This window comes from Pocillopora verrucosa, chromosome 1, assembly GCF_036669915.1.
Source record: "Pocillopora verrucosa isolate sample1 chromosome 1, ASM3666991v2, whole genome shotgun sequence".
NCBI lineage: Eukaryota > Metazoa > Cnidaria > Anthozoa > Scleractinia > Pocilloporidae > Pocillopora > Pocillopora verrucosa.
In genome coordinates, this window is record NC_089312.1 from 4,983,628 (window position 1) to 5,055,716 (window position 72,089).

A 72,089-nucleotide genomic window follows, 5' to 3' on the forward strand; every position below is an offset into this window, starting at 1 on the left:
ATATCACACAGTTTCTAGAACTCTAAGCTATTGGCATAACAGGTGGCGTAATACACAAAACGATCGCAATGCTACATCATTTAACAACTCAAGTTCGAGATAAAGACAAATGTAATTGAAAACATAGTGTTCTTAACAATATCAAGTAATCGGCAAATAGAGACACTTGCATTTTAAAGAGCATTAAAGAAACGTCTAAACAACCCAAAGTGGATAATGATTGACGGAAAAAATCATAATATGATCCCCTCGCCTCTGTAGATAGAAAAACAACAAGAATAAGGACAACAAGGACAAAAACAGCAAAAAAAACATTAAATATTCATTTAAATGATCCTTGTATTCTTCTTATTGGGATTTGAATTCTATCCAGTTCTTTAACCTGCTTTTAACCTTCTTTAATCACGTTTTATTTATATGCCTAATCTTTGTAGTAGCTTGTCTGGCAACCAAATAGAAAATCTACCGCCTGGAGTCTTCACTAACAACACCGAGTTGGCTTACCTGTAAGTAAAACATTTGTAGGTTCATGTTTGATACTATCGATACTATGAATTTCTATAATAATTGTGTTTTACACAACACTTATTGTTATATTTTGTAAGCAGCTAATGTTGATTCCATCTCACCCATAATACAACACGAGTTAGCTGTAAAGATCTGAATTCAATTTAATCAGAACATATTTTTACCCGGTCCAGGGTAGTAACATCAAGAATCGCATCTCCAAAGTTATCACCCCTATTACTTTAAAAGTTGTTGAGGAGTCCGTGATTTGTCTATTATCTTTAATTCACGTCTCTAAACTTCACCAGAGATCAGATCTCGATTGTTCCTTATCTCATTACACTTACCTAATTCTCTGTTAGGTAAGGTAGATATCGACCTTTTGCCATACATTTCCAATACACACCCATAGGAAATGTATTTTTTCCGATGGAATAGGCAAAATTCTGAAATTAGAAGATCCTCGCAGCTAAGAACACTACTGAAACTAGTAGTTGTAAGTAGGACCTGAAAAAAATTTCAGGCCCGTACGGGATTTGAACCCATGACCTCTGCGATACCGTTGCAGCGCTCTACCAATTGAGCTAACAAGCCAACTGGGAGCTGGTCAATGAATTGGGTACAAATAAACATCCGAGTGAATGAAGATTTAGATATATGAAAATTCACATATTTGCACTGCGCTGCACCGGTATCGCAGAGGTCATGGGTTCAAATCCCGTACGGGCCTGAAATTTTTTTTCAGGTCCTACTTACAACTACTAGTTTCAGTAGTGTTCTTAGCTGCGAGGATCTTCTAATTTCATCTTTCCACCGCAGTGCAAATATGTGAATTTTCATATATCTAAATCTTCATTCACTCGGATGTTTATTTGTACCCAATTCATTGACCAGCTCCCAGTTGGCTTGTTAGCTCAATTGGTAGAGCGCTGCACCGGTATCGCAGAGGTCATGGGTTCAAATCCCGTACGGGCCTGAAATTTTTTTCAGGTCCTACTTACAACTACTAGTTTCAGTAGTGTTCTTAGCTGCGAGGATCTTCTAATTTCATCTTTCCACCGCAGTGCAAATATGTGAATTTTCATATATCTAAATCTTCATTCACTCGGATGTTTATTTGTACCCAATTCATTGACCAGCTCCCAGTTGGCTTGTTAGCTCAATTGGTAGAGCGCTGCACCGGTATCGCAGAGGTCATGGGTTCAAATCCCGTACGGGCCTGAAATTTTTTTCAGGTCCTACTTACAACTACTAGTTTCAGTAGTGTTCTTAGCTGCGAGGATCTTCTAATTTCATCTTTCCACCGCAGTGCAAATATGTGAATTTTCATATATCTAAATCTTCAGGCAAAATTCTTTTCGTAACACCTTTACGGGTGTAAAATACGTTTGACGTGAAAGAGTACCGGAAGTCAGATGAAAATCAAAGAGGGCAGAAATGTTGTCCGATGGTACCCGCCGATACCCATTTTTCGAATGGAATCCGATGGGGTCCATGGGAATCCGACATCTATGTCCATCGGAATCACTAGTCTTGTGGCAAACTTAACCTCAGACAAGTGCAGTATAAACGAAATATGCCTCGTTCTTAAAGCCATGAAGCGAAACAGCTCGTTTCAAGCGCGAATGACTTGAATATATACCTTGTTTTTCAACCTTAAAGCAAAACAGCGTTTTACCCTTACAAATGCAGTATCTGTGAAATATGGCCCGTTCTTCTTTGCTTAAGACGTAATTATTTATTAAATCAATAATGGACCAGTTTCTCAAAAAACACTTCAACTTTGCATATCTTTCTATCTTGTCTCTAAATTTGCCATTTTTGGTTTTTTTCACTCTCATGCATTCGTTTTGGTCGTTAGTGATCTGATGTGCGTTTTCTCTGGGGAGACCAATATTTCAGCTCTTAGCGCAAAAAACCTTGCGGCGTAAAATAATTTCATCCTTTAAAAATTGAAACATTTAGCGTGCTTAACTAGCTCCATGACTTAATAATTAGTTAAAATTGCAAACCGGTAAAAGGCTTCACGCGTGCAACACGAAAACTGCGTGTCACTACATGCATTTGCAAGTGTGAGTGTGAAATGCGTGTATATTACACGAAATCAGTCAACTACAACTTATTAAACGTGTTTACTGAAACGATTGAATTCACATTTATTCATAAATATTTAAAGAGCATCAGCTAGTTACTGGACTTTGTTTCATTTCTTATTTATCAAAACTGCGATTGCCAAGTCTTGGAAGATTTATTTTCACTGCATCCGCTTTTCTTCAATGGTTTCTTCCGATTGCCACGAGTTCACTTGAAGTTTTGAATTGAATGATTATGGAATGGAGTTTTTGAATTGTGGAGCACTCTCCCGATGACAACCATTAAACAAATCGCACAGTGTTGTGGGTCAGCGGGTTTCCCTTTTCACTGGTATACACTACTTGCAGTTACTCAGCACATTTTCAATGTCCAGTACTCGAGATTAACTGCGCCAGACCACAATGAATGGGTTGCCAATAATCGAATCCCTGTGTTTGCGCAGAAATTTCTGGGATGGCCACGGGGCAAAGATTGCAACTCACTGTTTCATCAGCGGGTAATGTATATACGAAAAAAAGCGTAAGTTCTTGTTTAAACAACCATGAAATACCCCACCCATGATACAAGACGAGGTTAAATTTGGGGATCCAAATTCTATTTATTCAGCCCATATTTTTACCCAGTCCAAGGTAATAATGTCACTAATCACATCTCTAAAGTTATCAATCCCGTTACTTCAAAAATTTTCCAGAAAGACAAGATTTACCAATTTTCTTTAAATCATGTTTCTGAATTTTATTAAAGATCAGATCTCTACTGTTTCTCTTCCTATCTTAGAGGAACACAATTTACTTGCATAGACGAAAAAACAAAATTCCAGTTACCGAAGTGTTGCTGAAACCTTTAATTCTATTGTGGAATCGTTACGGCTAACACGCGCCTGCGAAGAGAGAATCATGACCTTTACACACGTTTCCGTCGCTGCCGACACAGGGTAACCGGACCACTTTTCGAAATGTTTCCGCCAGTTGTCAGTTGAAAGCAACATGTGTTTCCGGTGACGTAATTTCTTGATGACGTCAGCGGAAACAATGGAAACTTCTCCGAAACCACTTGGTTGCATGTTTCCATTGCACATCTGTACTCATATAATATTTACTTCGAATGAGCTTTGGAAAATTTTCTTTAATATAAGGATACATTGCTCTGTTGTCTCTTGCCTGGGAAAGTTTTTCTACCGCCTTTTTTTTTCTCAGCTTATATAATCGTGTGCTGTTCCCGACTTAAGCAGAACAAAATATAGTAAAGAGTAACTTGCAATTTGACAGTTTTTCCTATTGCAACGAGTTCACTTGAAATTTGAATTTAACGATTATCCATTTGAGTTTTTTTAATCAAAACAAAAAAAATGTGAAAAAAAAATTGGTCTGCTTCTACCATTCTTTGCCCAGCGCGTGACCAAATGTTTCTTGATGTTTGTTTAATAAATCTCAAATGCAGAGCGCACGAAAAAAATTTCCTTGCGTGTGTGCTACACATCGCCATGTTTGATGCTTTAAGAATGAGAGGTTTCTTGAAGATACTTTCGAGTGGCGATTGGTCCTTTTGTATTGATATCTGAATTTCCATAAAGCAAATTGTTCCAATTCCGAGTTAAAATCCAAATATTTCAAGTTAGCAACACTTTCGTTTTCCGTGACTGCTGAGCACTGCTTAGTTGCCTGTAGGATGTTAGAGTCAAACACCACAGACTGATCATTTTGCAAGAACCTTCCACCAACGCCAACACTAGACACATCCACTTGAGGTATTATAGGGAACTAAGGACTGAATTGACACAAAACAGGGCCCTGAGCGATGAACCTCTTAGACTCAATAAAAGCTTTGCCATGTGAGTCAGTCCACTTGAAATTGCAGCAGAAAATTGTGAAGATTCTCATCATGATCTTTCTCGGCCTCCTCCTGTGTTATTCCATATCCATATCAGACTCGCTAGGGCAGACGTAGCCACAAGAAACTGCCAAAAGGAGTATAAGAGATTGTGGCTAAGCTTCATTAGTGATCTAAAGTATGTTGGTGAAACCAGATATCGCATCAGCTACCACAAAATAATTTGCACCATTCATTTGTGGCAAAATGTCCTCAAAACGGGGAATTTACTCACGTGACTTTTGTTGTAAACAAACCGCAAAAGTTCGGACATTGGGTCAACTATCCACGACCCGTGTAAGGACTTCCACATTTTGTTGTAGATAATTTCCACTGTCGTGAAGCTTTCCGATACTTAAAATTGACTTATTTGTTGTGTAATATGTTGGATTATTTATCAAGCAAGTTGTCATTTCGCTACCGCCAAAATTGATGCGAAGAATCGTAAGCAAGAAGCGTAAACAAAATTGAAACCGATTTCAACGCTATGAATGTGGCAGAACTTTAAAAATATTTCGAGGAATCGGGGGATTTCGCAGTTGAAAAATTGGTTCTGCCAATGGATTCAAATTTCGAAAAAGACGACACCACCTCCTCAAACCATTCAGTAAATCAGGAGATGCAAATTCCCAAATCATCCTTCGTGAAGACTGTGAACAATTTGAACGCGTCGCTGCCGTTCAGATTGTACGACATTTTTAATCATTTGAGTACCACTCCACCGATTCAGCAGGGACTCGCCGCTTATATATCATTTTAAGATAAATGCCTATTCATCGATGGTTATGTGGAATCTTTGCTAACTACTCAGTTCAAACAAGAGGGTGTTCATGTATAGGTAGCTAAAAAGCAGCCTTTAAAGAAAGTCAAAACGGACGAGGTAAAGGAATACTAGGATCCCTGTTTTATTCTTGCTTGCTCTTGTGCACAAAGCTGTCTTTCCTGTACACGACAGACGCACTTCGATGTCATGACCCTTTCCACTTTTGCCTTCTCAGCTTTTGTCTAACTGCTCCAGGAAAATGGAAAAACTTGAACGAATCGCCGATTAGACAGGGTTGCAATATTGGTAATCATTTTTGCAAGCATCATAAGTGCCTCTCTTTGTCGCAACCATTCTGTTGGTATACCTGGGGAACTGAAATCGGCTTCATTCATCGCGTATTAATCGGTTTTAATTTAGGGAAACAAGGCTTTCTCGCGTTTCAAAGCGATTCGAGAGTACTAATTTCCATCACGCATACCTCTTACTAATCGAGTTCGAAATTTTTCAGCTCGGGTTTATGGCACAAGCGCGAAGTGCGCGGGAAAAACGAGGTTCTTTAACTTGCAGTACGGACCGAGAAAAATGAAGTTATTAAGATATTTATTATATCTCTTGATTCAAATAGAAGGGGGAAAGATTTCAGTGCAAGCGGAACGGCCAGTGATGATTAACTAGCGTCAAATCCTAAGCACGAGAACATTTTATTGGCTTCCAATAAAAACTGGACTTTGAGGTCAAAAGTTCAAAATATTATTTTATTACCCATAGTTTAGAATAATGCAAAATTACACAAAAGCAACAGTTTAAGTATACCAAGGTTTTCTGTAAGGAAGTGAGATAAAACGTTCTATAAGTAACACTTGTCGAGAGTCTTTTTTTAATTACTGTAATCTGCGAAGCACAACGCGTTTCTGTGTAGAGTGCGAACTAACGGCTAACTTTGTTCAATGTCAGTGACAACGTCAAACGAATGAATGAATTTTATCAATTCGATCGAAAACAGCACAAGCATCTTTTTAACGATTAGTATCCGATTTTTGGTGATTTGTGGCGTTTTCATAGAAGTTGCAGGGTGGATCACTGGGTGCAGACGGGTTGATATTGAGTCGATGCTTGTTGACGCGATAAAAGAAAGACGTGGACTCGCTTGAGAGCTGAACCTACTTTTTAGAGCTTTAAGAGGAAGAAAAACGGGACGATTTAGAGGAAGATAACTCGAATATGCAATTTGAAAGATTAAAATACTGTCATTTTGCTTGTCGACACCTTTAAAGAACTTGCCCAGGAGCTTATCGAGAGCAGCAGCAGGTATGCTTAGGGAAGGTACGTTTTTTCTTTGGGGGGGGAGGGCCGGGGCCTCAGAGGGGAGGGTCATCAGTGAAAGTGAGCACCAAAGGGGGAGGGCCATACCCTCTTTTTCAGCTATTCAAGGGGAGGGTCACACCTTTTCCAGAATTTTTAATGGAGATTTTTGTGATGTTATTTTCCATTTTTCTTTAACAGACTAAGTTTTTTCTTTTCAACTTGTTTCTTTTAATTCGGTGCAGGTACTAGTTTTACAAGGTTACTGGGTGTCTGCATGTATATTATTCCATGGCACATAATTTTCTCGGAGTACTCGTTCTTGAGCCCGGATCCCACACTGGTCGTTCGCATTTTCTTGTTTCAGCGCGCACATATTCAATATCGAGATTTAATCTAATTCAAACATTTTGCGTTTACAAGCAAAATGTCGAAAAATGTTCTGAGGTTTCTATGGCATGGAGCATACCATGTGGTAGTGACTGGGAGGGTCACACTTTTGTCAGTCACCTAAAAGTGGGGGGGGGGGGTCAGGAGTTTTTTAATCAAAACATGAGGGAGGGCCAACACTTTCTTTTGGAAAAAATACCCAAATTCCCCAGCCCTCCCCCCCCAAGAAAAAACGTACCTTCCCTTATTACATTAGAATTTCCAGCAACCTGCTGCTCGAAAAACCCTATAAACTATTTGGACTCGTATTTTGTCTTTTCAAAGTATTCGACGACCTTTCGGCTGCAATGAAATAATCTGGTTTACGACCCGAGTTATGTTCGTCGTAGATAGTCGTATTTCTCTACTTGCCGCTTGTCCTACTCAAAAACTCAAAGAATCCGACTCGAAAGATTGGGATATCTGCTTCTTAGTTTTGATCTTTTTCCTCGTTGGCGTACTTTTCCTTAAGTCTGTTCAAATTTTTCTTGAAGAGATATTTTGGCGATCAAAACAAACTTTTGAATTTAGCGGGCCACGCAGTGAAATACGGCGCGCTAAATGGACTAATCATAGCGCACGTTCTACCCAAGTGATGTAACGAGGGGTTTTATTTGATAATCTACGAGCTTAATGCCCTGAAAATACCTGATCAGATACATCACTGTACGCACGCACAACTAGTTTGATTATTCCATGCCAAAGCGCTTTCTGCTACTGACTGATGAGAAGCAACGTGTCAACCGGACTGATCGAGGATGAATCACCACGCCCTCACCCAACTACACCCAACTAACGGCTCTCGTCGGGCTGTCCGCAGCGACTAATTCTATACATTTTCAGAACATTTGACATTTCATAAATACCAGCTGTACGTTTTTCTTGATGTTCATTTGTTAAGTAAGGAATTTCAGGTATGTTATGCTCAAATGACAAGGACGACGAGCGAATATATACGTACTTTTTATATAATAAAAATTGTCACCGGTCGATCGATTGAAGAAAATAAGAAGAATCAAATAAATTGATTGAAGCTGTAAAGAAAATATAGTTTTTGTATATGTGTGATTTTACATAGTGGAGCATAGATTTCACAAACGGACGGTATAAAAGTCTGGTAATGGTTATATAAAACCGCACGATCAGAACATATTTACCTGTCCTGTAAAGAAAAAGGAAGATCACGAATAACGAGTGCTGAAAGAGTCCGATATATAAAGGAAACAAGAAAAAAAAGTGTTTCTGGAACAAAATCTAGTGTTTCCGTCCACTCTAGATCTGAATTCGTCAGCAGAAATAAGACAAAAATCTGTTTCCGAAAAGTATCTCAGTATTTCCGTCGACATTCTGTCTGATTACGTCTACGGAAACAAGAGAAAAACGTTTTTCCGGAACGTGACCTTGTATTTCCGTGAACGTTTAGGTATGATGACGTCGACGGAAATACAAAAGAATTCATGTTTCCGTCACGTTACTATGTGTTTCCGCACATGTTAACATGAAGTTACACTTGCGGATACATTTGGTTGTTTTCCTTCAACTGAAACCTGACGGAAACATGTAAAAAAGTGGCACGGTTCCGCTGTGACCGCAGCAACAGAAACACGAGTAAAGGTCACCAAACCGACAGCGGAAACGCGTGTTGAGCATCGTCTTTCCGCAAGGTTTTCACATATTTCTTCCACGTTTCCGTTTACGGATTATTATTCGCATCTACTTTAGAGGTAGCGAAATATCAACTTGCTTGATAAATAATAAAACATATAATACGAAAGAAATCAATTTCGAGCAAAGAAAAACTTCACCACAGCTAAGAGTTGTCATAGGCATATAAGGTTGCTTTGCTGTGGGTGTGGGTGTGGGTTTTTTCGTCTGCCCTAGAGGGATCAACGATTGAGCAATTCTATCTGGTGGTGTGTTGCATGTGGAGGTAGTGTCTAACTGCACCATGATTGATTTGTTTAGGTCCTTGGTCACACCCAGTTCCAAGGGGCTAGACAATTAACGCCCTAGGGCCTCGCCTACTGGATGTTGTGAAGTGCTGTAGACAGTTTGGGCATATATTTCTGGTTTGATATAAACCTTAAAGAGATCAGTTTCATACTCCTCCCCTGAACTTTTTTCGGGTTCTTCTTACCAGCGATGGAGGAACGGAAAGCTTCCAAAGCTTTGTCTTTTTCCTGCCACTTTAGCCTAACAGGCACAGTCCACTTCTTCTGCTGTTTCTTCGGCAGGAGGCTCGCTGTCTTACCATCCATTGAGCTCGCACCAATTGCGACCATATCATCATCCAATCCGAAGTAATACATCAATCCCAAAACATTCTGAAAAAGTTTACCTTTATTATAAATTCACAGTTTTATAACTAACCAGAAATCCGATTTCAATCGTTACACGAAGGCGCGCCATAAAAGGAGAGGTGCCTTAGGTACCTCTGAATCATTTGTCAATCAACCGTTGTGGCATACAGAACTCCAAAACAGCCTGAGCTGCAGCCAATGCAAGGCACTGACCAGAGGCGCATTTCTCGGTAAAAATTTCTACTTTTTCATCACAATGGAAGAATTTTTTGAGGTTTGTATTACCTTCCTCCGATCGAAACCTTCTTCATTTGTGGCGGTAAATTTGAAATTCGAAATGATTCGCTTCGCCGTCGCCTAAAATTGCCATGGCGTAATTTCATGTCTGTTCTTAAATACTGGATGTAGATGACCGTTAGAATAAAAAGAAAAGATGAAGAAATGTTCAAGGCATTTCTTCAATAATGCCAAGGGGAAGTGCTGTTAACCCAACGGAAGAAAAATAAAAGCAGAGCGACCATTGCAGGCCAATTTCTGGAGCACGCGAGGGAACCGCCACCGACCACCGATTCACTTGGACATGTCCAGGCATCGATGTCGGCAAATGAATCATCTGTACGGGCTTCCTCCAGAAATGGTGCGATTTCTTTTTCTTTTTTTTTTAAATCTAAGTATTTTATGATTACAAAAGTACTGAATGACCTTTAACCTTTGGAACAATACATTAGAAAGGTAACTTAGGACTACAGTTCGATACCAACAATCACTGTGATAATGTATCACCAAGATTGAAACACTCGCGTGACGCAATAATTTTCCAGAAGTAACTAATTGCATATTTTTTTCGAACTAGGAAATACTAGTTAGAATATACTTGGAAACCACAGATTTTTTTCGTATGATGCGACAGTTCATGTCTAACACTGCTTCCTTTTGATGCCTTCATTTTCCGAAATGCAGCCTTGCGTGATACCTACCAAACGTTTTGTCCTGCCTAAGAATGTTTTGTCCCGCCTAGGAATGTTTTGTCCTGCCTAAGAATATTTTGAAAGGAGTTATTTCTTAAGAACTACATATTATATTTATTGCGATATTTTATGCTACACCATGGGCATACGTGTCAATTAAACATGAAAAATGTACATAAAAATTGTCCAAAATGAAATGTAGGCAGGAAGACTAGTTGTACGATCATATCAGACTTCATGACCGTTCAGTTGCCCTTTCGCTTTAACAGTTATTTCACCTTGTCTCCACAATAGCTGATGCAAGAGGGGACGAGTTCGAAATGTGTATTTACTGTTGGCAAACGCCATGTGTAACGACCGACAGTCGCGAATACCTTGGCTATCGCGAAGCACATATTCAAAATCACGTGCGACGTAGAAAAGATTAGAAGACCTACTGGAGAGCATTGAACAAATGTGGGCTCTGGAAAGACCCTGTTTACCAGGCTAGAAAAGTCGAATTGGGGGACCACGTTAATACAGTGCGGGAAAGGATGCCCAGTTGTGTTTAAAAGATGTGAGGTCAAGGTTTCCTAACCCTCCTGGTATTGCCTATATGGGGCATAAAAGGGAATAATAAAATTCTCATACAAATGCCCACCTCAAAGAGAGCCCAAGTACTCAATATCTTTTATGGTCCATTTTACACTGTCCACACAGCAAATTATAGTGACTTTCCTATAGGTTAGGAAAAAATATACAGTGCAAAGAAAAGTAACCGGAGGAAACAGAGAATGAGTCTGCTTGGAAATACCTTGTGTCAAACCTAATATTCATGTTTTCATTGCTTGGTACCAGCAGTTGTTAGAATTGGTCCTCCCTAATGACCTCACATAGTAACACTGAACATTTGGGCTCCTAGTTGTAATTATCACAGAAACTGTGGTGCAATGGAAAACAGAAGAGACATCATTTGTTTATATTAAAAAAGGTAGACTAGATAGTTTCTCTGAAATTAAATGTCTTTGAAGTAAGCACCCTGGTCTCTACCAAGGGGTTTGGATGCCTGGTATGTTGGTACAACTGTAGAGACGATGCTTCTCGATTCACATTTTCATTCTGTAAGACAAATGAGTCAATGAGCAAGAGAAGGCAGTGAATCCAAAAAGTGCCAAAGTAATTAAGCAGAATTAACAACATAAGTTTCTTACCCAATCAAGAATGGCTAACTCCATGCACATGTTGTATGTGTCATCCCCATGATGAATCCGCTTTGCAGCATAAATGAGCATCACTGAATGGAGAGACTCAATCCAATATGTTTCCCTGCACTGAAGAAGGCAACAAATCATAGGTGATTTTTCTTTAACTGGAAAATGAATTTGTTCAACTCATTTATGGCCCTTACATCAACATCATTAATTTGGAAGAAGAGATAAACTTCTTTATGCAAAGAAACATAAACATACAGCATGCGTCAATTAATTACCCGCATGTAGTCCAATGCATGCCTATAAATTGAAGTGCCCATAATGGCTTCCTTGCATGCAGCTACTACTTCAGGTTTAGTTAAAAGTTTTTTGCTCATCACACAGCCATTCTGCTTGCACCGTGACTCTGCATGGCATCTGACATGATTTCCCTGAGTAATAAATACACCAAGTTATAGAAAAATAGATTAATAAATCAGTAGTAATAATTATAGTAAGTATAATGTCTCTTGTTCACCATTATTAAAGAAATATGTGCAATCTTTGAGGTAATGATCATGTCATATCTTACTAGAATAACACAACAAAAGGTACTTACAGAAATGAAAACAAAATACCATGTTCTCGATAAACAGTCACTCAAATTACCTGGTAATGGTCAACTACATTCAATAGTGTACCCTGAAATTCTTCTTCATTGGGTGGACTGTTCTTCATGCAGAAGTATACAAGAGTCCTCGTACTTTTCATTGTAAAATATTCAGAATTATTATATTCCATTATAGTCATCTTATATCAAGAAGGAATTTGACATCTGCAGGTAATTGTGGAGAGAATATAGCTTTTGATGACTCTCATAAGAGAGATATCTTACCTTTGTCTAACAATTCAAAAAACCACTTTGAGCCCTCATCCCTCTGGGCCCCTGAGGCAACTTCCTTCAATGCTTTAGTCACAGACTTTGCACCTGAAAATAAACAAAAAAATATTAATACCAATAAAATGCTAACTTTCAGAAATACTCTTAATCATCAAGACAAAATGAGCCAAAAAATACAAGTGTGTACTGAGTACCATGCCAAGAGTCGAAGGAATTAAGCATTCCTTTTGATAAGATCCATGTTTTTAGCTATAATACAAAGTCATATGTCACTTCTGCAACATGGAACCCTGAAAAAAGAATTACTTTAGCTGCATTATAAAAGATGCTTCTGACCTCCATATTTGTATTACATATGCGATATGATATTATTGAGGATGCAAATTTATCATACCTTGTGTCTCAGAGAGATAAGTCAGCAGCTCTTTTGTCATAGGGACCTCACAGCTTACTGCTGAAGTTTCATTGGCCCTACTCCAGTTGACAACTGCTAACACCTTGTGTTGAACATACCAGAGGTTCAACATATCATACAAAGAGATCAAGTAGAAACCATCTTACCAGAAAGAAAGGGCTGACACTGTTGTGTGTGCTGTTGATCGACTGGAATCATGCCTTACATCTGTTATAACTCACTGCAGGAAGAAATGGTGGAAATCAAAACATAAAAATGGTCACATTTCTCTACTCACAGATATTTTCAAGGTTTACAATCTGATATAAGATTTTATATTTTTGTATGTGCCAGTCTACATAATATATTCCGAGTATGGCAGGTGTATAAGTATGTGGCCAAAGACAAAATGAAATTAAAATGACAACTTGTACCTCTCCATTCACAGCATATGCAGGGTTACTCTTCACTTGTTCTTGAGTAACCAACATCAACTCATTGGAGACCCTCTTCATGACTGTCAAGTAGCTGAGCTTTTTCAAGACTGTTGAAGTGATTAAAAATAGAATTATTTTAGAATTGTATCTGGTAAGGCACAAACCAAAGAAGGAACAGTTCAGTTAGTTTGAGCTATCTTGGTAGAACATTCATGATTTAGCAACCTGCAAACTGCTGTTGACTGCCTTCTCCTTGCAAGGAGAAAGACTACATGATTTTCAGAGCATCTGCGCATGTGCATTGCTAACCTGTGTCAGAGGTCTTTTCTCCCTCTGACCCGATGTTGGCTGCTTGACAGAAACTTGTGTATTCTGTCTCTGTCAAGCCACAGGACAATACTCCATGAATCAATCTATGAAAGAGAAACAACGAAGTGACCAGTTACAAAAAACAGAAACTGTAAAATACCGAGATAACAAATTTCTGTAAATTTCGAGCAAAAAATAAAAGAGTGCTCACCTCAAATTTACATAGTACTTTGGAGGAGATCCTCCCATGATAGGGGAGGAGAGCCACTTGAAAGAATCTCCACCAACACATGAAATTGTCACCGACACTACACGACTCTGTCGATTGAAGACAAGTGACTCGAAATCGAAGGGTTTTCCACAATAACAACATGATGTCGTTAGCGTATTAGAGAAAAAAAAACAGAGTTCGCAGAGATTCTTTACTGCAGAGATATGTGGAGTCGTTCTCTACTGAAGATGCAGTGATTTGCATTCTTTGTGACGTACGTTCTGCTTGTGGAGGAGAAATTGGAGAAAAAGGATCAGCAAAAGGCAAAGAAATACGCAAAAATGGAGTGGAAAAAGCTGAAAGAATTGAAAACCGTGCAGTTATGGATGGTGTAGAAAGAAGAGATGGGTTCGGACTTCCCGTTGATGAGAAGCTCAGTCGCTCGATGTCAGTTGTTTCCTCTCAATTTTCTCCTCAAGAGCTAACAGAAGAGCTTCCATCAAATCTGCATTCTGTGTGCTTGTCGTCGCTTTTGTAAGATTCAACGAGCCTTTGGCCATCTTTATGCGGTCTTTGATGCCGAGAAGTCTGTTCTTCTGAGTTCGAGGAACTTCTATGTTGAGCGAGAACTGAGGACCTCGATCCGTTGGACGCTTTGGTAAAATTTCCGCACAGCCCCATACTATTGTAAAACAAATCTGTTTTCCCAATGGCAATGTATTGTTTGAGTCATTGTTTTCTCTATTCAAGAACTGAATGTATAATGAAGTATGGGGCTGTGCGGAAATTTTACCGACGCTTTTTCTTGGGTACAGATGGATTATTTCCCTCAGCCATAACGAATAAATTTCCCAATAAATATATCTTTCGAGTAGCGACAGTCAAGACTATTCCCCAAACTGAACTAGAGTTGTGAAATTCTGTCTCAAAATGGCACTTACTTGTGAAATCGTCCATACTTCAGAGGTCTTGTCACAGAATTGTCACAGATAATAATAGTCTGAGCATTGCGCATAGAATGAGTCACGAATCCGCTAGTTTCAATGGGAATAATCTGAAGGCTCGAAGAACCAGTTTGTATTAGGGGCTTGGGACATAAGCCGAAGTTACACGGCGCAAATTTTGGAAAGACAACTGTGCGAGTGTCTTGTCGACCGCAGATAGCGCTTTGAGCGGCCGAACGATAAATTAGTGCCAATTAATATCAAAATGAGCTCAATTATGGGAATGAGAGTCAACAAGACGCAATATCTTCTAATTGATTGACACAAAAAAACACTTAAAGTGTGTCTTCTATGCAGACCGTTTCACTCATGGTGGGAACGTTGGTCGCCATATTGGATGATTTTTGCATTTGAGCTGAAACAAAGGGGAGGAGCCAACCTATTTGTAACGCGCCTTCGTGTTAAAATTCACCTTTCATAAAGCCTTTCCCTAACGCAAGCAATCATCAGGAAAAAATAATCAATTCGGACTTTTTTCCATAAAATGAATGTTCAAAATTAACATTCCCACCTCCCCCCTCCCACTTAGAGAACGCACTGTTAGGTCAAAAAGAGACATTTTGTTTTTAAACTTGAATCATCTACAAACAGTATTATGTCAAAACTAAGGTTCTCTTCTTTGCGCAAGTTTAGGCTGTGTATTTTTTTAAAAAAATTAATTTCTTTGGAGCTGCCGATGTAGATTTAAAGAAAGGCACCATTCTCGCCGCCGAGCTGCAATTTGAAACCAAATCCTCTGACTCTTCCCTTCCGGCCACTTAAGCGAGAAATGATGACCAGTAACTAAGGTCTCGAAGGATTTGGCCGAAATTCCAAGGGTCTCCCTTAGTAGAAGAGGAGTCTGGAAAGAAGTTAAGAGTTAATTTCTATTCCTACAGATGTACTTTGCAAACTCTGTAAGTCTTAAAACTTCATGAGATGATTAATTTGCTTTATTGTCTTTCTTGATATCGTTTACGTAGGTATTTACATGACAATCAGATAGCAGAGCTACCACGTGGAGTCTTCAGCTACAACACCAAGTTGATTGAACTGTAAGTAAACAACATTTATTGCTTATCCCATGAGACTTATTTTTAAGAAGCTTATACAGACCCAGTCACACGTGTAAACTATGGCAATTTGTAATGTTGGGACTCAAATCCAATATCTCAGCTCACGTACTTACTAAATCTTGGTTTCAAATTTTAATTGCCCTTAAGTCCATGCGTTGCAGAGGGGCCAGTTTACAGCTCATAAAGGCAGGATCCAAATCCTATATCCCAACTGACATATTTGCCAAGACCCCGTTTCAAATTTTAATAGAAATCCCATCGCCGTTGTTATTAGTGGGAGTGGGATTCAGTTTCTATTAAAATTTTGTCAATCCCACTAGCTTCAAAAAGGGTTCAGAGAGACGCAATTTACCGAAAGATGGAGGGTTCAAAACTCAGCCAGTCGAAAAGAAATTTGAAGTTAACAAGAATAGCAAAATCAACAAATTCCAACCTCCTCCTTCCCACTCCCCCCTCCCACTTTAAGAACATATTGTTTGTTCGTAATATTCAGATCAAAATCGAACAAATCACATCGCGTATTTACCAAAACTCGGTTCTAAATTTTAATTGCCCACTGGCCCATGCGATCGGCTGCATTGAAAATCCGATTTCAATCGTTACTGATCCCATTTAAATTCACCTTTCATGGAGCCTTTCCCTTAACGTAAGCAATTATCAGGAAAAAAATAATCGATTCGGACTTTTTTCATAGAATGACTGCTCAAAATAAACATTCCCACCTCTCCCCTTCCACTTGGAGAACACATGGTTAGGTGAAACAGGAGATATTTTGTTTATTACACTTCAATCATTTACAAACAGAATAGTGTCAAAACAATGGTTCTCTTCTTTGCGCAAGTTTAAGCTGTGTATTTGTAAAAAATTAATTTTTTTGGAGCTGCCGATGTAAAATTAAAGAAAGACATGATCCTTGCAGGTAAGCTGCAATTTTACCAATTGCAGAAAAGGAAGACTAAGAAAAATTCAGGCTCGGACGGGATTTGAACCCAGGCCTCCCAGAATATTACTACCAACTGAGCTACGGAAGTAAATGTCAACTCTTCCGCCCTTGTGCCTATTTACTTTTATAGAACGCTCCATAGCCCCTGAATATTTGCTTCAGTTATATTCTGGTCATTGTCCTTCAAATGTTTTTTCGTAAGTGCGTATAACAAAACATTTAGAAACATTTTATTGTCGAAACGAAGGCTCATTTTACTGCGCGACTTTTCGATATGATGTATTTGTGATGAAATGAGTTTCTTTTGACTTGCGGATTAAAATCAAATAAATACATGATCCTCGCAGGTGAGCTGCAATTTTACCAATTGCAGAAAAGTTGACTAAAAAATAATTCAGGCTCGGACGGGATTCGAGATACTAATTGGGCGATGCTGCAAACTGAGCTACAAAGCCACACGTTATGAGTGAGGTAAATTTTGGAAGATACATCTTTTCTTGGAGAAAACTTATGCTCTTTGCAAAGAGGTAAATCAAATAGCGCCATGACAAACGCAGGTGAGCTGAAATTCTAGCAATTACAGAACAGTCCGGAAAAAAGGAGAAAAAGGCTCGTTCCTTGACTTTAGGGGTTACCTCGCTCCAACTTAGGAGGAGTAGAAGAATCTAGAAACAATTTTGCTTTTATTTTTTATTTTGTTTTTTCAACACATTAGGTGTATTGAAAATTGTTTAAGTTTACCTATTTGCTACATTTTTTTCGGTTTGGTATACACAATAATTTTTAAATATTGTTGAGACTCCTTCCCAATTTTAGTTTATCCAACCAAATTCAAAACAAAACAAGACAAAACAAAAGTAAAAAAACAAAAAAAAAAAGGTGAAATGAACGACGTGAAATTATGTGTTGTTTAGAATGCTCATAAAAAGTATTGGAAAAATTTGGCTTAAGATACGCCCTGAAATCTTTCTCATTTGAGCCTGTTGATTTCCGAGGGTAAAGGTCAGAATTCAGATTTCGAGATTTTGAAAACGACCAAAAAATGTAAGCCAGCATCTTGAGTAGGATTTGATTTCAAAATTTGTAGAAATCAACTACAGCGTTGCGTGAACATTGTGAAAACGTGAATGAAAGCGATCTTCAAATTCAGGCCTGTAAGGAATTTGAACCCATGACCTCTGCGATACCGGTGTAGTGCTCTACCAACTGAGCTAACAAGCCAACTGGGAGCTGGTTCAAATATATGAGTTCCATATATTCACAACCGTTTATTCACCACTTCACAGGTGTATTTGGGACCAACACATTGACCGGCTCCCAGTTGGCTTGTTAGCTCAGGTGGTAGAGCACTGCACCGGTATCGCAGAAGTCATGAGTTCAAATTCCGTACAGGCCTGAATTTTTTTCAGGCCTTATTTTCACTTCTACTTAACTACTGTTCATTACTGCTAAGATCGCTTTCATTCATGTCATTAACCGCAGTTCAAATATATGACTTCCATATATTCACAACCGTTTCTTGTTAAAACGCCAAGGAAAGAAAAGCCCATGTTGATAAAATTGCCCTATGGAGCTATGATCTGCGTTCTCACTTTTACTTTTTACCCGCCAAAGTCGCTTGGTTTTTTTGGAAACTAATGAAGCAAAAAAGTGAGAGATCAGAGATGTCTTTAATGTGCTGTACGACAACTATACGTATCCTTTAGAACTTTTAATAATGAAAAGCCGATTGAGGTAGCCATATCTCGAGTAAGAACTTTGCGCCTTTTATGCTATCTCGTCGCTGGTGATATGATGTGCGTTTTCTTTGCGGAGACCAATTTTTAGCTTTTATCACGAAAAGTATTAACTTGCGGTGTAAAATAATTCTATCCTTTAAAATAAAAAATAAAATAAATAAAAAAACAGCTTGGTTTAAAAAGAGTTAGTAGTCACCTCTTGTAAATCTGGTTTATATTTGTGGTAATTCCATATTCGAGTAAAACACGATGAAAGATTGACACGTTCAGCGTGCTCTACTAGCTCCATGACTAAATAATTAGTTGAAAATGTATGCAGATGAAAGACTGCATGCGCGCAACACGCAAACTGCGTGTCCTACACGCAGTTGCAAGTCTGACTGTGAGAAGCGTGTAAATTAAACGATTAGTGTAGCCAAGTTGAGTGAGAACTTTACATATCATTCTATCTTCTCTCCAAATTTGTCCCTTTTTTGGTTCGTTTCACTCTCATGCATTCGTGTTAGTCGTTAGTGTGACGTGCGTTCTCTCAGGGTAGACCGATATTTGAGCTTTTAGCGCAAAAACCAGTTGTCTAGTAATATTTTTGCTGAATTATTCAACCTGCAACCCTGTAACCTATTAACTTTACGTTAACTATTCCAGGATTTTACTAAAACACATGTTCTTACATGAATAATGAATATTCAGATTCTAGAACTCTAAGCAGTTAGCATAGCAGGTGGCGTAATATACAAAACGATCGCAATGTTACATCATATAACAACTCAAGTTCGAGATAAAGACAAATGTAATTGGAAACAAAGTGTTCTTAACAATATCAAGTAATCGGCAAATAGAGGCACTTGTATTTAAAAGAGCATTAAAGAAACGTCTAAACAACCCAAACTGGATAATGATGGACGGAAAAAATAATAATTTGATCCCTTCGCCTCTGTAGATAGAAAAACAACAACAATAAGGACAACAAGGACAAAAACAGCAAAAAAACATTAAATATTCATTTAAATGATCCTTGTTTTCTTCTTATTAGGATTTGAATTCTATCAAGTTCTTTAACCTGCTGTAACTATTTAATCACGTTTTATTTATATGCCTAATCTTTGTAGTGCCTTGTTTGGCAACCAAATAGAAAATCTACCGCCTGGAGTCTTCACTAACAACACCGAGTTGACTTACCTGTAAGTAAAACATTTGTAGGTTCATATTTGATACTATCGATGCTATGAATTACTATAATAATTGTGTTTTACACAACACTTATTGTTATATTTTGTAAGCAGCTAGTATTAATTCCATCCCACCCATAATGCAACACGAGTTAAGCTGTAAAGATCTGAATTCAATTTAATCAGAACACATTTTTACCCAGTCCAGGGTAGAAACATCAAGAATCGCATCTCTAAAGCTATCGCCCCTATTATTTTAAAAGTTGTCGAGGAGTACGTGATTTATCAATTACCTTTAAATTACGTCTCTAAACTTCACCAGAGATAAGATTTCGATTGTTCCTTATCTCATCACATTTACCTAATTCTCTGTTAGGTAAGGTATATATCGACTTTTTGCCATACATTTCCAATACACACCCGTAAGAAATGTCTTTTTCCCGATGGAATAGGCAAAATTCTATTCGTAACACCTTCCAACGGATGTAAGATACGTTTGACGCGAAAGCGTATCGGAAGTCAGATGAAAATCAAAGAGGGCAGAAATGTTGTCCGATGGTATCCGTCGATACACATTTGTCGAATGGAATCCGACGGGGTCCATGGGAACCCAAAAGAGTCCATCCATGTCCGTCGGAATCACTGGTCTTGTGGTAAACCTAACCTCAGACAAGTGCAGTATAAAAGAAATATGCCTCGTTCTTAAAGCCATGAAGCGAAACAGCTCGTTTCAAGCGCGAATGACTTGATTACATACCTTGTTTTTCAATCTTAAAGCAAAACAGCGCTTTACCCTTACAATTGCAGTATCCGTGAAATATGGCCCGTTCTTTAAGCCATGCAGCTAAAGAGCTCCGTTTTAAGCGCGGACAACGGAAAATAACCTCGCTTTTTTGCTTAAAAACAGTCAAATGCAGTGTACGTAGGAAATGCCTCGTTTTTTATGCTATAAAGCGAAACAGCTCCTAACAAGTGCGAATGACTAACAGCGACTTACGGCGCTTTACGTAGGCAACTGCAGCAGGCGTGGTATATGGCGAAATATGCCTCTTTTTTAAGGCCATGGAGCGGAAGAGCCCATATCAAACACGAATGACTTGAAAGATACCTCGTTTTTCAAGCGCGGATAACTTCAAATCTCATTCTTCAAGCCATAAAGCAAAAATACGCTTTACACAGAAATATGAAGTACAGTATACGGAAAATATGCCTCGTTCTTAAAGCCCTGAAGAAAAACAGCCCATTTTAAGCGTGGATGACTTGATTTATATTGTGTTCTTCCAGCCATTTAGACAAAAAGGCGCTTAACGCAGAAGAATTGGATGCAGCTTACGTAAAATATGGCTCGTTTTTAAAGTCATGAAGCAAAACGACTCATTTCAGGGACGGATCAGGTGAAACATATCGTGTTCTTCGACCCATTAAGGGAAACCGCGTTTTGCACTGGCATTTGCAGTATGCGTGAAATATGTCTTCTTCGACAGCCCATGAAACGAAGTTGCTAGATGCTGAATTCGATAGAAGTAAAACCTGTTTTATAATTTCCTTTTCGAAGTGAACGAAGTTGGTAAACAGAAATATGAAATTACACAATGTCAGTCACAAGAGATCACTCTCTCAAAGCGTATCGGAATTTTCCTGCATTTATTTTACTTTAATGACAATCGATGTGTCGTGTAGTTCGAGAATTGAAAAGTTGCCATCGAGTTACTCTTCCGAGTCAGCTGAGTGGAAGGTATTGCATGAAAAAAAAAAAAATGACAAAACTTCTTTTGCTTCATTTGGTCAATTTCACAGAATTCCGTCCATTCTACGTATGCTACTATTCTGTTTCAAGTTGGGGATTTCCGATCTTAAAGATGTTAGAAGCAATTTCCTAACACTCGTAGTTCAGTCGACTATTTCTTTTATTCTCTTTCTACTACACAAGTTATTACAACGGGGACTCGCTCTGATCTCTCTAGGAAAGTGTGGGTCACTGCTTATAAAGGTGACACTTACGGAGCTGTCAATCTCTAACCTTCGTTATGCTTTTACACTTAACTAGTGAATCACGCTAAGCTACGCAGAGCGGAGTTCGCATACTAAGTAGATACCTTCGCGATGTTTACGCTTTAGGAAATGTCTTTCTAACTTAAATCTCTTGGTCTTACGGCTAAGCTCGGGCAAAACAATAAAAATATTATAACAAACTTAATGAGAGAATTAAAATCATACTTGAAAAGATATCTTAAGAGAAAATAGTCCTTGAGGGCTGTTGTATAACAGCAGAATAAACACAAACTTCGGAGAAGAAAGGGCGTACCCAAGGTACCGCCCCTAAAAGAGCTACGTGCTAGCCGTAGAAGTTATCTGATCACAAATTCAGTGCAGAAGATGAAAAGTACTACATGTTTACACCTTAAGTCACCCCTAAGAAAAAGAGGTGTCGAACGTGCTAATTTATAAATTAAAAACTATTTTCCTGATCGGGAATTCAACATGGATTTAGTCTAAAACGAGAGTGTTAAATGGGTAAAGTATGGTTATTAGACCTTAAGAAAATGTCTATTTTTACAGGAATCGTACGAATAATTTTCACCCCAGAGATTATAAACTACAGAAACCAAATAACTTTAATGGAAATCGAAAATAGTTTATAAAACAAGAATCTTTTCAAATTCCAGAAAATTTTCGCAAAATCGCGTCAGTAGTTAGTACTTTGTCACGCTCTCCTCTAAATCTCAGTTTAACCCAACAAGAGAACACACACAACCCTTGGGTGCAGTTTGCTTGAAGCCCAGCGCTCCGAATAGACTACAGGATACATGACGTATCATAAAAAAGTAATATATAAGTTTGAAAAAAAAAATGTAATACTTAGCTCCAAAGATCTAAATCACAAGCTAACTGACATGGGATCGTGGAACAACAGCTGGATGAAAAACCTCCCGTACATCCACTTGCACCTAAAAGGAAACCCCAGGCCAGCTTTATCCAATATACAATCAACGGTCCCCCGGGCAAGACCAACTAAATAGATAACAGAATAAATTAAAAAGCGGTACGCAAAAGAAAACTAGATACCTAAAGCCTTAGAAAACGACAAACATCGTGAAGAACAAGAATCTTGCACATTCCCGTTCTTAGCCACTTCACTAACCCAGCGGCCATGACGCTTAAAAGGCCGGTCTTGCAAGCCAGCATTTGCGGCAGGAGTGATGAGCCCCACATGTCATTTTCGATTTTAACATCGGATCGAACAAGCTTGGGAAGCTCATCAAATCTGCGAAAGGCAGCAAAAGCCAGCAAGCATATAACAACTGAACGAAAATTATACAAAGAGGTCATCGAGTCCGCCTTGCAGGCAACTAACTGTTCTAACTAAAAGGCTGTGATAGGTTCCTTTTTGGCTGTGTGACGCGCCAGCAAACGCTGCGTACTGGCAAGAATATTCTTCACAAAGGATGTTCAGTAGGTGATGGTTCGTCACCTTAATAGTTAAACCAGGCGATGCTATGACCTGCTGAATCCAGGAGAGAAGCTGTCTTCGTTTCAGTCAATAAATGACGCAAATACATGGCAAAATGAAACAGAGATGCAGGGAAAGCTATCAAGTTATGTTCTCGGGTCTAAGGCTTCCATTTGTTGCAAGAAGAGAAACACCAGAATGAAGCACTGGGTGCTCTACTAACCAATGGAACATCCGAGAGAATGCCCAAACAAACGTAAGATACCGATGAGAGCACATTTTCCTGCTATTACTAAGTCAAACGCAGGAAAATACTAATACAGCATTATTATTATTATTATTATTATTATTATTATTATTATAACTGTACCAAGTGCATGGCGATGTTCTGCCACGAATGTGGAAAATAATTTACCGTTGATATGGAAAATGAAAGGGATGAACAGAAAAATGTGTGGCACGGTTCGTCAGATGAGAGATTTGCCATTGAACATTGCTTTGAAAGAGGATTTCGTTATGATACTATTGTTCTATTTTAGACAAAAACCATGTTATTTCTATGAACTCGAGGACTCTAAAGAGAGGGCTGCGTGAGTATGGGTTGAGAAGAAGAAATGAGTTCCATTCAGAGCACGAAGTTTGAGAGATGATTAGACATCAAATCGAAGGCCCTTCATCACTTTTTGGATATCGTGCGATGTGGAACAAGCTACAGTGTTGCTGTCCCTCGAGACATGGTCATGGTTTACAAGAGCTTGATTTACAGGCATCTCTCCTACGAAAGGCCAGGAAGCTTCTGTGTCGATCACTCATCTCGCGAGGTCCAAACGCAGCTTGGCATGTTGATGGATACGACAAACTGAAACCTTACGGCTTACCTATACATGGCTGTGTGGATGAATTATCCAGGAGAATATTGTGGCTCAAAGTATGTAAAAGTAACAATTATCCCGTAATTCAGTGGAAAAAAGAAGACTGCAACCAATGTTGCTGCAAACAGATTGTGGCCTGACTGCCTTAGAGTGCCTTTTATCCGGTGAAACGGTTGCATATCGTTGTCCATTTTCACACGCCAATCGGCACATCTAAAATTGGTGGTCACATAGTGAAAGGGGTTTCACTGCGTGGGTAATAGATTTTTTAAGGCACTCGTGATTGAAGGAAAGCTTACTTTAGGTAACCACTTGCACATGAATGGGTCTGGTTTGTGTTTTCCAACATTCTGCAATTTGAACTTGATAAAGTGAAACATGAATGGAACAGCCATTTCATAAGACAGTCCAGGCATTGCACAGTGCCTGGTATTCCAGATGAACTTTACTACTAGCCTCACACTCATGGATTTGATCATTGTAGATTAACTTTATCCGCAGATGACAAAGAGAATGTGCTTGATCGGAGAGAAGTTTATAATGAGGCACAAATTGCTAAGGAGATTGATGATGAGCGCCACGATTTCGCCTCATATAAGGTAATCCGGATTCCAGAATCTAGTAATTCTTGCCTGTGGAATCCGGTCTACAGGGCATTGAAATCCAGAATCCAGATTTTGGAGTGAAGAAACCCGCTAAAGAATGAATCAAGTCAAGAAACAATTTACTCCTTTTCGCATTCATTCTCATCTGTGATTAAAGTTTGGCTATTAAAGGCCTCAGCATGTCACAAAGGGGTAAGAGAGCCTTGTTGGTTTCAGGCATACTTGATATTTCCTCATCTGATATATCTGGAATTTCAATGGCTGGAAAAGTTTCCATAAACCCCAAAAATGAAACCTTTGCGCATTTTCAGCGCATAAATCAGCATGTACTGCAATTTCATCACCAAAGAAGAGGCCATAGCAGGTTGGACACTGTTTTCCTGTTATTATTGTTGACCATGCGCTCATCTAGTTATGTGGAAATATTAATAGCATTGGATGTAACTTGCAGTTTGGTGATCGATGAACCGGTTTCAGAGGGGAAACGTGAAAGTCACCTGCATGTGAAGGGTGTGCAATATCAAACACTGATCGATTGACTATGCTGTCATCGTCTGAGGGTACGTCGATTAAAGGCTTTTCCTATACGAAGTCCGCGATCATTCATCTCCCCGTCTGCCTTGAAGTCTGCTTCTTTACAAACTTACAGATCAACATTAGAGTACCGTTTTGTTAGTTCCTGCTTGTATCTAGCAAGTGTGAAGTTATTTTGACTGCATGGCATTTTGTCTACCACCTTCTGATCTGGGTATAATGGAATGTAATTCTCCTCTACATGGAAAATTGATCACGATCGGAGTGCTTTTAACAGCATCCTTGAATAGTTTTGCGGCCCCATCGTCTTTCCTAACTTTTAAAGCCTCTTTACTTCCCATCTGTACAACCAGTTTGCAGTCTTCATCTTCGCTTATCATGCCTTGATTTATCACAACCCTATTGTCTACAGTCTCTTTTGAATCCGCTGTTGTGTTTTTGCCTTTTCATTTCAATCCATTGTGCGGCTTGCCAAAGCCTCTTCGTTCTTCACTTTTACTTGTAGTGTACTGCGATAATGACATGGTTGGCAAAGCCTTTTCTCCCTCCTCACTTCTTCTTTCAGTTAATGGTGTTAATGTTATTTGTGCCCACGGCCGAGCACAAATGTCTAGTGACAAAACATTTTTCTCGATTTGCGAAATTTTTGGACTAAGGAAAGATTCTTGGGTTGTAGACTACTTTCGACTTTCTTGAAATTTATTTGTGGATTTATGAATTAAACCAGGATTTGAAATTGCTTTTTCGATTTGACAAACTTTTAAAAGCGATTTGCCTATGAGATATTGATTCTGAATATTTTTTCGGATTTGCACAATATTATTTTTTAGATTGTTCCTTTTCGGCTTCCGTAATAAACTGTTTATAGCGTTTCGTCTTCACGCTCTATCAGTTTGAATGAAAACGCTAATTTTCCTGATATAATATCTTAAGGTTGCCGTATCTTGTTCTTTAACTGTGATTATTTATTAAACTGATAATTAATAAACACTTGTTTTGTAGATGGCTTGGCAAAAACAAGATTAAGAAGTTGCGTGCTGATTTATTTACTCCATTAGAGAAGCTAAAGATTCTGTAAGTCAGGATGCTTGTATATCGATCTTCTTTAACTTGACAGGATTTTAACTTTTCCTTCAAATTTTTCCAAGCAAGCTTTTTTTTTTTTTTTTTTTCATATCTTTGGTCCCCGGAGAGTTAAGTGCTCTTTTATCCTTGCAATTTCGTTGGCTCTTATCGGTGCGATTTATTTACGAAATTGCACCATTTTTTCCCCAGCTTCTGGGAAATTTTATAAAAAAAATAACTACCAATTCTATTTCAAGGCTTGGTGTAAGAAACCAACAAAATTAGAAGAAAATGAAAGACAACTCTTGCAACTAAAAGCAAACATACCCCAAAAAAGGGAAAACAACTGACTAAAAGTCTGGCTTCCAAAAACAGATACGAAAGTATGAACCGGAGCCCCAGAGTAACGGCCTTCTCGAGGAGTTTGACGCAACATTTCATATGAAAGACAGAAGGAGATTACGAGAATGATAACTTTCGTGTAATGATTACTGCTGTCGACGGATACCTAACAGGGATAAAATAAAAACGCGAAATTATTCTTGAGAGAGGTTTTAAAAGTTTAAGGCAAGCTCTTGGGGCAAGAGCTCGACAACTCTGGTAACAAGAAAATGAAAGACAAATTTTGCAACTTTTTACAAACCAGCTAATAACTGGATCAGTAAGATCTTTTTTCAGAATAAAAATCCTGTCTTTGAGCGACTGAATTCTGTGATTCCAAAATAGCCATAATAAAGTGGCAATTGAAATTCGTTACGTGCAATTTTGGTTGAGATTGAAGGAAGAAAGTTGGGATTAAATTGATTGACAGGAAAGTCGCGGGAGCACAAGAAAGAAAAATGCTGGAGAAAGTGAAAGAATGAAAACACGCAACGAAGTAAAAAAAAAAAAAGTATTGAAGAGTACAAAACTAGGCCCTGAAAATAAAAACCGCGACAGTTCGTAAGAAGTAAGCGGAAGATTACGAGCGTGGCAGCCTTCGTATACTGGTTACTGCAATTAAGCTATACCTAACCGAGAAAGTAAGCAAACGTTCGATGTGTCGCAACAGAAAGTTTAGAAGTTCGAAGAAACTTCCTGGAGAAACACCCCTAACAAGCCGGTAGCAACGAGAAGGCAAGTGGCCGAGCAGCTGCTTAGTCTCTGGGGAACTCTTTGCCTTTAAGGACCATTACTCCTTCAAGATGTTTGAACAAATTTAAACGGAACCTGGAACCCCATTTATTTAGGACAGCTTTTTGCCAACTTCAATGGTTCCCATTTTTTTTTTTATATTACCAAAAAGTTTTTGTTTTTAAGTTTCTAACTGTAGAGATGTATAAAATGTTTCTTATGTACAAAGTAGGTTAAATATTTCTCTCTTTCATATTTTATAGCGCCTAGAGGCGTTCAATAACTGCTACATGAATTGTATTAATTATTTATCACCAAGCCATAACACAAAATAAACACGACTTTGGGGAAACAGAGTAAAATTTTGCATGTATATTAGTAGCAAGTAAATTAATGATTTTTCGTATAATTTATAAATTCTCGTAAATTTTTGTAAGACATTAAATGGCATTCACCCTATAGGCTAGTGCAATTTGGCTAGCCTTTGAAACATTTACTCGTGTTGATTTATCCCAAATTGCACTCGAAATCATGTGATAAGCTAATCCATTTATTTAGATCACTATTTTATAGAAACATGTAAAGATTATGACAAGGAAACGGCACATAGAAAATGTAAATCCAAGAGAGGAATATATCAAATTGCCTAACAGCAACAGATCACCAGACAAAATACTTTGAATTCAAATCCAGAAAAAATCTTCTTATAGGGACTTGGCTAACAACCAGATAGAGGAGCTACCGCCAGGAGTCTTCAATAAAAACACCGAGTTAAATTACCTGTAAGTAACACATTGAGAGGTCCATATTCGATACCATCGATTCTTATTTATTGTAATTGATAGTAACTACCACTACGCGTTTTGATACATTCATAAGCAGCTTGCTTTTTAATTAGCTGCGTCAATCAGAGAATAGTAACCTGCAACAGTATATTGAGATAGAAACCTTTCCCTGCTAGGGTTATGCGTCAAACCTTAAAATGAGACAAAAAAATCAAATTAAACAAAAAAATTTAACTCGTAAGACAGTTCTCGAGCTTATAGAGGGCGAAGTCAACCATGGAAGGGATTGTTTGTGGATGGACAGAGTTAAACAAACAAAAGTAAATATACTCATTAAAGAATCCTTTCAGTTTCATTGTCGGTGATCCTCGTTATGTAAATCCCATTTTCTAATAATCAGTGACTGATTGAAAAGATGAATGACTAAATCTTAGGAGAGACAAGAAGCCATCAGGTGCTCCAAAGGCCAAGCCAAATGTATTATTCAGTAAAATTTAAACAAGGGTGGTATTCGAATGAACTGAACTGGAACTACTTTCGAGTTCACTGAGTACTTGTTAATTCCTAAATTATAAGCTTTAGACAGGCAATCGGTTCAAATAATTTTATTTCAACTGATTCAAATTAGAGTAATTGTAGCACTTTTTTTTAACTCTTCTGCTCATACAGACAACTCAACAACAACAACCTGGAAAAGATACAGAAGGGTTTGTTTGACGGTTTAACAGCATTGACGCGCCTGTGAGTTTAGGAAAGGAAACTTTCAATACAAAAAAAAAAAAATAGTAGCTAAAATTATTTTTTAAAACAAGAGGAACCTCTGCAATGAAGGTGGAGAATTATGTGTTTTTGAGTAAGGAGGGAAAGCATGAAAGCATTTGTCGAGCGGCAAAACGTTCCGCGTTTCTGTCTGAATTTCAACGCACGTACACAAAAATAGAGGTTTTGAACTTAAAATCGAGTTTTCATTAAATGTTATCACTCCAAATGTCCTTCGAAGTGATCTAATTAAAACTGTTCATTAAAACGTGTCTCACTGAATGAATGCAAAACACGCATATTTATATTACACAGATATGTAAGCATATCGTTATTTGGATCTTATCGGTTGCCATCATTATCTACGGGAAACCAGTTCTGCTTTGCAGTTAAAGGTAATGTGTGTTTAACTGTTGCAGGCTTTTATCAAACAACCAACTAAGAGATTTACCGCCAACGGTATTTGCTAACTTAACCAAGCTAAAGACAATGTGAGTAGTAAAAAATGGTTTAAATGACTGAATAATTGTAAAGGAGGATTATCCTCTCTTGTTAATTAATAGTCGATTGATCGATTGATGGAATGATGAATTTTTGGGATAAAAAAAAAAAAGAAAACGAAAACATTTGCAGCACATCTCAAAAGATACCCAATGTAAAGTACGGAGATGTAGTTGTTTAGGGGGGACTTTCTAAGAATTGCTTTTGAATTTGATAATTCTGGAGCTATTGAGGTCAAAGACAGATTTATTCAGTTGATTTAATTAATTGCCAAAATAAATCGAAGATTGCTCTCGTTTTACTTTATTCCCTCTCTGATCAATCTAAAAACCTGTGCCACCCTATCAACCAATCGGGCACCAAACCAAAATCCAAACGTCACTTGATAACTCGCATTTTCCGGCGCGTGAGGCTTTGTGCTTGAATTTTTTGTACTTTTAATGTACACTGGTTCCTTAGCCTCCCTTTGCTTTGATTGGTTATTGTGATTACTCCGGCTCTTGCTTTACTTTTACTTTTAAGGTACTCTAAGTACCGACCACTGATATAACATTCAACGTTTAAATTAAAAGAAAACTGGCCAAGAACATATCCGTGATTTGCAATTCAACAGAAAAATTGAAAAGAATGAGATAAAGGAGCTGCATCCTCAACAGTTTCGGGGACTGGTAAAGCTGTTTGACCTGTGAGTAGTTCGTTAACATTTATGTATTCCACAAGTTTTGAATCTAGGCATCTATCAAAAGTAAAAATATATTATCGTGCAGGTAACATATTTTGGCTTGACTGCTGAATTTGTTCATTACTGCAAGCGGAATAATGTCTACTCCGATCCACCTTTTCATGTTTTTAAGACATCCTTTCATTTCCCGGAATTTCTGATTTTAAGTCATGATGAGAGTCTATGTAGGACCTTTTTCTTGATGCTAACGATACATCACGCGAGTGGCTTTTCAGTACCAAGTTTATTTTGTTATACATCCTTGGAAATTTTGCAATTCATGCCTGACGATACGCCTTAAAAGAAATCTCCTGATTCCCAGCCCATCAATTATCTTTCTCCAAAAACTTCTCGTAATAATATTGCAAAACGTTAGTGAGCATTCTCACGATCCCTTTGATTCCTATGAAAACGATTTTTAATGCCCCGTTCTTTAATCCATTATGTCCAACATTCATTTCATTTGTTTCCTTTCTTCGCTAGCTATCTATCGGGGAACAAACTCAGATACTTCCCACAAGGAGTTTTTAAAGGCTTAAAAGAACTTTTGATTATGTAAGTAGACTATGAAATTCTTCAAGTGAGTAATAAGCTTTGAAATAACCTATAACAATCATGAAATTTGAATGCATTTAATTTCACATTTAAATGATTATTTACACATCAATGTCGAAATATTTTACCTTCCCTGTTACTCTATATGATTAAGTTTCACTTTCTTTTTGTTAGAGAAATTGTTGAAAACGAAATGACTCATGTCTCCATCGACAACTTCAAAGAAATTAAACAGTTAAAAATTCTGTGAGTGTTATAATTAATCAAGTGATGACCAAGTTGTGAAACGGACCTTGCTACCTTAAGGTGTAATATTTGATAATTGAAACATTATGAAAACACTTCAAATCGATGCTTTTATTGTAAAGGCATCTTACATTATCTGCAACTCACCGGAAATGCTTTCCTGACAGCAGATTGATTATTTGCTGATTGGGAGTATGTTTGTAAAGAAACTTTAGTGCTGCGTCGGCGCAGGGCATTTCAAGATATTTGGTGTCATTCTACATCGAAACTCTGATTGGTTGAGAGCGTACAGTCAATATACAAAAGCGTGTGAAGTTGACATGATAACCGATATATCCATCAGGTATTGGGTTATCATGAAGAGTTCAAAGTCTGACTAGTTTCCAAGCCCCTCATCAGTGTAACGTCCTGAAACTTTTGCAAAGTCAGAGAGAAATGTCTTCTTTCCCAGAGTTTTTTAAAAATGTACATTAAAACAGATAATGATTTCGCTTTTCCCATGATATCATGGGCAGCAAAACCCTGTGTCTGCTTTAAATGCCTCAGCCTCCGGCTTCGGCAGATAACTCAGAATTCAGCATTATGATAATATCATGACCAATCTTATCCAATATTTAATTATTATCAAGTGAGTTGGTGATGTAAATTGGCCACCCTGAATAGCCTCAAAAGCGCACGCCTGAGCATTAGCCCTTCGTACAAGAATAGAGGAATTGTAAGTCGTAGGTGGTTTAGAAACAGGAAAAGACGCTTCGCGATTAGAGGGAACCTGATCATGAAACAAACACGAATAAATTAGTTAAATGAAAGACTTCGTTGACATTGTGGGATTAAGAGAGCCTATTTGAAAGATTAATTTTTGTTGTGGAGTTTTGCGGCTTTTGATCACTACATTTTAATCTCCTAATTTAATTTCCAGGTATATGCAGTATAACAAGATGAGAAAGATTCCATATGGTTTTTTCGATATGTTGAAGGATATACAACGAGTGTAAGATTTTGATAAAATTCATTCGCAAATTATTAGTTTTTGAGCAAAGCTATACATTTTGAGTAGACAACATTTTGGGGAAATTAAAGTTTTTGCAAAAAGAATTGAAGACTTGGATTCTTGAAAAAAATATTTTGTATAAGTCAATGGATAACTCCAATCATCAGTTACTGATATATGCTTAAAAGCAAGTTCTATGAAGTTTTAATGAAATAACTTCAGTGGATGATATTTTACAATTGTAGGAGTCTCGACACAAATCTGATGTGTTGTCATATGCACAAGGAGGACGCTGACTGTGCTTTCACGTACAACGACGACTTTGCCAACTGTGAGAGCATGTTTAAGAATTCTGCCCCAAGGAAGAGTATCTGGGTGATAGGAGCATTTTCTCTGGTTGGTGCAGCGTTTGTTATCACTTGGCGAGTGATCTTTAAAGAAAAGAACGTGGTTCAGTCCATCATGTTGCTCCACTTAGCAGTGTCCGATGGTTTGATGGGTATTTACCTGATCTCTCTTGGCACTAAAGATCTGTTGTGGAGAGGAGAGTATTACTTGCATGACTTCCAGTGGAGGTCTGGTTTGTCTTGTCAAATAATTGGAGCGATCTCCCTTCTGTCAAGTGAGGTTTCGGTTATGATGATGACACTGATATCTGCTGATCGGCTTAAAAATATTGTGTTTCCTTACCAAGGTGCTTCTCTGAAACCAAAGGCAACACATATCCTGTGCATCATCATATGGGCAATTGGCTTCCTTATGGCCTTTTTGCCTATGTTTGGTATTCAGTATTTTGAAGACCCATTCAGGTACCATAGTTACTATGGTAGAAGTGTGGTATGTCTGCCCTTGCAGCTTACTTCTGATAAGCCGGCAGGTTGGGAGTATTCTGTTGCTATCTTTCTTGCTTTGAATTTTGCTTTTTTCTTGTTCATCATGGGTGCTTATCTCATGATACTAGTCAAGTCTTACTTGTCTAGCCGGCGACTGGCCCGTCAGGGTACTGAAAGAGAGATCCAGGCCAGAAGAGCAAACTTTAGGAGGGAAACGGCTCTTGCAAGGCGGGTGTTCTTCATCATCCTGAGTGACTGTGTGTGCTGGATGCCTGTGATAGTGATTGGTATGAGGACCATCATCGAGAAGTCGTACAAAGCGCAAGGGGACCTCGCTGTCTGGATCGCTGTATTTGCCCTTCCGATCAACTCGGCCTTGAATCCTATCTTGTACACCTTGTCAACAGAACAGGTGCGTTATGCGCTTTTAATCCATTATAAGTAGTCAAGATAATAAAATCCGTAAGTAGACTTATAATGGCTAGGTACAGGAAGGGTAATGGTTTTCAGCCGACCATAGGCAGTGTATAATACTGCTCAAGACTGCTTTGTTCACTTGCAATGGACACTGACAATGTTTCAAAAGCATTGGAAAACAGAAATTCGTTAGTTTCTATTTTGTCATCGGAGCTCAGCTCAAGGCAGCTAGCGAAATCTCGATCACTTTTGGCTATTTTGTATCCAGGTCAGAGGCATTCTGAAGAACAAAATGGAAAAAGTCTGGAACTACTTGAAGACCGTTTTCACCTGCTGTGGTTGGGATCAGGAAGGTGCGATATAATTATCAGCTCCTGATCAGAAATAAACCGAAAAACGATGTAAACTAACAGATTGCTGCGAATACAGTTTATTGATCTGTTGATTTATTCATTCAGTCACTCAGTCATAAATCAATTCACTCATGCATGCATAGAGACATTCATTTAATCATGTATTTACTCGTTTGAAACGTTTCTTTGTTTTTTTGTCTCCAGTCATTATCTGAAATAAAGAAAAACAAAATAGACTAACTTGATTCTGAAACAGTCACCAATACTAAGATACATAGAAAATAAGGTACAACATTGTTGATTAGTTCGAAACACAAAAGAATGACAGTATTTACCTTTCTTGTTTCAAGGAGGACTTGATGAAGCCGAAAGAATCGAACCGGCACCAACTGGGTATGCTGATTCAAATCAAGGTAACTTGTCTTACCTTTATTAAAAATCTATAGCTTATCAATTGGTCGCTATTCTTTGTTTGTTTCACAACTCGTCCAGTGTTACTGTATTAGAAATGGACAAACCTTCTAAGGACTGTTAAGTTCTCCTGCGTATCGATCAGTTCAGAATCTCATTACCTCCCTCAAGCATTGCCAAGCTCTGAATGAAGTAACTTTAAATTTCTCAGCTGGCTTTCCTACCACTACTACTGGTGGTAAAATCAAAGAATTTCAATTATCCTCAAACAGAACTAAGAGATGAAATTTCTTATGCAAATGAGCGAAATTTGGCCGTAATAAATTGAGATTTTGCATAACAGGTTGCGGCCAAAATGAACGGCAATAAGTATGAAAACATCAAGTTAAGTATTGATTCAAGTAATTCTTATTTGCGAGCTTTAAAATTCTTAAGCAATTTTTCAAGTAAACGTCGAACAAAAAATAAAAAAACAAACGAACAAACAAAACAAAAACATTTAAGAAATCCTTAAGTTTGACATCCATCGATTATGTGTCGTATCACAAGTGTTTAATGTCTTGCCAAAGGCAATTTCACGACCACGAAAGCAGCGTATTTCGGGTTTTTTTACCCGTTTTTAATTTGGCTTTGGGTTTGTTTCGAGAAGAGCAATGTTCTGTTGCAAATTTTGATGAGCCTCGACAGAAAAGAGGAAGTCATCAAATATGCCCGATGCCAATTTTTTTTTTGGCAAAAAAATGTTTTTCCATGTAATAATTACTTCGACTTTATTATTCTATCCTCTTCGTTTCGCCTACGTCTTGGAAAAATTTTTAAATTTTTGGCTTTTTTAAAAATTTTTTCCTTTATTTGCTGTTTCATCAAATGAAACAATTTTGTTTTGCAAATTTATTAGGAATACCTCAGTAAAAAAAACAGCAACAACAAAAAACCAACAAAACAAAACAAAAGCAGCTGATTGGTTTTATTTCTCCAGTATTACCTCACGGATTAACCTAGAGTTCTCTATTTATTTGTGTCTTTCTTACATTTAGAGTGGCGTTAACCAGTTTCATCAAGTTAAGCAGTTGCTACATCGCTTTTAGTACCTAATCAAATATGTAATTTTTTTACTTTTTTCTATTAATGTTAGGAAAACGGAACAAGAGTTTGAAAAAAGGGGACGGTAAATTCAGGCATTCCACCGAAAAGAAGTAAGTGGTGAGCAGCGGGATATACACAGGTTCAAATTCCTAGAGAGATAGAAACTGTCCTTATAACAAAGTTGACGGACGTTGTCAGTAACGAACTAACCGCTGAATTATTTGAATTACTGGTTTATTTCCAAAGTAGTTAGCTTCTCAACCTACTGGCTAAAAGGTTGAAAGAGTAACTGTCGCTAGCGGACTTACCTCACTGACTAACTGACTCACTAACATCCTTACTCACTGATTAACCAGCTGACGGACTGACTGACTGAATTTCTGACAAAAATGACTGAGCAGCTGATAAACCAACTAACTGACTACTTGACCGACTGACTGAACGAATGCTGATCAATCGCCAGAACAACTGATTGACTGTTTCACTGACTGGCTAACTGTGTGCCCAGCTGAGCGGCCATTCGACAGATTGTTTGATAGTTTGTTTCACTGACTGATTGAATGAGTGATTACATGATAGAACGGGAAATTTTAAATAAATAATTGTTTCACAAGATAATAGCGATTGAGCGTTTCTTTTCTTTTTCCTTGTCTCTCTTTTGTTTTGTTTTGTTTTTTTGTTTTGTTTTGTTTTTTTGCAGAAAAAGGCGAAAATCAAGATTTTCAATGCGTCGAAAGTCACCTTCGGCTACCGAGGCTGTCCATGAAGAACACACTTTTGAAGAGGACACAAAACTGTAGGCAGTTTAACTCGAGGAAACTACTATAAATTCTAAGCAATTTAACAAGAAGAAGTGGTAATTAGAGATCAATAACCTCGTCATTGTTTTTTATTAAGCGTATAAGATACTTCAGATAGAAACAGCTACTTTGCTAATTTTGTGTCTATTTGGATGTAAAGGAGGACTTAGTCAGTTATACTGAACCAATTGGTGTGCTTTGCCTAGTTAAATTAAATTTCACTCGATCTTTTGTTGTCTTAAAAAAATCCCCACCAAAACGATTTTTTCAAACGATAAGTTATAAGTTTTCAGACCAAGACAATTTAATTGATGTTTTAATGGTTTATGAGTTAGTGTTTCATATCCATGATTTATATGGTCTCCATGGCCACTTCACATAATCAGTGACATCATCTTAAGGATCGTGTTTACAGTCACAAGAAGTTTCAGCTTTCTCTTAACTAAACAAAAACACCCATGCGGTTGATTGGGATCCTTTAAGACATCTGCTACGAGGAGTCTTTTGAGGGCAGATTAAGTCAGCTTGAGATGGGAAGCACATTGAAGGCACAATTAACTAATTGAATTGTGTTAATTGACTTAAACGAGAGGATGTAATACCAAAAATATTTTTGGGAAGTCGTCATCATATACTGGTTTCTAGAATACCTTTTCACAATGACTTGGAGGTTACGTAACTAGATGCCATTCTACCAGAATTTTAGTGTTTTAGGTTTGCGGAATGTTCTTAAATACGTTTCAAGAATTCAATAATCTAGGAGTAATTATGCTTTTCAAGCTAAAATGAGAGAGAGATAGTATGATGTACATCAAAGATTGTGCACTTCAAAGAGAGTGGGTAAAAACGGTGAGTTTGTGTCAGTGGAGAACTAAGGTACAGTCTGGAGTGGTTCGTAGAAGATAATCACTGTATTGCCTAAAGGAGTCGCTTTTTAGTAAACATTTTCACTCATTGTTTAGCAACGTAATTCGGTTTGTAGTAGTGTAGGATTCTTTCTGTCTTAGAATATACAGTGACAAGAGATACAAAAGTGGTTTCTAAGAGTTTTGATTTAATGCTTGCTCGTTTTTCCTGCTTGATTATGTGCTTCATTATTAGAACAATACCAAGCTTTTCTTTATATTTGCTGCAGGGTTCAGAAAATGCATGCTTTCTAACTCATTGAATTATCTAACAAGTTGACCCTTGTAAAAAACAAAAATAGTAACCTATGTGCTTGTATAGGATATGAAAACTTAAGTGAGTGAAGTTTTAGTATCAAATTGATAAATTGGCATATCAAAGAAGGTGCAAGTTATAATAGCACCATTGAGCTCATAGAGGTTGATTGGAAAAAAATTTTTGTTAGTAATTTGATAATAATATAAATGCTGTATTCAATTGGATTATTACTGTCATTAATATTATAAAAATAAAAATAACGAGAGGGATCAATAACACCTTGGCTATTTGAAGTTGTGTTTATTTTATGTACTTGGATATTTTGCAAATGAAGCGAGTGCATTCGATGTCTCACATCAACTACAGCGACCAAAACAATCATGCAAATAGTCAGGCTCATCATATTCATAAAAATAAATGGAATCATATACATAAAAATAAAATAAAAGAGAAATGAAATTCATATTTTTTTTATTTGTTTGGTTTTTTTTTCGGTCGAAGAGATCTTTTAAAAAAAAGAAAGAAACAGAAAGAAAAAACCTAACAAACAAAGACGCTTTCCAAAACAATTAACTTTCTATCTCCCTTTTCCCGTGCTCACCCTGAATTGAGATAAACCATAATAGATTAAAATGCTCCTTCCCTCTCACTCTCTTATAGGCCGATTCCCTCCCCTTTCTCTTAAAAACTCAGGTAGTAAGTTTTTCAATAAGAAAAAATGTTTACTGGTGCGGTATCTTTCAAAGCAGGACATTCTTATTGAATTTTTTAAAACCCTCGTCTCGCGAGGAGAGGGAAATTTTAGAAACCCAGCATGTGTTTCGCAAAAGTCTAGACACGCTATTTTACTTTCTCATTTTCTATATAAGCGTCACCTTTTCACTACTTCAATGTTACCTGCTGTTAATAAAACTGTCTATAATTTCTTGCAACATTGTCTAAGGGAAAGAAGCCGAGAGGACTTTCAAGTAACTTTTGATGGATGAACTTCAAGATCTCTGTTTATTATGTTGAGTGGGGTGTTGTGATCTAGTTAACTACCTAATAAGGAGAGTCGGGGTTAGGGTTGTTGAAGGCCTTAATGTAATAACTGTCCTAAATGTAATATAGTCCTAAATGTAATAACATTTAGTCCTATATGTAATAAGCTTCCAATGCAATCATTTAACTCCTTCGGTGCATTGTTGTTATGGCGGACATCCACATTGGGATGTTAAAGTGACAGCTGTTGCACCAAAAAACCGCTGACCAGTATACATGTCACATTACGGGCTCCCTGATATCAATCAGCGTCTTTTTACTTGCTAGACATAAGAAATATCAGCAGTCGAAGTATGGTCCTTAAAGCGGTTTATTGATTGAGTTGAAAATCATTTCCAGCCCAAAGTGGGCTAGTGCTTGGCTGGAAACTCATAGGATGGAATCGATTGGTACGTAATCATTAAGAAAAAGAAAAAAAAAGAGAAAAAGAAAAATAAATTGACTACAATTGATGATGAACTAGCATGCTATTGTTGATGTTATCGTTCGTCACATGTTAATCCAAAAGAAAATTATTATTATCAGAAGTGTTCCTGAAATTTTGCATATCAATGATATTCAGTGTCAACTGATTTTAATGAAGCATTTGAGTTCATTTTTTAGGATGACTATCCTGATTTATTCAATTTTGCACCTGGGATATTGCATTTCTAGCCCCCTATAGATTTACTCCACCTCAGTAATCAGTTCATGTACTAAATGACTATAAGTGGAAACTGTTGAGCTTTCTTTTTTTCATTCATTTATTTATCTATTCATTTTCTCCCCTCACGGTGGGCAGAGGAGATGAAGACAAAAGATGAGATATAAACATTAGATCAACTGTAAAATATATGTTTTCCCAATATTTCGGTTCGGGAACTGATGAACCTGTCATAAGGGGCTAAAGGAAAACAAAGAAGGTTCATTAGACCATCAACTGACCATCGTATTGAATTTTGTCGCTCAATGGTTCAATTTGACTCTTGCGTGGAAAAAAGACAACATGTCGGGACCTGTGATCGTGAAATGGGATAACATATGATTGGTCAGTAGATATCTTGCTCTGTAAGACACTTTTTCATATAGCCAGCAGCGCACGCGGGAAAGATGAAGAGAATCCTGTGTTCTGATTGGCTACCTGAGCGGGCATGATGGGCCCACCTTCCTCCGCTCGGGATTCCCCGTATTGATCCCACGCAAGAAAACTTACAAAGTTGTAACTTTTGGACAATGTTGGCATATACATAGAAAAAAAAAATAAACGAGCCTCTTGAGTTTATTGTGTTGCAAACACAGTTGGCTTTCACCATCGGCTCTCGAAATAAACAGGCCATTCTTGATTCTTATCTAAGCGAAATCTTTTGCTATACAATGAATCCTTTAATGATTAAGCCAAGAGAATATAAACTCTCTTGAACAAGCTTGTATGGTCAAGATTACTTACACTGATGACAGATGTATATCGTCAAAATCTGTTACACTTAAGAGTCTGAGCCAATGATATAAAGAGAGCTACTGGTCAGCGTTCTCATTGCTTTTGCGTCCGTCAATTTGATGCCAAAAGTACATCAGTATCAGTATAAGGTTTTGTAGCCAATGATTCTCAACGCACATCTTTAGCAAATAAAAAGACGCTGAGTAATATCAGTGAGCCCGCAATATGCCGTGAATATTGGTCAGAGGATTCTTTGGTGCAACAGCTGTCACTTTCACATCTCAATGTCAGCGCAGTTAAACGATTGCATGGGAGCCTTATTACATTTAGGACCGAACGTTATTACATTTAGGGCTTTATTACATTTAGGACCAAATGTTATTACATTTAGGAATTTATTACATTTAGGACAGTTATTACATTTAGGCCTTCAACAATCGCCACTTAATATATATTTTTAGTTGGAATTTCGCGAATGACTGGATGTGCTTACCATCACTCGCGGCGCCGCAAGTTGACCTTAGCTTAACGTATGAGAACGGCGTTGAGTTCCAAATGGAATCTTAAGTCACTCGCCCTCGGGGTTTCTTTTCTCAGACCACGCAAAATTTCATGATTTCATGTTGTTATTTTGCAGAAGACGGTTGAAATCCAACATTCAACGCATCAATTTGACAAAGTGCACAACATGGTAAGGTGCGATTCCTGATTCTAATTTCATGATACCTCGCTCATTGTATAATCGCCTTCGTGATATTACGCTAATTCAGCTTGATTTCTGGTTTTGTGCGCCTGCCTTTGCATGTTTTTGTCTGAGCAAGTACTTTTGTCTGAGCAAGTACTAGAAGTCACCTACCATAGAGCCCAGATGCAACTCCAAAGCGATTGATATAGGACCTCGGTATGGGAGAGATGTATGCGATTGGATGCGTTTACCGGCACAACTGATAGCCTGATCTCAGTTTTATGACCCAACCTGAGTTGTCTACTTTCTTGCGAGTAAAGTTTTCTAACTTTCCGACTGAGATTGCTCTGATTGGCTCGAGGAATAATACTTCTGTCGTCCATTGTTGGTTAACCCTTTAACTCCCAATATCTTGTTAATTCTCCCCTCTAGCTCCAACACAATTCCTTGTAAATTAGTTGCTAGAATTTGGTGAAAGATCAAGATATAAACTTCTACCTAATAAGTTTGAATACTCTCATTAACCGTTTGCAGGAAATAGTGTGGAAACTATAGGGAGAAGTTACATGTTAGTCACTTCTGGGAGTTAAGGGTTAAATTGTTGTACCGGAAGCCAAGAAAACTCATAAACGATGGTTACTTTTATTACTTTGATACCGTGTTTCTGCCCATATATAGAAGAATTATGCGAATTCAGCCGCTGTCTTTGAATATATTGTTTATCGTCGGGGCAAGAACTGGAGTTTAGCTGCCATACAGGTCAATGACTCCAAAACGACTGGAGCAGGGCTGTAGAATCGGAATAAAATCAACTTTAGTAGACACTCTTGAATAAATTTGATGACCCAAGTGAAAAAAGTATAAAAAATAGTAACGTTATAAAGATTGCCTGATATTTTTTAAGAGGACACCTATGTAATATTAAATAATTTTTCAAAGGGGATGAAAACTTATCATAATTATAGTATACAAGAAAATGAAAGTTCTCATAACATTAGATTGACCAGACGGTAAATTTAAGAATTGCAACCTGTGTCGAAGGCCGCATAAAAAAAAGTGCAACAGCTATGAACATGTACCTATGGGTCTGTGCGGCGTTTAGACTACTCAAGGCTATCACACAGGGGTCAACTCACTTTTTAGAGCCTGATTTTAGGGCGGCTAACTTCGCAAAGGTGATAGAAGATCGAAAACTCAACGGGACAATCTTAAGAGAGCTTGAAATGGCTTCTGAGATCTCTTGCCAGTTTGAATGTTTTTCTGAAGACCGATGTATGTCATACAACTTCCTTTCCATCCATGGAAATGAGACAAGTACATGCCAAAATGCAACTAAGGGATCTGACCGATTTGTTAGTCGAGTTAATTTTACCAAAGAACATGGAGCACTGTTTAAAGGAATACAGGTTATAATACTGGTTGATGTTAGTATTAGAGAGCTATGAAGCATTGAATTGAATTGAATAGAGTGGGAGGGCTGGAGAGTGAAAATATTTAACTTGGGGTCATAATGTAAAGACTGAGCGCAGCGAGCTCCTTGAGTCTTCGCCACGAGCCGAATATATTACAGTATGGCCCTGTCAGTCAATAAGCACTTTAACACATGACCACTATTTCTCGAAACTTTGGAAAATTTTGTTTCAGCTTAAGTAGGACCCGAAAGACGAGTGCACGCGGTACAACCACAAGAAAGATCCTTCTTTAAAAGCTGTTCTCTTTATTTTTTCGAGTCAGAACAAGAAAATTAGAATTCATCGAAAAACGGGTCTTATTTTCTCACTTCTTTATTTCCACCGAGTACAAGTCCACAGTTAGAAGCTTTCTTTGTGATTGCGCACGGGGTGTCAGGCGAGTCATATACGGTTTATGTTTTCCTACTTTTGAGCGTGCTGCCCTAAAGGTTATGACGCCATTAATTTTTATTTTCATTACAGACAACAACGTTGATACTCTCAGTGAGTTATATCCTCAGATGCTGAATTCATAGATTGCCCCTAAAACGCTATTATCAAGATGATTCCTCAACTGACGGTGTGTACTGGGTTTACCCTGATGAAGAAGAACCTTTTCAAGTGCTGTGTGACATGAAAACTGATGTTGGAGGATGGACCACCTTTCAAAGGCGCATGGAATGCTCTGTAGACTTTTATGTCGACTGGGATTCATACAAAAAGGCTTCGGAAATCTGGAGGGCGAGTTTCGGCTAGGGAACGATTATCTTCACCGTCTGACTGCATCTGCCAACATGATGGTTCGCACTGATATGGAGGATTATGAAGGCGACCAACGATTTGCTGAGTACACGACTTTCTCTGCGACCGACGACGGTGATAATTATCGAGTGACGATCGACGTATACCGAGGCACTGCAAGGGAATCATTGCAATTTCACTCCTAGCCCATCAGGTATGATTTGTTCATTGTATTTTCCGGTGCTTACCTGAATAAATACAGATGTTGGGAAACCTCTGAAGTGTACCTGCCTAAGAATGCGCAAGAGATCCGTAACTGAGGAAAGCTGGAGATCCGTACTTTTATTTATGATCGAGCCATACAGCTATAAGTATAGTGGTGAACTTGCTATCCCCTATTGGTTTGCAATGAGAGAGGGGAAGCTAACTGTAAATTGCAGAATGGTATCTCACTCAACGATAGACACCGAGGACTCTAGACCTGTCTTTTCCACTTATTTAATCTCTCGGTGCTTTAATACGTCATTTTACCTACATCAGAATTACTTCTCTCCGTGTAACATGGGTTGCCTGACTATAACTCTGGAAAATCTATGCGAGTTCTACCCGACTCATACTTTTGATTGACCTCTGACTAAACCTTAAATTACTTGCTAATATATTTGCATTCGAAAGGCATTGATGGGCATTCTAACAATTTTGTGTCAATGCAGTGCTTCTTGGATGTGTGTTGCTTTCAGTAACATTGCTATCCAGCTTCTCATTTTCTCAAGAAGTTCTTTAGTTTGAAATTTAGAAATACGAGGTTTACAACCAGGGACAGGGACAACGACGTCTATGAGGATGCGAATTGTGCAGTGCTATATAAAGGTGGCTGGTGGTATAGTGACTGTCATACCGCTAATCCAAATGGTTTGTTTCAGGGTGAAGGTTACGCTTAAGGAGTCACATGTGCACCATTTCGAGGACAAGATTATTCTTTAAAGCGCATGGAGATCAAACTTCGACCAGCATTATTTCAATTTTGTAGTCTGTACCAGTAAGATTTTTGCAAATAGTAGTTTACAAGGGTCAGATATTTGTGACGCGAAAACTGATTCTGTTTCTGATATAGCTTTCAAGTTGGTTTGCAACACCTTGGGAGTTCCTGCTTTAAAACGAAAGCGACCAGGATGCTGAAGTAGCACACACAAAAAAGTTTGTATCTAAAATGTAATTTTTCATTCACTTTCAGAGAATCATAATCCTTTGATGCCTCTAGGGATGGTGATATTAGACAAAACGGAGTTAACAACGCAAAATATTTGACATCTTTTATTGTGTGCGTGTTATGAACGACATTAATCACATTTACATATTGAAACATATTCAACCGTTTATTTTCTCTGCTTGGCTGGTAAAATTTGTAATCTATCTGTGGCAACGATACAAGTACATCGCATAAATGTTTACAGAACTCTTATAGAATTGGTATCACCAATTGCCAATTCTCTCTCTCGAGTTCCTGTTTTGACAAAATTAATTATTGAATACAAAAGATTGGCGAACATCACGACACCTTATCGTATAAATACTGAAATTTAATTTTTGTTACATTTTGCATCCTTTTCTCGGCTTATTTGGTAGAATTATGCTAATTCAGCTTGTTTTGTTATTAATTTCAAGTACCTGCCTTTTTTATTTATCTTTCGTGTTAGCTGCTACACAAATGTGATAAGCTGTTTTGTTGTCCCGCGAAAGAAAAATAAAAACATCAGCTTTCCGAATGAAAATGCTCTGATTGGATTGAGGAATGCTTTTTGTCCATTTTTAATACATGTTTTCATCAGAAGCCATGAAAATATCCAAATAATCGTGACGATGCAAATGATGATTGCTATTTTGAAGGACGTAAAAGATGGATATTGCATATTGGGAAGTTAGTGATATATATAATTTGCATGTAAATTAAGTCAAAAGAGTGGTAACTCCGTTTTTAATTTCGACGGAGCTTATTAATTATGAATAGGAATCCTTGAAATTGCTTAAAAGTTAAGCGCCACCAGTTTGAAAATTCATCCAAATCAATTTGAGTCGAAGGCAAGATAAAAATGAAACAACTAAACATGTACCTATTGACCTTTTTGATGTTTTCACTTACGGCTATCGCACAAGGTTCAAATCGGTTGTCGGAGCCCGATTTTAAGGCTGTTAATTTCGCAAAGGCGATAGAAGATCGAAAACTCAACGGGAGTGTCCTCAGAGACTTTGAGGTCGCGTCTGAGATCTCTTGTCAGTTTGAATCTCTCTGAAGAGCGATGTTTATCTTACAACTTCCTTCCCATCCATGGCAAGGAGATAAGTATATGCCAACTAAGTGACTCGCACCGCTTTATCAGTGGTGTGAATTTTACGAAAGAGGATGGAGACATTTACAGAGGAATACAGGTGACAATACTACATTATTTTGATGGAGTCTGCCCTTCGGAAGGGAATTTGTGAAAAATAGTTGTTTTGATAAACTTGAATGTCATCCAGCTCGTTTTAAGTGTATTTCCTTCGGTGTAATTTTATTTCTGAGTGTTTAGGAATTCCATACGTGTACTATCTCTATCTACCTTAATGAATTACTAGTTGATAATGAATGGTTGTCTCACCTCTCTGTCGACACATTACAGCTATTTCCGTAAAAACCAATTATGATCTACCAAAGTTATTGGTGCCTTAAAGCACCTGTCAAAAAAGGCAGGGTTTCTTGTTAAGAAAGATAACGTTTCACTATGGTGGTCTTTCGAGGACAAAATTTACTGTGAAATGAAATCATATAATTCAAATTCTATAGAGACTTTCGTTTGAAAAAATGGAACATTAATTAATGAGACACTCAAATGACTATAAAGAGAATACAATCCAGTCTTCATTTCCACCTTTGTGAGATTAGTTCGTTCTCAGACTTTTCAAAAATGAAACTGTGTCCCGGCTTTTTCTCTTCTAAGATGTAAGATCGACAAAAGGCAGGAAGTTCTTGGCCCACTTAACAAAAAAGTCCTCCTTCAACTTTAAAATATGAATATATATGTAAGGCAATTTTATTTCCCTACTTTTAGAGCACCTGCGAACAAGATAATCCGTGCACAGAGAATGAAATATGTGTTGTTGAATACAGATCAAACACTCACTTTTGTAAGTGTAACAGAGATAAGGATAGACGTGGTTAGATTTTTGTAGTCTGACAGCTATGGATTTACACAGTTAGGGAAGGAATTTCTCTAACAGGGTAAACGGTGAACGGTATAATTGAGATGCTCTCAAGTGCTGGGGTGCAGATTTAACTGGGTAATAGGCACCAGACGAAGAGAGTTTACGAAAGGTGAAACAGGCAACTTCGAACATAACAAATAGTTAGATGGCGAGGGAGAACATCAACTCACGTCTATTCTGTTGGAGAGAGAGGAAACCCCCTAAACTGATATGCAATAATAATATTCTGCATGAGGTACGAAATTTGGTGGTCAATTATAACGGAAACAAAAAATGTTAAGATAGGTCATTTTCATTAATTTCATGCTTTGGTGGATGCTGCCAACACCAATATATGATTAGGAAAAAAACCACTTCAGGTGACTGGTATTTCGGCTAATAATGTCCACGGCCAAGATATTGAGCATGCTGGAACATGCCGGAACATACCGGAAAAATGGAGGAACATGCCCGAACATGCCGGAAAACGGGAATTATCTTGTAAAATACCAGAACACCGGAACATGCCGGAACACCGTGGAAAACTTAAATAAAAAAACTTAAAATTCGATGAAAAAATATAGTTAATGGTTACCTGGCGTTCCAGGTTTTATCACGTGCCGAGATATTTGTCTGAAAAATGAATAATTGGTAGACAAGCAAAACTTTGAGGACAATGTCTCAGTCAAGGACGTTATCAGCCTACAGACCAACAAGCCAGAAGGGTTTTTATTAATTTATAACCCTTCCAGTAATTCTCGTCAAGCGAGTTGAAAGCAAATTTTGTCGACTTTTTTTGTACTTTAGGAGCAGCATTTCAGATCAGCTTTTTAGTGTCACTATTACTGGACTCCACAAAACGAGTTCTTTTTTCTTCCATGTAAAGTGATAGAGATGAAAAAGTGAAACTCTTGAAATTACTTTTTTTCCGCTGGCTTTGTTTCTCTCCGATGGAAATAATTTGGGGATAAATACAGACGTAGACGGGGGTTATTGTGTGATAACTGTCCGATGATTTTACACCACATGACTAACTATAAAGTGTTTAATTTAATTTCGCGGAAAATGAATAGGTGGGTTATAGAAGTTGGTAACTTTATATTCTCTCAGGATTACTCCTTTGGGTTTCTATTCTAAAGATTGTCCCAGGAACTGTCTTGACCATTATCAAAATGGTTCCACTTCCGACGGAGTGTATTTGATTTACCCTGATGAAGAAGAACCCTTCCAAGTACTGTGTGACATGACAACTAATGGTGGAGGATGGACCACCTTTCAAAGGCGCATGGATGGCTCTGTAGACTTTTATGTTGACTGGGAATCTTACAAAAAAGGCTTTGGAAATATGAAGGGCGAGTTTTGGCTTGGAAATGACTACCTTCACCGTCTCACTGCATCTGCCAACATGGTGTTTCGAATCGATATGGAGGATTACGAAGGCGACCGAAGATTTGCTGAGTACACGACCTTCTTTGTGGCCGACGAAAGCGATGATTACCGGGTGACGATCGATGCATACCGAGGCACCGCAGGTGATGCATTGTTATCTCTCAGTAGGCCTATCAGGTTTGTTTCAGGCATTTCAGTTTTTCGTATAATGCTTAGCGAACAGTGATATAAAGCTAACCCTGAGAGCTCTGCGCAAGAACCGAGAAAAGTATTCATTACCCGCTGAAGATGAAGATCTCTACACTTGTTTAAGTTAAACATCTCTTTCTGAAATGTACTGCTACAGGCAACATTGCTGATCAGAAGATCCAACTTATATCTGACGCATATTGCTGACAATTAAAGCTCCTTTTGAATTGGTGCTAGTACAATCCTCTACGCTGCATTATTACCATAAAATACGTTTTGTTGATTGCTAACGTTACCATTTGTCTTTCACTTGCCTGATGGGGGAATATCCTTTTTCTACACTTTGCTGTTTATGCAGCCTTATTGCTGACCATACAATGTTATCAGTAGCATTGTTGTTCAGCTCTTACACAGTTTCTTACAAAATTCTTTTTTCATATCAGAAATATGAAGTTTACAACCAAGGACAGAGACGTCGTCGATAACAGTAAGAATTGTGCCTTGTACTATAAAGGCGCCTGGTGGTAGAACTATCGCCATAACGCAAATCCAAATGGTTTGTACCAAGGTGGAGGTAACGCACAAGGAATTACATGGGAACCATTTCGGGGACAAGATTATTCGTTAAAGCACATCGAGATCAAACTTCGACCAGCATGATTTGTATCTTAGAAGCTGCGTGTTTAAGCCTTCAGCGGACTATAATGAAAGTTCAGTGTAATAACAACAACAATGATAATGATAATAAGAATTACTATAGTAATTGTAATAATTATAATAATTACAGTAATTGTAATAATTGTAATAATTCTAAAAAATTCATTATAATAAAAATGCACATCAAGATGTTCCATTGCAAATAAATAGAAGGTCTGAAAATTAGAAAAAATATGAGAAAACGAAGACTTCATATTAATGACGAAATCATAATTAAAAGTGAATTTATTAAAACAGCTTTGGTCCTAAACAGGATCTGCTTCTGAGGTGAACGTATCTTTTTATTATCTTTATTATTATTCTTATTAATATTTCTTTTTAAATAAAACGCACACATGATTCTTTCATAACTGCGATAGAAAAAAATTAAGTAAATAATCCTCATGTTTTAATCAATTAAGATTAATCTTAAGGTTCGTGAATAACATAACCAACTGATATGTAGCTTTTATTGCAAAATCTTTTGTATAAACTTTGCAAGGTTTGGTAAGGTCACAAATACTAGTTGCATCAACTGAAAGGCCAAGAAACATTTTTGAAAGCACAATCGCACGAAAAGATTACCTATTAACTTTAAGGGGACTCTTCTTTGCACAAGCTTTTGACTATAATCAAAATATTTTGGCCTCATAGAACTTCACCTTGATATGCAAACTAAACTTGCAATTAATTTCTATCGTAACTCCTTATAAAAGGAGACTGCCATACTGCTTGATATTATATTATAAGAAGAAAGGTGCTGGTACTTGATTTACCTCAATTTCTTATGTAGGAAAAGGGATCAATTCCCTGCAGTTACTGTTGTTGCAGAGCAAGTCGTTTGCATCACTCCAGTCCAATATAGAAAAAGACATGTCAGACATATCTAGTGAAAATCTTCACCTATCAAGAGATAGATATATCTTCCATGTGATTTATAAGTTTGTAACAGTTTTAATAAAGCTTCTAGGTTAATAACTATTCTCTTATACTTTTCCCATCAAACCCTTCTGTTATTTGATAGAATTATACCGATCTAGCTTGTTTTGTTGCCAATTTCTAGCAGTTGTTTTGTCTCATTTTTTTTCCGAGCACGTTCCAGCATTTTGCTGGTCTAAGGTTCATTGTCATTAAGCACGACTAGCGGAGGGCTGTAATATCTGAACAAATCGTTGGATTGGACGTGTCTACGGACAGTTTCGTCTTAATTTTATGACCCAAACTGTTCTGTTTGCTTGCTTCTGAGAAAAGTTTATTAGCTTTCCGTCTAAATCTTTCTGATTGGCGGGTAAAACAATTTGTTCGCCCCCGATAATTGTTTGATCGAAAGCCAAGAAAACACCCAAACAATGCTGACATTACACCTACTGATTGATGGTTTTAAGAACGGTCGCGTGATAATTCAACGGCGTACTCTATTTTTATTCTGGCGCTTTCCTTGTACCTGTTAGCCTAGTTTGGCAAAAAAAAATTAAACATTCAATCACTTTTCCTCGTCATAAACTTTCTGAAGGTAAAGAAAAACATGCATCTTAGCATAATATTTCTTTTTTTTGTGTATGTACGGCATAAGCCGTATTTCAGAAGCAGACCTCAAAGCTGTTAACCTCACTTAAAAGGTAACAGGGCAAAAACTGAATAGAAAAATGATAAAAAAAATGGATTCGGAAAGTTCCTCTCAGTTTGAGTGTGTGGATGGAGAGCGATGCCAATCTTACAACTTTGGAACCGTTAATGGCTACCAAGAGATATTCAAATGCAAACTATGCGACTCTGATCGATTTGCTGGATTTGCTAACTTAACAGATGATAAAAATCTCATTCACAGAGGAATGATGGTAAGCTAAATCTGTCTTAGTGCATCAAAAGTTACTTGTGGCTCAAAGTTTAAGTCATATTATCTAAAATTGTAGCTGGATCTCTTAAAATGTTTTCTAACTGTGATAGATCAACCTTACTCTACCTAACATAAATTATGTCGGTAAAGTTAATAAGAATCTAAAGGACTCTCTAAGGATTCTGCGACAATCTGGAGAGAAAGTTGCTGATGTTTGCCATAAGGAAAAAAGCCCGGAAGAGCGCTAACAAACAGCAACAATAACAACTTCAAAACAGGTGGGCCACAAGAAAGAAAAAAATTTAAAACCACTTTAAGGACATCATTTTTGCAATGAAAAGTTAGTAATCAGGAAAATAAACCATGCTCCATTTATGACATATATCCTGATATAAAAATTCCGGTGTTATCCTATCCGTGCATCAGTCGATGAATAGTTTTGAATGAGAATTTAAGTTCCTGCAGATAGCATAGATAATGTACTTGAAATTAAGATATATGGCGGTTGTATTTTTCCCCTATAATTTCAATTAAGTGAATTAGTATTTCAGGGTATTGTCAAAGTCAGGCAACATTTTCACGAAACCAAATGTTGTCTGCATAAATTCGACTTTATGAACCTGTTTTCATCACAATTTTTTTTCTTTTAAGACGAAAAAGACAAAATCGTTGGAAAACGTACAACGAGTGTCGCTGGCACTGCTCACAATGCTTCCCGAGAGGCCTTGGAATGGTGTAATGGTAAAGTTTGGCTATCAGTGGTGATTTGTTTGGTCGCTTCTGAAGTCACAGTATCCATATTTTAAAATCAGGTGAGTTTGGGATGTAGCGAATAAATAACTTGATAAAAAATGATGATAATCGTAAGATGATAATGTGACCTTGAAAAGAAAAAATAGAAGCGCTAGCTTTTCCCTTCATAGCGACATCATTTTATTTCGGTCAAATTTTAATGTAATATCAGGTGGCTTGCAAATGTTTCTTTTCAAGCTAGAATTGGAATCTCGATTCCCGAGATAATACACGTGCATGCTATAAACACCAAACAAATAGAGGATCTTTTCTTTCTTCATTCCTTTTTATTCAAAAACGATCTTGATCACACGGGGTCTTATCCTGAAATGAAACGTTAACTATAATTTTCTCTCTAAAAAGAATTAGTCACGGGAGCGACAACCTAGCCGGGAAATATTTCGCAGCTTCTCTTGGAAATGGTAACATTTAGCTTTAACGGAAGCGGTTACATCGCTCTTCATGCATTCAGGTAAAAGACGTGGTGGCTGACTTTACTGGGTCGATCCAAACGGTGGTTCAACAGATGACTCTTTTCAGGCTTTTTTCGACATGCAGATTGATGGTGGAGGCTGAACACTATTTTCTACGAAAGTGTCTTCGTCACGTACAGTAGCGTTCCGGGAATAGCAGCAAAAACAGCAGCCGCAGATGCAGCAAGTCACATTCCCCCTGACATGGGTGATTGGGAAGAAGTGATGTTCCGGTTAAGCGACGTCAATACCATCCGGTTTAATTAAAACAGGAAGGCAGGTGCTCCAAATAAGGACAAAACAGACTTCGACAAGTTCTCGATAGGAACAACATACAATTTAATGTGATGTAATACAATCCAAGGTTTTTACAACTACACACGGTAGAAAGCAATGAGAGGAATCCCCTTTCTGGTTTGTCACATTATCAAATTTCCACTTCGATTCAAACGGAGGGATATTTGAATTCCATTTTGACAAGTGGCTTAAAATGTGGAATAGTGCTAACAACTCAAACAACTACGTCGCTTCCGACTACAGCTGCTCTCTTGGTACCCGGTTTATGGCGGGTTACTGTTATTTAAACATTCGCATCTGGGTGATGGTACGATACAGGCAAACTAAAGTCGAAAACTGAGATTTTTTTATTAGGATTTTACTCTCACTATTGGAATAAAAATAAAAACAGCGAGAGGGATCATTAAGACCTTCGCTATTTAAAACTGTGTTTGATTTGTACACTGATATATTTGCAGATAAAACAACTGTATCCATGCGATGTCTCAACTCAACTAAAGCAACAAAAACAAGCATGCAAAAAAAAAAAATCAAACTGTTCACATAGAATAAAAGAGAACCAGTGAAAAGGATATCCCTTTGGCGGTCAAATAGATCCGGAAAAACTAATACATCGTTTTCCATGTCTTCTCATTTTATTAACATGTAAGGGAGAACGGCCGTGACTTTGGGGGTGAGCGCAGGCTCATTTCCTGAATAGCGTCTGGTAATCGAGCCTTGGGAAGTAACGCCTGACGGAAATTCTAGTAAAGCCTTTATACGGACCCAAGTGGCCCATGGGGCCGGTGCTTAACACCGGTTTTCTTAGCATGAAGCGGCTAGGAGTATTGCTACTCCCTCCTGTATGGGATGCCAGTTTATCGTAGGGTTACTCCCAGCACATTTGCTGGTACCCATTTGTACACCTGGGTGAAGAGAAGCACTGTGAGAGTAAAGTGCGTTAAAATAAAGAAATGATCAATTAATAGATGAAATAAAATCTCTCTTAGATCACGAATTGCTTGAAAAAAAATCTAAATGTATAAGACCATAACTTTATAATACGTTTTCTGCTGATAGCTGAATAAATGTTGATGAGCCAACAACAGCATCAGCTTTCGAAAAGTACATAAATGAAATTACTCACCTCTGAAAAAGATAAGAAGTCGGAAAGATTTTTTTTCAGATGCTTTTCCCTTAAAGTAATGACATTGATACGAGGCCTAAAACATTAAATTTTCACAGCGTTTACCCCTGCTACCCGAATAAATCTTGCAGCACCAAAAAAACGTCACAATTCAGTTGTAAATTAATATACAAATGGCCAAGAATATCACATGAGAAATTACCATGGGTATCTTCTCAGCTCTGTGTTAGTAACGCAAGAGTAAGAAGGCAAACACTACGTTCAACATGAGCAGCAGTAAAGTTTTGTGACTTCACGTAGAACTTCAGTGAAAAAAGACAGAAAAAGAAAAGGAAAGAAATTTGAGAAAATTATGCAAAAGTTCTTTTCCATAACACGAGAAATGAAGGAACATCTCGTTTATTTACTTCTTGATCAATATAGATTTTCTTAATACATGGTCTGAAAGATAGCTTTCCCTAATTGCCAATCAGGCGTTGATATTTTCATAAAAAAGAGAAAAAGGAGTCACATCCCGAAATTAGCGACATCATGTGAGTGAAACCAAGTTATCTGATTAAGTAGTCATGCTTCTTGTCATAATATTTATTTTCGAGCTTTCTGAAACAGATATGGCAGATTAGTAAATTATATGACTTGACCCCTTTATAAGTTTGAAGAGAGAAGCAATTGCTGTCTGTTCAAAGAATAAAGGGGTTTTATAAATCTGTCGATCAGGGCTACTTTTGTGAAATGAAGCATAAAGCTTACGGCAAACGGGAAGCAGCTACTTGACATTTCGCATGTGCCATTTGCCAGTTACTATTATTCTATGCTCTCATCGATTATATTAGAGCGCTAAAAAACCAACTTCCCATTTTAATAGTCGAGTCAATTTCACACATGTGTCCACCAAAGGATTCAATTTTGAAAAAGTAAGCCAAGCATGGCAATCGCCATTATCATGTTAACCAAAACTATGACAAAATTCTCGAACGTGATTTGTTATCCCCAGCCCGATTTGAGCACTCTTAGGACAGTGTCATGCTTGTCATTGGATAGTGTGATTACGACAGCTAAAGTTAACACGTCATGCCTGTGTAAGTGGACAGAACGTGTCATGTACGCGCGGTAAAGGTAAAGAATCCGATCCAACCGACACGTCGACCAACCCGTCGTCAACGTACAAGATACGTCGGTGGTGTGTCGGTGGTGCGTCGGCGACTTTGTTTGGGCCTTATTTATGTAAATCAATGGTAATCCTTCCTTTTCCACACTTATCTGTAACGTCTTCCGTGGAAAACTTTCATTCACGATATGAAAATGAATAATTTTCTTTTGGCCGCGATCTTGTTTGTCGTGTTTTTGGAACCCGGTCCCTACTCAGTTACTTTTCCTGACTGAGCGTAAGATGAACATTTTCTAAAATTTTCATTGAGAACACCTTGATATTCTAAACCGACACCCGTCCTCGAGTTTTTAAATTTTTATCACCTAAAACACTGCAGTTTTATTACGTTGGACATTGGCTTTTTCACACTTGGTAGCTCTTAAAACGGTTTATAATTTTTTTTTTTTTTTTTTTTTTTTTTTATGAAGTGATGTCAAGTTTGTTTCTCAAATTTTGTCATAGTTTTTATAAATTAGTAACAGAGCATTGTGTCGTCCAATTTTTTCCGTAATCATACTAAGGATTAACAAGTCGGACTCCAGCTTCACGGTCGTCCGATTTTAATTTGTCAATCACTCGTATAATTACAGACTGAATTAGACTCTACTCGCTCATATTCCAATACTAATGATTTGGGGAAATTCTGATAAAAAAAGGTTTTCGGGGACGGTCTCGGAATTTTTCACAAAACCACAGGATTTTGAAATTCGAGTTAAGGCCTTGCTACTGAATCACGCAATCGTAAATAAAATAGACTCAAACCGTTCCTTGAAACGTTGCCTTCAAGGTCATAATTTGCGTCCTCTACTGCCCTTCAGTTTCCTTTCTTTTTTTTTTTTTTGGTAGCTCCTGTAATTGAAAGGGGATAACTTTAACACCAAAAATGTGTAATTTAAAATATAGGTCATTCAGTAAAGCTTAAAATTTTTCGAAAATGGCCGTTCGAAGAATATCATTTAAACTTTCTTAAACATTTCAATTAGCAACGAAGCTTACCAAGACTATTGATTGTTTTTTTAGTTTTGTTGGTAACGTTTTCAAAACAAGGAAACTGTGTACCAGAAGTAGTGGTCAAACACGGCAAGAAAAAATGCTATTTTTATTGTAATTGATACAAGCATGGGTAACTTAGTAATGTAATATTTTACTTACGAAAACGGGATGGATTTTATGTTTACAGATTATTTTTTAATTAATCAGGACCATTAAAATTTCCTTAAATTTGATCGCAGGAAGAATTGCCGTATTTTTCAACCAATCTTTTTGCAATGACTCCGGTTTGATTTTTAGGCAAGTGACTAAATTGGACAAGAAAACTAATTAACTATCCAACCTTTACAGAGTAACACTGATAGCAGACATTTTACTCTCCAGAGATTTCTGAGTGAAAGGGGTGTTTTCATGTGGATCCGAAAAGGATACTGTGAGAAAAAAAAAATTAACGAAGAATTTGAAATATATTCTGTATCCTCTTCTACAACAGAATCTCTCCTTAATAAAAATTGTCCTACTGAAGATCCTGAAAATCATCATGACGGGCGTTCGCTTTAGTTAACTTTGTCGGACTTCTATAAAACTCAGGAAAATGAAGAGATCCGGTGATCGGGTCGTAGTACTGGTAAAAGTACCTGAATGTCTCACAACGATAAGCAGTCCACGCCTTTCTTTTAGGAATTCAAAGATGCCTTAAAGTTTGAACTAGGAGAAGAAATTCTTAACAATTCTCGAGGTCGTAAGGGATTAAACTAAGCCTGATTAGTTAACCAAATTTTTTTTTATCAACTAGTCTTGAAGTTCGCGCGAAAGAAAATACACATCCGCATGAAGATTATTGAACGATGAGTTGCCTGAACTTTACTTCTGTAATCCTATACATTTAAAAAAAAATACACAGGTTACAGGACAACCACGCGTGTCTACATCCGAGTAATCTGCTGTAGCTAAGTCACCTTATTCTAAAGTATTCTAACATAAACATGTGCAAAGCTAAGGCTTTGAACATAAATCGCCAAAACACGATCATATCTTTTTTTCGCCTCCTCATCGTGACCCTGTTCATTGAGTGCGTCACCAATATTCTCATGAGTAATTTCAACTTTAAGATAATCACCTTCAAGCTGTTTCAAGCACATGTCCAGTGCACTTGCATGTTTAACTATGCTTCCAAAAAATCACCTAGACCACTATAAACAATACCCAGGTTATTCTAAGAGGCTACAACATCTACATGTTCAGGTCCGAGCTGTTTCAGACGAATGTCCAGTGCACGTGAATGGTTGTCCTTTGCTTGGTGGAAATCACCAAGATCACTGTATACAGTACCCAGGTTATTGTACAAAGCTGCAACATGTACATTCTTAGGTCCGAGCTGTTTCAGACAAATGTCCAGTGCACGTGCAAGGTTGTCCTTTGCTTGCTGGAAATCACCTAAATAACTGATTATAGTAACCAAGTTATTGTAAGAAGCTGCGATACTTAAACGCTCAGCTCCGAGCTGTTTCAGACGAGTGTCCAGTGCACGTGCATGGTTGTCTTTTGCTTGCTGGAAGTCACTTAGATGACTGTCTATAGTACCCAAGTTACTGTAAGGAGCTGCGAAATTTAAATGCTCAGGTCAAAGCTGTTTCAGACGAATGTCCAGTGCACGTGTATGGTTGTACTTTGCTTGCTGAAAATCACCTAGATCACTGTATACAGTACCCAGGTTATTGTAAGAAGCTGCGACATTTGCATGATTGGGTCTGAGCTGTTTCAGACAAATGTCCAGTGTACGTGCATAGTTGTCCTTTGCTAGCTGGAAATCATCAAGACTTCTGTATACAGTACCCAGGTTGTTGTAAGAGGCTGCGACATCTACATACTCAGGTCCGAGCTGTTTCAGACGAATTTCTCGCATGGTTGACCTTTGTTTGCTGCAAATCACCTAGACCTCTGTGTGCATTACCCAGGTTATTGTAAGAAGCTGCGACATCTTCATGCTCCGGTCCGAGATGTTTCAGACAAATGTTCAGTGCACGTGCATGGTTGTCCTTTGCTTGCTGAAAATCATCTACACCTCCGTATACAATACCCAGGTTATTGTAAGAAGCTGCGACATTTACATGCTCAGGTCTGAGCTGTTTCAGGCGAATGTCCAGTGCATGTGCATGGTTGTCCTTTGTTTTCTGGAAATCACCTAGACTTCTGTATACACTACCCAGGTTATTGTAAGAAGTTGCAACATTTACATGGTCAGGTCCGAACTGTTTGATACGAATGTCCAGTGCACATACATAGTTCTCCTCTGCTTGCGGGAGATCACCTAGACTTCTGTATGCAGTACCCAGGTTGCTGTAAGAAACTGCGACATCTACATGCTCAGATCCAAGCTGTTTCAGAAAAATGCCTAGTGCCAGTGCATGGTTGTCCTTAGCCTGCTGAAGATCGCCTAGATCTCTGTAGACAGTACCCAGGTTATCGTAAGAAGCTGCGACATATACATGTTCAGGTCCGAGCTGTTTCAGACGAATGTCTAGTGCACGTGCATAGTTATCTTTTGCTTTCGGGAGATCACCTAGACTTCTGTATACAGTACCCAGGTTATTTTAAGAAGCTGCGACTTCTACATGCTCAGGTCCGAGCTGTTTCAGACAAATGTCCAGTGCACGTGTATGGTTGCCCTTTGCTCGCTGGAAATCACATAGATTATTGTATACAGTACCCAGGTTATTGTAAGAAGCTGCGACATTTACATGGTCAGGTCCAAGCTGTTTGAGACGAATTTCCATGGCACGTGCATGGTTGTCCTTTGCTCGGTGAAAATGACCTAGATTACAGTATACAGTACCAAGGTTATTGTAAGATGCTGCGATATTTATATGGTTGGGTCCAAGCTGTTTCAAACGAATATTAAGTGCACGAACATGGTTGTCCTTTGTTTGTTGGAAGTCACCTACACTTCGATATAGATTACCCAGATTATTGTAAGAAGCTGCAACATCTACATGCTTAGGTCCAAGCTGTGTTAGACGAATTTCCATTGCACTTGCCTGGTTGTCCTTTGCTTGTTGGAAGTCACTCGGGCTTCTGTATACATTACCCAGGTTATCGTAACAAGCTGCAACATTTACATGCGGTCCTAGCTGCCAGTTTCGGACAAATGTCCAGGTCCAGTGCACGTGCATGGTTGTCCCTTGCTTGCTGGAAATCACCTAGATCACTGTATACAGTGCCCAGGTTATTGTAAGAAACTACATGCTTAGGTCCGAGCTCTTTCAGATGAATTTCCAGTGCAGGTGCATGGTTTTCCTCTGCTTGCTGGAAATCACCTAGACCTTTGTATACAGTACCCAGGTTATTGTAACAACATCTACATGCTCTGATCGAAGCTGTTTCAGACAAATGTCCAGTGCACTTGCATGGTTCTCCTTTGCTTTCTCGAAGTCCCCTATACTTCTATATACAGTACTCAGGTGATTGTAAGAAGCTGCAACATCTACTTGTTCAGGTCCGGGCTGTTTCAGACGAATGTCCAGTGCACGGGCATAGTTGTCCTTTGCTTGCTTTAAGTCACCTCGATCAGTGTGAACAGCACCCAGTTTATTAAGAGAAGTTGCGACATCTGCATGTTCAGATCCGAGCTGCTTCAGACGAATGTCTAGAGCACGTGCATGGTTTTCCTTTGCTTGTTGGAAATCACTTAGATTACTGTACACAGTACCCAGGCAATTGTAAGAAGCTGCGACAGCTACATGTTCCGATCCGAGATGTTTCAGACGAATTTCCAGTACACGTGCATGGTTGTTCTTTGCTTGCTTGACATCACTTAGATAACTATACATAATACCCAAGTTATTGCAAGAAGCTGCGACGCTTAAATGCTCCGGTCCGAGCTTTTTGAGACGAATGTCCAGTGCACGTGCAAAGTTGTCCTTCTAGATAGATAATCTCCTAGATCACTATATACAGTACTCAGGTTATTTTAAGAAGCTGCGACATTTACATGCTCACGTCCGAGCTGTTTCAGACGAATGTCCAGTGCACGTGCATGGCTGTCCTTTGCTTTCTGGAAATTACCTAGACTTCTGTATACATTATCTAGGCTATTGTAAGATGCTGCGACTTTTACATGCTCAGGTCCAAGCTGTTTCAGACGAATGTCCAGTGCACGTGCATAGTTGTCCTTTGCTTGCTGGAAATCTCCAAGACCTCTATGTACAGTACCCAGGTTATTGTAAAATGCTGCAACATCTACATGGTCAGGTCCGTGCTGTTTCTGAACAATATTCAATGCAAGTGCATGATTGTCCTTTGCTTGCCGGAAATCTCCCCGACTTCTACATACAGTACCCAGGTTATTGTAAGAAGCTGCAACATCTACATGCTCAGGTCCAAGCTGTTACCGAAGAATATTCAATGCAAGTGCATGATGCTTGCTGGATATCTCCCAGACTACTGTATACAGTACCCAGGTTATTGTAAGAAGCTGCGACATCTACATGCTCAGGTCCAAGCTATTTCAGAAGAATATCCAATGCACTAGTATAGTAGTTCTTCGCTTGGTCTAAGTTACCCTTACATTTGTGTGTGATTCCCACAAAGGTAGGTAGGTAGAGGTAGATTTCTGCTTTTCCTACAGCGTCGTTTGCGTTACCTGAGTATATAATTTCCAAGGCTACTTCGGAGCAGTTCTTTGCATCTTCGTATTCAAAATGGTATAGGCACATTTTTCCGAGGATCCGGGGGCCATTCAGACAACCTTGTAAGGGCATATCACCCACTTTTCTGACTTGAGGTAAGTCTTGTTCAGAAAACAGATATTTAACCCTCAGGATCAGTTTTCTCAGGTGGGGAACAAGTATTGAGCCGATGGTAAAGGTATCGAAGTCATTGAACTTGGCGAATGATGCAACAGCCCCAACGACAGCTTTAATGTATAATTCCTTGGCATAATTTGTTTTTAAAGAATCAAGTACATTACGAACGACTCCATGCACTCGAATACAGACGCTGTCACCTTCTTCTTCAGATAATAACAATGAACATCGATTTCTCTTTGATCTGATCCACCCTTTATCAGTAAATTCTTCATCTATCTCCATGATGTAATTGACAGCGAGGTCTTGGGGTATTGGCTGAGGTGAACAAAGAACAAGGAAGGTGAATAGGTGATTAATAACTCTGTTGGTCGCCATTGCTTCTTTCACTGCAAGTGTTATTGCTGTTGTCATGGAATTCTGGTATCTTGGATTTGTCTCTGCAAGGATGGTCTCTGTCGTACTTTGTTGACCACCTGCAACTTTCTCCAGGTAGCCACCCCAGCCAAAGCTAACAGATACTTTTCTCTGCCGGACTTCTCGCACATAAATGGATACACTCGCTAAGGCAAGAAGTTGATATTCTAATGTCCGTGCAACTTCATCTTCCATTTCACCATCACTCACTTCTGAGAGGAGCGTTAACAATGAGCGGGCATGATCTGGATGCATTCCTTTGCTGACTGAGACAAGCTGGATTGCAGAATTTGTCAAAGGGATAGAAACAGCGTCTTGTGTTGTTAGCAGCAACTGGCCTCTTACCCATAGTTCGTCTCTTGCTTCTGGTAAGTGTCCATGTATTTGAGACGCACTGATGACGTTATCGACCACCAGCAGCCATGAGGTATAGTTAGAAATTCTCGCACTTATCAGCTTCCTAAGCCTTGTAATCTTTTCGTCTGCACATAGGTCTGTGGAGTTGAGAGTGTTTGTAACTGCATACTCTGGACATTTACAGTTTCGAGCGAAAAGGACATAGGATTCCAAAAGTGTTTCTGAATTTTCAGCATTCAAAGTCATAACAAATGAAGTCAAAAAAGGAATTTCTTTGACTTCGTCGTAAAATCACTTGGCTACCAAATGGGCAAGCTGCGATTTTCCACTTCCTGGATTTCCAGATATATACAAAGTGCTTAAAGCATCATCATTAGCACCTTTAAGCGCTCCAAGCTTCTGGGTAATTTCACTAACCTCAGAATCGCGGCCGGTAACTTCGTGTGTGGGTTTTGGGGGAAGAACACAAAATGGAGACACACTTGTAAGAAGCTGCTGCTCAAGGACCTGTCGCTGCTCCTCTAGTTGATTATCTTTTTCTTTCATTTTCTTTTCCTTCTCTCGAACGTTGGGAAACTAATTTGAATTTGGATGTCGTGGATTTTCTGTATGGGAAGACCGAGGACAAGAAATGCATTTGTAACTTTTAAAATCACACTTTGGAAATCATTTTCCGATAGGTGTCCTCGTGGCATATGCACATAGTCTTCATTACACAGTCTCCTTAGGCCCTCCACGTGTAATTGGACCGTTGGATTCAGGCCATTGATGCAGGCCATTGATGTTTCCATTCTCCCCATGTTCTTCGGTAGCGATTGTCCCATTCTTGTTTAAAGATTATTCGCAAGCCCTCTGTTAGTACTTTGGTGAAAACATAGCAAATTCTGTAGTAGTTTAATTGCTCTGCAGAGTATTCCAGCGCAGTGGCCATTTTCAGTCAGATCCTATTAAAAAAATCACAATTATGTCCATTGTTAGCTCATTCTTCTAGTCATTACAAGTCTGTTTCGCAGCCATTCTTGAGAATGTCACATCACACACCAAAAAGCATCATCTTTTTATGGAGGGTGTGATAGTCTAAAAGAACCGCTGTGAAGATCATTAACTTATAGATGTAGCCAAGCATAAAAGCGGAGGTCTTGTTGATTTATTTTATACCCCCTTATTATAGTAAAAGCTGTCATAAAACTCCTCAGCACTGGCTATAGAAGAGTTTCCTTAAAGGGATTTAGGGACCAGTCCAGGGGGTGGAGAAAGAAGGGAAGAATTGACGAGGTCTGAAACCTGGTGACAACGTTCTCCCTTCCTTAAAGGGATTTAGGGACCAGTCCAGGGGGTGGAGAAAGAAGGGAAGAATTGACGAGGTCTGAAACCTGGTGACAACGTTCTCACAACTTGCAAAGCAATCAACACACATGCTAGTCTGCAGTATCTTCAAACAGCTGTAGCGAAGGACCGTACTTGTTGTTCCTGATGTTTTGAGAAAATTTTCGAGGTAGGGAATCTTTTCTTCTTCAGATGAAGTGTACGATGTCAGCATCAGTTGGAATTATATTCTTTTGAGCGTGACTGATAATTTTGGCTGAAGAAAATGAGTCAACATTGAAAGAAAAGACGGTAAACTACTTTGCGTCGAGACATCATTGGTCGATTGAAGAGTATACATGCGAGAACAGTGAATTAGTAAATCAAGACGCCAGAATCGTATGGGCTTCGCGTATATCTTCTTTTGAAGTTGCCGGGTATGGCTGCTTGCCCCACCGTTTTTCCTCAATGTTTCAATCTCCTCTGTTTAGCGTAAAAATTAAAAAGAAAAGTAATTTTTAACTTCTGTTTGAACTTGCACTTTTTTTAAAACTTTTTTCTCTTTTTGCTATTATTGCGTCATGGTCGTCCTCTGGCTGGAAATACACGGCGTCTTTTTGAGATTTTTTCTGCTATTTGATTCGGTAACCTCTGCTGTAACTGCTTCTAATGTAATTATCTTTTAGCCAATTGTCCATTATCCTAGCAACTTTTGGTAATGAAATACGAAATTTGTCCAACATGTCTATTGCACTGAGAACGTTTTCTTTAAAGGAAGACAAGCTAAAACTAGAATGTCATAGATAAAACTTGATGACAAAGAGAGACTTTTTCGATTCGATCATGAAGATATTTGTAGAAAACTTAAGATAATGCCTGGATTTCATTTTTACATCACAGCAACCAATTCCAAACATCAATCAAGTTTTCTCTTTACTTTTGAAGTTGAGTTGATATTGCTATTGGCAATATTAAATGGGTTGAAAAGTTTTAGATGGTATTTTCTCATGTTTGCAAATAATTGAATTTACTGGAAGGTAGAGTCGTTGCAGCATGTTAACATGTAACACAAAAATACATTTGATATGTAAAAAGGTTTCATTTGACTATCTACTGGTAAGTCTTTGTATTATATTTCGACACCATTTTCCACAAGTTGTAAACACCATGACATAATAATTAGTCAGGAAAATGTAAAATTTTTGGCAATTATACATCATGTTTTAAAAGCCATGTCCATAATAAGCTAACAGGATTTAAGAGGGTGTATGTGGGAATAGACTCTATTGTCTGCATGTATCATTAACTTGCTTGCCTGTTGCCAATGTTTTGATGAGGTTGGGCTGTCAAGGTAAAAGAACTGAGTGCTTAAGGCAGTGACTTTTTTCAAACCTGGAAACTATTATTGTGGAAGTCATACTTGTGCCTGGAGACTCATTCTTATTCTGATAAACTAGTTTTAAGAAGGATACAAAATTTTATTAGAAAAATTTGATGCATAGGCTGTGCACAAAACTTTAATTTGCTATAATTTTGTAGCTAATACCAATCCCTACACATAATAGATTGTTATCAGGATTAGATGGAAAAAATATTGTGCTATGCAAGATTTCAGGTAATCATTTTAATTACATGAATATTAACTGATACTAGGCGATCTATGAATATTCCAGAGAGTGTAAAATTTGTTTGAAAAATTAGAACTTAGCATAGGCCAAATAAACAAAAAAGAAAATGAAGAAGAAATGTGTACTGATGAAAAAGCTAAGCGACCTTTTTACAACACCTGCCTGTATCCGCATGGCGCCTAGTAAAGTAATTTGAAGTAGTCATAATCCCGGTTTTACATGTTGAAAACATTCATGCATGCAGATTTCTTATAAACCTGTAGTTTAAGCCTGCCATAACTTCAAAGTTTCGATGCACACCTTAAAATGAGAATAAATAAATTTCAAGTTTCTTTTAATTTAGTTTAGGTCAGTGAGGTGAAATTGAGTCAAACATTCATTCAACAACAGGTCAAAAAATTTTCACAACTAATTTATAAGGTTTAAGCCTACCTGGAACAATCAATTTCATGTACATATAAGACTAGATGTGTACTGATGATGCACAAAAGAACTATCTGTGGTAAGAGGGCAGGCTTTCCTTTCTTCACTTAAAAAGGTACTGAGGTTATCACCTAATTAAAAGCGGGACCCTTGCTTTTCCAGTTTCCCACCTAATAAAACTCACATATCTTGTGACCAATTATTTATATCAATGTTTAGTTTGGGTATGAGCATTAGTAAAAAACACCATGCATTAATGAAAGCTTAAGTAAGAGTATTTAATGCAATCCAAATGATAATATTATATGATACAGCGTAGCAACTTACATAGCAAAATTGTAATCACACAATTCTAAACAAAGGATGTCAGGTTATTGTCTCACCTGCTTCAACTTTTGAGGGCTTAAGGTACAGATAAATAGATATGGTAGACAGTTACAATCAAAAAAGAGTTGAAAGTTTGAAAATTAAGAGAGACACATTACATCAAATCCTATTCATACTAGCAAAAAAGGTAAATTACCACTTTAACTTCTCCCAAAAATTCATGCTTACAGGAAATCATTAATTTCTTTGTCACCAGGTGGTACTTTACTTACAATAGTTCTACAGACACAAATGCATTTTTCGAAAGTCATCTCATAACTTATGACTGTGCAGGTTATGTGGGAGTTTCCTGTATGGGGACCGACATTTCAATTACTTCAGAAAACTGTAATCATCAGAATTGCAAGCCAAGGTGTATTTACCAAGTGCTCAAGTTTCCAAAGTAGCCAATAAATTGTTACAGTCGAGTTCACTTCTTTTTGAGGCCATCTTTAGCTTGATCATCCTGTTATATGTTAAAACATCAAATATTACTAACATATTCAAATAATTTCCTGAATAAAAAGTTAGATATTATTTTAATAACTTGCTTCCTTTAACCCTTAAATCCCTGAGAATGACTAGCATCTAATTTCTCCTTCAAATATCACCCCTGAATCAAACATTAAGGTTATGAGAATAAAGGAAAGAGTAATAAAGTGAAGAAGCTCTTGATGGTTAAACAAATTCTTCTTGCCAGCTCATTAGGAAATGTATAGAGAACAGTAAGGAGAATATACATACTGATGTTAGGGTGTAAAGGGTTAATAGTGTTCCAGAACTAGTAAATAGTATTTAAGAGAAAGGAAGAAAGTTTTTGAAACATTCTATGTTAAATGAAACTTTATTATGAATGTTAATTACGACAGCAACGAAAACATCTGGGAAGCTACAGTCACAATTACCTTTCCATGTAAACAAAGCATAAAGAAGCATGATATGAATAAATTCGATCTCGCCCAGTTTGAATACAGAATCAGAAATCTTGTTACCTTACAAGTGGGGAAAAGCTCAATGTGTTTTTCCTGCCGCTGTCATTCTAAATATCGCAAATCAATCACGCCACCAATGCAGTGTCAGTTTTTTGAAGATTTGCTCTTTTTCTTACGGTCATTTATTTTTAGTATCTATCTTTTACCAGTTGACATCTGAGAAGAATCAAGTCCTTGGTGGTGATTTGGCACATTGTAAGCAAACCTTACAACTGATTAAATTTTATGTGATAAAAAACATGAAGGGCAATATAGGAAATTGGCTAGCACAATTCACGTTTCCCCTCTTAAGTATTTTGTGATCGTTTCTTCTATCATATAGTAAAGTTTACAGTTTCTCTCATTTCATTGTCTTCTATTGATCTGTTTGCTTTCTAAAAATCTCAACAACTGTCCCAATAAATGTAAGGACCATATTGAATGTGTACAGTTATTAAAGACATCATTTTATCAGTTTTATAAATGTAGAGTATTGCTTGAGTATGTGATTACAATAAGTGCAAGTGCCTAATAGACATCACTCTATGGTCTTCTACTCTTCCACCTCGGAGGGTGCCTTGTGTACATAAAAAATGAAGTTCAGTGCATTTAGTAGCTTTAAATTTTGGCTACAAAGATCAACAACGAACAACAACCATACCGAAAAATCTTTTTAGAGAGACCTCTGTAATAGTAGGTACTCACAACTGACATCGGAGTGAAGCAAACAGCTTATTTCTAGAAGCTTTTAAAACTTCTGTATTTTAGCTTTCAAAGAAAAGCATTTCCCATGAACATTTAAAAATTTAAGACATAAGCTACCAGCAACAAGTTTTTCCATTGTAAGTGTTTCATAACATCACATTCTGATCACATTTATTTGTTACATTTAAAAGCATAAGAATATTTCAATCATCACAATATAACGAAATCCCCCATTTTAAGACACATATGATAATCATATGTACGAGAAATCATATCTACGCGCGCCCATGTATTATTCTCTATGTATCGCAAGCGTGTTCATCATAACCCGAGCATTAAGTACGCCTCGAAATGTTGAGCAAAGAGAAAGTGGCTTCATCGAGTAGAGAGCATGAAAACATAGCGCTGAAAAGTACCATGACCAAACAATGAAATTCACTCATTCCGCAGAAGGACTGACCATTTTACCCGTGATTTTTTTTACACCACACATTTACGGTCCGTCATTTAATTCTCAGATGTTTGACGAGTTCTCACATGACAATATTCTCCGCGTCAGACTGAATGTAAACATAAACATCGCTGGCTCAATCTCATTTTATTTCAATTTTGGGAAAAGCCATTGCTTCATTATTGGGGTAAAGCAACAGTTCTTCGACAAAGCGCGATTTTTTAAAAATATGTATAGAGTATATTTTGCGATCGATGACTGAAGATAGAAAGAGGTAGAAACTTGCCCACGCCGTTCGCTATCATTTTAATACTTTCTAGGCAAAACAAAATTCATAAGATAACCTCTTTTCCCTCAACACCACAACTGTATTAAACATTCCAAGCGATAGCACAAGAAATAACTTGAAGAATACCAACACTTTGAAATGTTATTCGAGCTATGAACCGGCTCGAGGGCTTTTAAGCGATGAATGTCAAAGTCATTGTTTTACCGAAAGGTGATTTGAATTATATATAACTGAAGCTAGTGTCAAACGACGATTATTAAAGAAAAATGTTTGAATTTTTCTGGGCCTCAGCGTAAGTGAAAACCCAGATAAGACACGACCTACCTCCTCCTCCTTCTCGGATCCTTTTGCTTCTCTTGGTTGGTGACCTCTTTTCGGTCTGTTTTCTGGAGCGTGTTCGTATTTCCCTTTAGCTTTCCTTCGCTAGATATTCTCCTTCTTACTTATGCCTTTTCTTGGTCTCTTTTGCGTTCCTCTCGCTGTATTCTGCCGATTTTGGCGTCCTTTCTAGCTCTCGTGCCCGCTTTTCTCGACTCGCTTTACGCCTTTTACTTCTAGCTTTCTTTGGTTGCTCTGTCGCTTTCTTTCCAGCCTATTTTCACTCAAAACCCTCTCTCCCTGAACTTGAGTTATAACAATTTCCTCCGATTGACAAAGCTTTACTGCTGTTGTAGATTTCCTGCTCAAAAAGCGAGTTGCAAGTTATTTGATTACGCGGCTTCACATCTACTACTGACCACTCTTTACGGTGGTCAATTAACTTTTTCAACTCATTTGTTAACACTAACTTACCTGTTAACATCTACTAGACCACGGGAAGCCCTCGTGTAATGTTAACCGTGTGCCTGCGGTAAGCTGCACTAGAGCTTGGCTTTGAAGTATGCGCACTTCATTGTCATCTGCCGGTGTCTTTTGGCGCACACTATTGGGGCATCGTAGGTACTCACGCAATCGCGCCTTCGCATTACCTTCTTTTCCGCCCTTCCATTACGTAATAGCTAAGATGGTGCCAGCAATGCAGTTGGCCGCGCATGCTAAATGTAATACCTTGTACGGTCGGTCGTACGGTCTCAAGTCCAAAACTTTTTAGCTTGATAGGTTACTACTATCTCGTATAATTATGGGGCTACGCAGCGCGTGCTGCGAGCTCCTTTATAAGCATAGTAATTTAAAAACAGTTGCAAGGGATAGAGAGAGATTGATTACTGGATTCAAAATTGAATTGCGATAATAAATGAAAAATACGGGGATGGAGCTAACTAGAAGCTGAAGGATGTAAAATTGCCAATCGGGCCCAATTTCTCACGCCAAGTGGTCTAGTCTCACAGTGTGTAAACATAACTGCACTGCATTAAAGAAATTTGTAAGTTACTCAATTCGACTCATTTAGGGGCATAAAATCAACAAAACCTGAGATATGAACTTCCCACGTAAGGGAACCGAAACCTTAAATTCCTTCCAAATTATCTCACACATATATTCACTCCTTTATTTGTTGATTCATTTATTGGTGGACTCCCATGCCTCAGCCATTCTTATTTATAAGGGAACTGTTTTCATTTCTACCGTAGCAAGTTCTTTGTTTTTATGCTACTCCCAGATTTTGATGGTCAATGTCAAATCTTGCGATGGCGTCTTTTGATTTAATGTTTTGCGCTACAGAAGAATTTCAAACATAAGAAAGGTAGCCACAGTTTAGTTGCCGAGAGTGGCTGGAAGCTCGAAGTTTGACATTGCTTAGTTCAGCATTGACATTGGTTTCGCTAATAGCCAGGACTGACTTTTTTTATTCGCAGTCGTTGTTTGGCAAAATGTTAGCCCCCCACTTTAAACATACATCCTGTAGTAGGCTATAGTATGTTAACAACTTTTCACCGAAGTGAAGGAGGCTAATGGTAGATTTTTACCGACTCCGCGCGCGTCGAGCAACGTCGATTGACAATCATTGCGTTAGCGTGCGACATATCCTGTCATAATAATATAACGTACCAATAGCTTTCTAAGCTACATACTAAATGAAAATGTTTTTGAAAACTTTCGACTGACCAGTGACGCGTCGTATACCAAAGAGAAAAGTGTTTTCTGTCATAGGCTTATTTGATGAAATACCGTTTTTAGCTGTAATAATGAAATAAACCATCGAACATAAAATGTAAATGTCATAGCCAAGGAGGTGCGTTATATTCTAAACATCTAAATGGAGCAAAATTATATTCTAATGCTGTCAACACTTGAATTGACGGTGATGCGAGGAATTTCATTCCCAGACAGGAGTCTTTGGACAAAGAAATTTGCACTCAACTGTTGACAGCTAACTCAGATGAAGAATGCACATCTCATTTCATAAGATAGGAAAAAGTGAATTTATACGAATCTTGTTATAGGAAAAGAAAAGAAACTTTCATTTTTCCGTCAAGACATGTTTCGAACAAATTAAAATTCAGCTTGACTAAACACAAGAGAATAAATGCATCAAAATGCTCACCTCAGGAAAGCATATAATGGAAGAGGTTTGTCTGCTTTAGTAAATCTATTTGTCATTGTTGTGACTTGTGGAGAAAAAGTCACGAACATAAATAGGTTTATTCACAGTAGGTATTTGTGGTTTTTTTTTATGTTTACTTGCTTTGTTTTGTTTTCCTTCCTAATTCTTAATCAGTTTCGTATACCTGTGGGTTAATCACTCCTATTCAGCGTGGTGACAGTAGTGAGGAACATTGCTTTAATTTTGATTTTATTATCATCTTTTTTTGTTTTGGTTTTTTTCTTTTCAGTAGTATTACGCCATGTCAAAACTCTCTAAAACTGATTAATAAGATCCTTCAACTCAGCTGTCATCACTTGAGTTCGAGTTTCCTGTCCTTGAGCGACCTTGTTTTGAAAGTACGTGCCTTTAAAGATCCACTTTTACATTCCATGGACTATAAATAATTCACAATTTCAACAGATTTGACGGAAGTACAATGCGCTTCTTAACCGGGAAGCGATGCAAAATATGAAAATCAAAAGAATTTCTACTGTTTTACTGACTAATCCTCGATATCTGTTCTACTGATTTCTCCATTTGCATTGTGAGGACCTTTGTTAATTTTGTCTCTGATCGACGAAATGAATCTTTCACTCTAATTGGAACGAATTCCATAATTATGAAAAGTTTACTGAAAAAGCCACATTGAATCATCTGGTTTGTTAACTTTGAATTGTTCTTTAATCGTAGCATCTCGACCCATGTTTTGTTGTTTACAAGCTGTTATTTGAACTCAGATAGCAACATAAAAGTGAAACCAATCTTTGGTTTAGGGATTTAGTCATTTCGTGACAGCAAGCATCAGTGCCTGATTTTGTGCCTCCAAATAGGCACAGAAGGGGATTGCAAACCTTCCATTAGGACTTTGAATGTTTCGATGGATCTCAGAAATAGAATTTTAGCCTCATGGTGCTTGGTTGCAGGGCTGACCCAGTAAAGTATTTGTTGATGAGACTCAAGAAACATAATTGATTGATTTAATAATCAAAATATTATGTTCCTAGATGTGGAAGGATTTATCTCCTTACATGTTACCAAAATTAATAAAATCACTAAATTTAGTTGGAACCCTCGAAATAATGCTGCTCTGTAACAAGAACTAGTGGCTAGAATTAAGGTTAATTTAGACATGAGAAATTTCAGGGTTTGAAAAGCGATCGGTCGAATTTATAAGTATCCTTTTTGTTTATTCTAAATTTTCCTTTGCATCTTTTATTCGGTGATTCCTTTTAGAGTCCAGCTTTCTTTCACCCTCTGAACTACTTTACTATCATGACAAAATTGGCAGTAAGCTAAATCTGGCGCGAAAATATGCTCTCTTATTTGTCTGCACATATAAGCTGTTTCGAAAAGCGCACGGTTCTCCAATAAAGAGGTGTTTGAAAATCAGTTTACTTCAAGGAGAGGATAACGACAACTCGCAACTGTTTTCAGGATGGATACCAACGGAAGAAGTTTTTCTTATTCATTGCACTTGCTTAATGACACCATACAGAGTCATGCACGCACGTCATATTTTACGGCCCCCTTTACGTTGATGTTCTTTAGCTTTCTTTGCATGCAGCTAATTAAACTATGCAATCACGAAATCATGAATCACAACCCTGAATCATATACCTGATTGAATGTGCCTCTTGTGTCCATGTTTATCTCTGTTTTGGCGGAAGACTCTGTTCCTTGATTCAATCAGCCAGTAATCATCTCTTGGTTCCTTCAGTTAATGAATGGGAAACGGCACTTATGCATCTTGAATCAGTCAAAACATGAGCCCAATCATTGAATATCGATTTAACTTTCTAGGTAGCTACCTGAAGAAAGATATTGTTTGTTTGATGAGTATCATGCCAAATGAACTTTGTCAGCTTTGAAAATCCAGAGATGCTTTTAAATTAGTTGCAGTAATCATCATAGCCATGCCATTGCGAAATATTTTCGCTGTAAATGCTTTAGTTTTCGCTTCTGAGCGTTAATTATTTGTGATTGAAATATAGAATATCAACTTTTAAACTAACCGTTTTGAGAGCTTCTGGAATTATAGTAGCAGGCGTCGTTAGTTTCACTTAAAACGCAGCAACAAAGTCACACTTTGCAATAAACGACATCAACATGAAAGTGAAACCAGGTTTTGTTAAGAAGCGGCGCGGCTTCTTTTCTTTCCAAGGTTAATTTTTGTACTGTCTAAGATTAGTAAATGATATGACTTGACCCCTTTATCAGTTATGTCCGTGAGTGCAGCGCGTACTGTTCCATGAATAAAGGAGTTTTTATGACCTGCCGATCTGAGCTCAAATCCGTCAATCTAAGTTAGAAGAAGGTATCAGTTTAAACATGGAGACCAAGTGTACGATTGTGCCCCTTTAAAATACTGGAGAAGGATCCATAATGACTCATCGGATCCTCTAAAAGCTTTTAAATTTCACATCCAGCGTTCAAAATAGCCTGAGGCGTCATATGAGGGCGACCTAAAGTTTATCGCGATCGCCCGCGATCGTCTATTCGACCTGTACCGGCCATGTTTGATTTCATGGACGGTGTGGGGGAGGGAGGGGAAGGCTGGGAACGGTAAGATATCTTAACCTCTCCTCTCTTGTTCTTTTTTACCGCCGCTCACCCCCTTGCTACAACTTCCTTTCTATTCCCAACCTTCTCCTGTTGTAAAAATCAAAGACGGCAGCCATAATTACTAAGCACTAGCCCGCCAAAATTACGTTTCTCAAGTCAAGAAAATTATAATAATGTTAGCTACGCTGTGTTATACCCATTGGTGCAATAGTCAGCCAACTAAATGCCCCTCTACCATTGTGCATTTTTGTTTGTTGCAAGTTTCCTTTTACATACATTTCTTAGTTTACCTGAGATCCACAGTACAATGCCAGAAATCGTTAATTTACGGAACAAAGCCTTTCGAAAACGTTTCCAAAAGTGAATTGTTTTTGAAACGTTTTATTTTAAAAAGACAGAGGCCAAGATCTTAAGATAACGTAGACGAAAAATACGTCACATACTGTCACTGTTGTCTGCGTTTTCGGATCTTTGAGTGTTAAAAATGGACGTAACAACACGTATGTGTTTTCGATGATAAAACGTCCTAGAATGGATAGATAAGAGCAATACGAAAACGCTGACCTGGATGAAACTACTTTGTTTTACTAGCTGAAGGCCAAGGAAATACTAAATGAGCTTTGGTGCGAAAACACGATATCTTCATAAGTGTGGATAACAAGTTATCTTCACACGTGAAACGATCACTGTTGCTATGTTACATATAAAAATCGCGCCTTCGCGTAAAAAGATGTGAAAGTTAAATGTTTAGTATTTCATTGGTGTTTATATAATAATAGAATATTAAATGGCCGCTTGTTGAAAAATATTTCACTCGTTCTCTTCGCTTTTTCAACATTCGAAGAGAAATTTCGTATCGCCGCGCGGCCATGAAATTTCCTCTATTTTTTTATGCGTGGGATAAGTTTTCCTTAGACAGTTACCTCACATTTTAATCAAATGTGCGAGCCACACAATTAACA

At 37.9% G+C, this 72,089-nt stretch overlaps 3 protein-coding genes and 4 pseudogenes across 3 annotated transcripts; 4 read left to right on the forward strand and 3 right to left on the reverse strand.

Annotated features, from left to right (window-relative positions):
- Positions 1–13,194: 13,194 nt before the first annotated feature.
- Positions 13,195–14,216, reverse strand: LOC136279910 (uncharacterized; annotated as a pseudogene).
- Positions 14,217–20,111: 5,895 nt separating this feature from the next.
- On the forward strand, positions 20,112–24,575 carry LOC136279171 (uncharacterized; annotated as a pseudogene).
- A 3,692-nt stretch (positions 24,576–28,267) lies between these two features.
- On the forward strand, positions 28,268–35,664 carry LOC136279184 (G-protein coupled receptor GRL101-like). The gene is made up of 12 exons (XM_066162747.1): positions 28,268–28,311; positions 28,661–28,732; positions 29,170–29,241; positions 29,865–29,936; positions 30,456–30,527; positions 30,702–30,773; positions 31,693–31,764; positions 32,010–33,009; positions 33,283–33,367; positions 33,718–33,780; positions 34,914–34,974; positions 35,565–35,664. Exons 1-12 carry the CDS (start codon positions 28,268–28,270, stop codon positions 35,662–35,664), a joined length of 1,785 nt encoding a protein of 594 aa, XP_066018844.1.
- An 8,244-nt stretch (positions 35,665–43,908) lies between these two features.
- LOC136284024 (ryncolin-1-like) lies at positions 43,909–47,620 on the forward strand (annotated as a pseudogene).
- A 1,595-nt stretch (positions 47,621–49,215) lies between these two features.
- LOC136279199 (uncharacterized) lies at positions 49,216–51,395 on the forward strand (annotated as a pseudogene).
- Positions 51,396–55,537: 4,142 nt separating this feature from the next.
- Positions 55,538–57,494, reverse strand: LOC136279217 (nephrocystin-3-like). Its single transcript, XM_066162824.1, has 3 exons — positions 57,032–57,494; positions 56,276–56,869; positions 55,538–55,923 (listed from the first exon to the last, which is right to left on the reverse strand). The coding sequence occupies exons 1-3, from the start codon at positions 57,492–57,494 to the stop codon at positions 55,538–55,540; spliced, it is 1,443 nt and encodes a 480-aa protein (XP_066018921.1).
- Positions 57,495–58,291: 797 nt separating this feature from the next.
- Positions 58,292–60,146, reverse strand: LOC136279252 (uncharacterized). The gene is made up of 2 exons (XM_066162876.1): positions 58,947–60,146; positions 58,292–58,705 (listed from the first exon to the last, which is right to left on the reverse strand). The coding sequence occupies exons 1-2, from the start codon at positions 60,144–60,146 to the stop codon at positions 58,292–58,294; spliced, it is 1,614 nt and encodes a 537-aa protein (XP_066018973.1).
- Positions 60,147–72,089: the final 11,943 nt, after the last annotated feature.

What these genes read in the sequence shown, in the direction of transcription:
- LOC136279184 (XM_066162747.1), top strand. Translation starts at nt 28,268, where the DNA reads ATGGAAGGGATTGTTTGTGGATGGACAGAGTTAAACAAACAAAA. An exon ending in ATTAAACAGTTAAAAATTCT is followed by an intron (nt 30,774 to 31,692) that starts GTGAGTGTTATA and finishes TTTAATTTCCAG; the next exon opens with GTATATGCAGTATAACAAGA. An exon ending in CTGTGGTTGGGATCAGGAAG is followed by an intron (nt 33,368 to 33,717) that starts GTGCGATATAAT and finishes TCTTGTTTCAAG; the next exon opens with GAGGACTTGATGAAGCCGAA.
- LOC136279217 (XM_066162824.1), bottom strand. Translation starts at nt 57,494, where the DNA reads ATGCACGTGCACTGGACCTGGACATTTGTCCGAAACTGGCAGCTAGGA. An exon ending in AGCTTCTTACAATAACCTGG is followed by an intron (nt 56,870 to 57,031) that starts GTACTGTATACA and finishes ATCTCCCGAAAG; the next exon opens with CAAAAGATAACTATGCACGT. An exon ending in AGCTTCTTACAATAACCTGG is followed by an intron (nt 55,924 to 56,275) that starts GTAATGCACACA and finishes TAAATTTCGCAG; the next exon opens with CTCCTTACAGTAACTTGGGT.
- LOC136279252 (XM_066162876.1), bottom strand. Translation starts at nt 60,146, where the DNA reads ATGACTTTGAATGCTGAAAATTCAGAAACACTTTTGGAATCCTATGTC. An exon ending in CAGGTAACGCAAACGACGCT is followed by an intron (nt 58,706 to 58,946) that starts GTAGGAAAAGCA and finishes CTTCGGTAACAG; the next exon opens with CTTGGACCTGAGCATGTAGA.